Genomic DNA, 72,089 nt, shown 5'->3' on the forward strand with positions numbered 1-72,089 from the left:
GTCTTTGGTACCATCCAAGTTATCTCTCTAGTATTTGATAAAGACTCGCAGATTTCTATTTGCTTGAGTATATATCAAATCGAGAGATTGAGATATAAACTCTTTGATATACTTTTTATCTAGATTGAGTCTGACTGTCTAGTTGATTCTCTAAAAAGTATATTGGAGTTTGTCCATACAGATTGCTAAGCGAAATATTGGGTGTGGTTGTTGTACCCCTGCTTTTTCAGAGTGAGAGAAGAAGAAGCAAAAAAAAGAAGAAGAAGTGGGTATATGTTGCAAACTTCCGATTGTTGCCAACTTCCATAAACATGGATGGGTACGAAGAAGAACGTCAAGTTGTTGAAGTTCAAGGTTCACTACCGTTTAGAGATGACGATTTGGGGTATATGTTGAATGATCCAAACTTTCATGAAGATGAAACCCTAGAAGACACTTTCATGGAAGAAAACGGAGAATCACCCGAAATCGAAGCTAATAATGCATCAAACATACATGTATGTTGTTAACAAACTCTAATACCCCATGTTATGTGCGTTTGTGTGTGTTTTTGAACGTGAAAATTCGATTTCTGCATGCATTGAATGCCATGAACGACATTTGATCAGTAGCTTATTGAGTAACAATCCTACCGATTATAAGAAAATTTCTGCAATATATGTACAATCGGACGTTTGTTGATGTATTAAGCTACCGTATATAAAAAAAAACAAATTGAAAGCTTTAATTTGTCACAATCGGAAGCTTTATACATCAAAAAAAATGTTCGATTTTCAAAAGTCGCCCCAAATACGAATTTCTCCGAAAATGAAATATTTGTAATCTTGATATTTCATAATCAGTTGTTTATGAAATAATTTATCCTCCGATTATTGAAGTTTTTTATACAGAAGCTTGTACATTTTTCTATTTCGTTAATCGGTAGCCTATGGTATTATAAAACTACCGATTGTTATATAATAGGTTGCCTTGTATCGTAACTGATTACCGATTGTTACATAAAGGGTTATATATTCTCTAAACTTGCTTCCGATTGCTAACACATAACTTGTTCTTATCGTGCGTAGGCTATTGTAGCGGTTGATGACAATTATTATTTGAGGCCTGATACTTCCCAACACTATGCAAACGATTTGGTATAGTCATGAATTATATTTTGTTTTTCCAATCATGTATGTTAGATGGTTATGCTTATTATTTTTGTTTTGTTATATGCGCATTTAGATATTCGGAAGTAAGAAGGAGGCCAGGAATGGCTTATGAACAAGGCAAAAGAGAAGATGTGCGTGGTAGTTCAGAACCGTTGCGTAAGAAGATTCGGTTTGAAATGATATGTGAGCGAGGTGGGGAGAAGAAGAGTCACGAGGGAAAGAATAATAAGTATGTAAGGAAGATGGAGAGAAAGAAATACCGAACTCATATTGTAGATGGTGGATTTTCGACAAGGGTTAAAATCGTAAACCCATAAATTATACGAACTTCTGATCCAGCAATCAGACGCGAGTATTGAGAAACATGTCTCTCATCAAATCTCTGACTGAGAATACTTTCTCTCAGAGTATATGCAGATATGTAGCCTCTCAGCTGAGGCAACGACATATCTCATGAATACTGAGCAATTTCAGTAATTACTTCTATATAAAATCACAAGATTAGATGGCTCTTAGAAAGATTGCCTGCTAGTATAGAGAAATAACGTCTTCAGGATGTAACAATAGTTTTCCCTGACTATATAAAAGGAATATGACGCTTCAACAAGCTCATATTGCTCAATTCCTGAATAATTAATGCTCCTAGACAATCGTACTAGTATAGAGCCATTAGTTAATTATTCTTAAAATCATTAGATTCATCACTGAATCTCTGGAAAATATTCAATATTTTCGTAATATTTCGTTACTTCAATTTATGATTTTCCCCAGCAAAATTCCATGGGTTAGTAATAAATATCCAACGTACGGGCGTCTGAGCTACCTTCGAGTAAGGCCCGACTCAAATGGTGCAAGTGTACTCAACAATGATGCACTAATAATCACCTGGATGCACGAATTAGTATTTCAAACTACGACGAGACGATGAACCTATGCAAAATAGGAAAGAAAATATTAAATAATAAAATATTGACCAAGGCGCTGGGGGATTGGGCTCACCGGCCGTCCAGCCGCGCCGTGACCAGTCCCACGCCCATTTTTATATTTTATCATATTTTTGTTATTTCCTTGATCTTATGAAAGTCCTTTCATTTGAGCAAATATCTTTCATTTTAAAGGAACTCCTCAGTTTCATGGTGTTTTCTTCGCACCAAGGAAATAATATAAAATTGGGAAAAATGTTGTTGGACCGTGTTCATTGGCCAATTGGCCATGCCTTGACCCCTGAACGGTCCCACACCCCATGGTTCCTTATTATTTTATTAATATTTCCCTTATCTCATGAAAACTCCTTAATCTCATGGTATTTCCTTAAAACCATGAAAAATAATATAAAATTAGGGAAACTCGTGGGACCTGGCCCAGCTGGTCGGTCATGCCCTAGCCGGTCCCACACGCTCCTTTATTTTATTATTATTATTTTTATGTTTCCTTGATCCCATGAAATTCCTTGATTTCATGGTATTTCTCTTAAATTATGAAAATTCCTTCAAATCATGGAAATAATACATAAAATTTGGGAAAACACACGGGACCGGGCCCTAGCCGGCCGACTATGCTCAAAGTCGGTCCCACACGCCCTTATTTTATTATTATTAATATTATTTGTTTCCTTGATCCCATGGAAACTCCTTCACTTCAAGGAAACTCCTTAATTTCAACAAACTTCTTGATTTCATGATGTTTCCATAAAATCATGAAAAATAATATAAAATTAAAAAAAGAGCCATGGGACCGTGGCTAATGGTCAGACGTCCATGCCTTAACCTTAGCCTCAGCCGGTCCCACGCATCACGATTCCTTCATTTTATAATTATTTTCCTTCATCTCATGAAGTTTCCCCAGTTTCAGCGAAAACCCTGATTTCGTCATATTTTCCCAAATGGTTGTTCAAACGCACGCCAGGAAATGTCAAAATTCTCAGGATTGAAACACGACAATCTTGACGACGGGAGATGGTTACCTTGACCGACCAAGGTTAGCTCTTTGGCTTGCAAGGAGCCGGTCCCACGTATTTTCATGATTTGACCTAATTTGCGCAATTGCACGTATTAGGTCCAAAACCCTTCCAAATAATTTTGGAATTTCATAGAATGATCGCCATTCAATCATGTGACCGCCCAGGGCTGGTTTCATGACCCCTTGGTTGGTCTCTCACCTCTTCACAAGTAATTGGGTATTATCACCTAAGGCTCAGACGAGCATTATGTTGATAAATGATTAAACCAGCATTTGATCATCCTTTCACCAACTCTTCAAGAGATCTTGGTATTTGCTCACTCGAGAATATGGGCGCTACATGGTTGACCCATGATCCCATGTAGCCGTTCCCTCGTTCATTCCATGGTTAATTTTCAATAAACCGTCAATTGGTCATCAATTGATCGAATTAGGGTTTCTGAATCCAAGGATCATAATTCCATATTCGAACGAACGCTAATAATTTTACGACGATCTCATGATAAGCATTTTATTAATTATACTTGGCCCAGTTGCCATTATCTTAATTTAATATTTTATTTGGTCGCGCTAACAGTTATTCATCAGATGAGCAATATTTGCTCAAACCAAGGAATATTGGCTCAACTATCAATATTCAACTATTCATCGAATGAGCAATATTTGATCACCTTAATATCAACGTTTACTTGAAAATTATACCTCTGTCTCAAAAGACATGTTCAATTCATGAGTTTCAGAACATTTTGCAAAATTATGTTCAACTCAGCAATACATGGACTCATCGTCCTATGAAGTCATGAAGTCAGCAACTGACTAATTAATCACGAGACGTCAATTGTGTCACATGGGGGGATATTAACTAGGGTTTTGTCCTGGCGGTCTACGTCACGTGTGTTCATACACACGATGAGAATGTGAGCAAGTCGTGCAATCAGTTGAAGGAGTTAACAAAGTAGTGGATGGAAAATCGACAAAGTCTCCGCAGGATGAGCAACTGGTTTTAAACACGATTTCCATTTCCCCACTCTTTGATTCCATCAACTGTCACACTTCATGGGATCATGGTGTTTACAATTCCAACAATATAAATAAGTCTCTGAATCATGATTGAATACACAAGAATCTCACGTCAAATAGACAACACGAGATTAACAACTCAACATCTGAGCAATTACTCTCAACATAGCAAATTCAATCATTCAGAGATTATCTTATTCAGAATACACAACACACCTACAATATTTGATTACCATTGATTCCACACTTTTCTCATCTTCCCTCCTATATATCGACCCATCCTCTCTTGTGACCGAATTTAATCTGTAACGGCCATCGTCTTGGTTTAGGCCGGAGTACTACAGATTGATCTATCGAATTCAAAGCACTCCCTCCTTGCAGTGCATCTATGTGAGGTTGAACATTTCGCTTGGTTGAAGGAGTCTCTTCCGTAAGGTCGTCTCCTCAATTCCGTAAAATTTAGAAAATCGTTTTGCCCCATCTACAGATTGGCGACCACAGTGGGAGATCATTCTCTTGGTTGCAATCTCAATTCTCATAAAGATGGCCAGTCTTAGGTATGGTTCAGTTACCAACCCGGATTCAACACCGGACTGTAATATTGCAAGCTCTAGTGCTACTGGCAACACCACTCCTCCGGCGCCACCTGCCACTACCACCCCTCCGGTGCAACCTGCTACTAATACTCCTACGAGCGCTCCAGTGATCACCCGTGCAAGTGATGGTGTCGTCAACAATCCACCTACTATTGGTGATCTCATGAAGGTGCAAGAAACTCTTGACAAAAATCAAACTGACATGACTGTTACTCAGAAGGAACAATTCAACTATCTCAAGACTCTTACAGAAAAGATGTCAGAGAAAGCTCAGGAGAAAGGAAAAGCTAAAGAAACATCTTCAAACGCTGATCTTGAGGTCACTCCGATCCACGTAGTAGAAGATTAAGAAGTTCCCAAGGATGCAAATAATCCACCGGTGAAAGAGACATCCAGTTTCATCACTCGTGAAAACCTGGAACGTCTTTTGGAGGATTGTGGAAAAGACAAAACGTCATCCGTACATCGTCACCAACCTCCAACCCTGCTGCTACGCAAAGGATTCCTCTGCCAAAAGGTTACACCTCCCCAACCTTCACACTTTATGATGGAACTGGCAATGCTCGAGAACATGTTTCTCAATTTCTGGAAGCACTAGGTGAACATGAGCACAACCATACCGTCTGTATGAAGGAATTTTCAAAGTCCCTGAAAGGAAGGGCATATACCTGGTACAACAACATCGCACCAGGAAGTATCAAAATTTGGGAGAAATGGTTAATGCTTTCTACAGAAAGTATTTCTTCGTTTCAGAGAAAATCACCCTCTCTGATCTCGGAAGGATGTTTCAAAGGAGCAACGAACATCCTAATGATTATGTGAAAAGGTTCAGAGTTCAAGCGTCGGATTGCCATGATCCAAATATCACGGAGCAACAACTTGTGGACTTATGCATCAATGGAATGATTCTAGTCTACAGAGCTTTATTGGAGAATCTCAGGTTTCAGACTTTCTCAGAACTTCATGAAGCGGCCAAAAGTTCGGCAACTACTGCACCTGCTTTATTAGAAAGGGCTAAGACTACAAAAGCTGAAGAACCACGAGAAACCCGAGGTAGCAGACGTTTGATCAACAAACAATACAAACTTCAACCTTCCACAAATGTTGTTGCATAAGGGAGCAAACGGAAAGCTGAGCCACAACGCAAGCATGCTTCCTCAACTCCTTCAAAGGCGCAAAAGAAGGATAATGTGCAAGTTCCCCCTCAACACACGGAAGATCCAGAAGCACCTGATTTCCCCTGCTCCATTGAAGAAGTTATCGAATTGCTAGATGCCTGGATTCAAGACGGTGCAATCAAGTTGTCGTATTTCAAGAAGGAACCAACTGAAGAGGCCATGGAAATCATCGTTATTGTCACTTTCTTAGGTTCGTCAACCATCCCACAAGTGATTGCAGAACTTTGAAGCGCATATTTAAAGAAAAGGTCGAATCAGGAGAACTCAATTTGGGGACTGAAGGAGTACACAGAGATCCCCTTCCAGTCAGAACCTTCACTCTTTCTGAACCTCCCGTCAAGGAAGCAGTTCAATCCTTATCACTCTTTCTGCGAATTGCTATACTTATAAAAAGCTCAAAGGAAAGACATATTCGCTGCATTAAACCACATCGTGTCGGGCAAGCGTCTTCTGATTCAAGAGACACTCACTGAGCCTTCAGCGACAGACAAGGAAATGTATGACTGGGGACTTCTTACCACAGTCCATATCAAGGGAAATGAGTTCAAACGAACTCTCATCGACGAAGGCACGGATATCAACATTATCCCTCTGAAAACTCTTAGAGTTGCTGGTATCACACGCCAAGAATCTATCCATGTTCCAGCATCAATCATGGATAATGAAGGAATGTCCAGTGACGCTTACGGCTATATTACTCTCAAAGTGAGTGTGAATTCATCATGTACATAAACTAAGTTTTACATAATCCGAGAAGATCCAGGATATGATATGATTCTTTGGCGCACATGGATTCATGATGGAAAGGTAACACCAACACCTTCGATTACACAACTCGCTGTTGAAGAAACCTCTGACTCGGAAGAAGAAAAAGAAGATATCTCACCGTTCGAGTATCTGTAGGAGGTCAAAGCATTGAAAGAACTCACACAAAAGCCTGAGGAACATCCAAACATTTTCGTCAAAAGATTTAGATCTCAGTCAAGTCTTATTCCTTCTCATGTGTCCATATCGTCAGTTTTCAAATATGCTTATTTGGTCCAAGGGCTTCACTCCACAAACAATTTATCAATTGCAAAAAGCTATGAGTGGATAATCTCGCCTCAGCAATATTACATCCAATGGTTGGGTCCATAATCTCTTCAAGTTGATCATCCTATCAAAAGATTCATTGCTGAAGATGTGGCTAAGCACGACAGATGTTACGAGGGATACTCCTTCCTGCACGAGTGTCCATATGTGCCACAACCACGGAATCTCATCACACGAGGAATTCCGAATCAACAGAAGATATTCAAGGAACGGTCGACCAAACCTAACAAATTTTGTGAAGGAGACCTGGTTCTCAAAGCAGTTCAGCGCATTCTTCACTCTGCGAGAAACTCCAATTGGGAAGGACCATTTATGGTTGATAAGTCCATAAATGGAGGATACTATAAGTTAATCAACACAGATGGTCAGACCTTGCCAGTAATCCATGAAAATTGACTTTAAGCATTTGACGCTTGAAGATTTTGAGCATTCAAGATACCAGCGTTTGAACATTCATGACGTCTGGGATTTGGCATTTAGGATTTTATTTCATTGTATTTCAATTCCTCCAAAATGTTTGCAATACTTGCATTCAGTAATTTGAATTCAACAATTTATCAAAATCCAGTCTGCTTAAAAAAAATCTCTATCAAACCCAAAGAAAATCCTCAATCATCTACTTGTCCAAAACCAATCGAAACCAAAAATAAAACCTCACATCTCTCAGAAGTTCATAAGTTCAAGAGATTATGAAAAGGAAATTAAAGAAAATCAGCAAAGAAAGATTTTTGCTCCTCTACATACTTCAAGACCTACAAAGCCGCCTTCTCCTTGTTCAACTATTCAGTAAGCCTGGCGATCTTGTCTTATTTCTCAATCACAGCATCATTGGGAAAGGTTATGTTGTTCTAACATGAGTCCTTGATAGCATTCATTTGCTTACGAAGCCACTTTACATTAAAACCAAGTCTTTCTGAATTCTCCAAGTTAAACTCCCAATCAAAGAGTATATCTAGAGTCACGGTATTTCTGGCCCTAGTGCATATATCACCTACAACACGCAAGATAACACCTACTTGCATTGTTAAGGCATAAGCACGTCCAGGTTTCTTGTCAACAATTATGTGACCAAATTTCTTCCATATTTTCTCGTACAAGCCTGCATATCCAATGGGAACGCTGAACCCACCAACTAGTTCATGATACGGGAGTGATGCATCGAATGGAGGATCAAAAGCAACTCCTAAACTTGGATATTCATGCACTACTATATGATTCTCAGTTATTGGGGCAGCTTCTACAATCAGGGCAACAGTTTCTTCAGTATTCTCTACTGGTGGCTCGGTTTCTTCTATCACTGAAGCGGCGACAAACGGGGTTTACATAACTTCAGTGACAACCTTCTCATGGCCTTGAAGTGCAGGGATGGTTGTATCTTCATCAATAACTCCAGGGAAGTTCGAGTTATCCTCATTGATTTCAGTATCCTCAACTACGGTATTTGACACCTAATACGAAGATTACATGAGGTTAGAGTCATTTAAGCATGAAACCAAGTTAGATTATAAAATATAGTATACAAGCAATACAACATCATCAAAGTTCATCATTATACACTCAAGTCACGAGCAAATAGCATGAAAGTCATGAAAATACGTTTTACGGTAAGCTCGTCTGAAGAAACTGTACTCTGCCATGTACTAAATGACAAACTGGGAGCAATAAATAAGGAATATGAATATGTATTATATACCATTATCTTCGTATTGATGTCCTCTACCACATGTCAAAATTTCATGACAATTCGATGAACGACCAAGGAGATGTGGTCAAAACATTGAGCAACATACAGTCTGAAAAAGTTCTGAAAGTCTCCTGGAAGTTTAATGTTTCGCCTTTTTCAGGCCCTGAACGTGCTCAAAACTTGAAAAGCTTCTTTGCGAAAGCTTGGAAATTCTCCGGGCTTAAATATGCATATGCAGATCATGAAAATCCGACTCCAGATGAAGGTTTTATGATGTTTTTGCTAAAAAACTGGGTTCTGAATTTTCTGACGACGAATTTCGACCAAGTTTTTCGTATATGCACATGGATTCTCATTCATTCATCCATAAATCAGCACTTTCATACTTCTATGAAGAGGATACAAGACATATACATACTTGGGAAGTCTCCTAAACATTCAAGGAATTGGGATTGTCCGTGTTAACGACAAGAAGCTCATTACTTCCATTCGGCTTTGAATCTTTGGAATTGCCTTCGTCTCTATTCCCGGAGGATTACCGAGTATCAGCACTCTCCACATCCATGAATACATCCTCCTGGACACATCCTCAACAATTATCATTTTATCCATAAAGCATCATAATTGAATATGTGAAGAAATACTTACGGCTTCTTCTTCGTCGCTCAAATCAGGAATTGTTTGCTCAGCGGTAGAGAACCGAAGACCATCGATACTTGATGGAGTAAAATTCTACAACGTAATAACAATATTGGTTTTATGATCCTAATAATGCGGGCGGGAAGAAGTCACAACAAGGGAAAAACTGAAAACTCACCAAAGAAACAACTGGGGACTTTACGGTATTAGGTAACAATTTATAACTTTTGTTCTTGCCTTCTCCGCCGTGAACAACCGATTCAGTTTCTGAGAAGTCTACACGGATCCGAGGTCTTACATTATGACCATCCTATGGTAAAATTCAGCAACATAATTAGAATACAATTCTCATAATTGTATGAAGATTATACGAAGGAACATGCCTGAGAACATCCTGGAGACGATTTTCGTTTGTCACCACCAGAGAGATACTTCAATCTTGGTCGACCATAAATCATCTCAGTGGAAGGAGGATCCTTCACTGGAGGCTGACCAACCATCACGAAATCACGCAACCATACAAGTTGTTGATCCCAAAAGTCTACATAACCTGGAGTTACATATGTAAATCTCTCAGAACAAGGAAACCAGTAATTACTTCCTTCTACATGGGTATGGTCTAAATGAGTACTGAGCAGTTAAACTGATGGCTTCCTCCTCCAGAAAGTTGGAACACACTGATCCATACCCATTTGTCGGGCTGCTCTATCAATATTATATTCTTCCACTGAAATCTCTCCGTACATAGCCGATAGCAAGTGACCGGGGGTGAAACTCAACATGAAATATCTTTCACCATCATTCAGATTCGCACCAGATGTCAGAACCATACTCTCTCCAATATTGAAAGTCGTCGGCTGAGAAACATAAGAAGGAACTGATACCCATGGCCTAAAGTCGAACTCAGATTCATCATCTAACACATCAATGAGGCGTGCTTTAGACCTAGGCTGCTTTGCAGATCAGCGCATGATCCTGGCATTATCTTTCTCAGAGAAGATGTGACGAGCATCAATGTTTGGTCCTTGCAAAATATTACGCGGAATAGGTGCGTAATTCTTGAAATGTTCCCACATCAAAGCTTGAAGAAACATCGTGTTGGCATAACATTCAATCTTCATAAAGCCATTCGACACACTAGAGTCTATAATCAAGGAGTCTAAGTTAGAATACAAAGAACCAAGAATAAGCTACTTATTGGAAGTTGGTCACCTTGAGCCATATTGATAGCAAAGGGGATCACGAAGGGCTTCAACAAGTTTCCACTGTCTTCAAATATGTCTCTGGACAGCCATAAACATTAGAAAGCAGCAATGGGTAACATATCGTCAATAGGACTATCAGAAACCTCGTCTTTTGGCCACCAACGTGTTAACCAGTGAGCATAGCAACCTTTACTGCCAGACACATTATTCACTTCCTCTATTGCAGCTGTCAAGATATTAGAAACTGCGGTCTCCTCATCTGAAAGATCCCCAAGGAGATTGCCCGTGATTGGGAGATGCTACAAGGCAGCCATGTCCTCTAAGGTGATGGTAAACTCTCCTCATCTACATATGAAGGTATGAGTGGGAATTCACCAACGAGCAAGTAGATCCACAATACCTCTCGCATCATGAAAAATGAACAAGTCTCCAGAGGCTTGAATAGCTCTCGTCGCTTGTGCCTGATCAAGCATAGCTCTGACATGAGGGAAACCCAACATATGTCTCGCCCATCCAGAGAATTTTTCCAGAGGTCGTCGAGAAAGTTTAAATTTTATGATTGATGCAAAGAAAATCCCTCGTTCAAGACAAAACCGGATCACTGTCTTAGGAGTCACCAATTTCTTCTGAGTAACATTTCTGGGATTTATCAGAAGACGATATGCTGGAGATTTGAGACGTTTTTCAGCTTCCTTCGGAACCTCAAAAAACGCATCATCTATATTCGGAACATTCTTAATTCCAGGGGTTTCATCCTCTTCTTCGCCAAAGGAAGTCTCATCCATACATGTTTCATCTCTGGAGATATCATTATCAATGCACATGTCATCTCTCGAAGCATCGTTGACTTGGGAATCAGACATCCTTGCGAAATAACTGTAAAACTCACATTGCATTCTACTTCAGTACATCATCCAGATGTGAACTTCAACAAGATGATGAAATCATGCAAATGGAAACCCTAGCATCTGCAAAAATGGTAATTCTTAACTCTTACCTCTTTACAATTCCACTAACAGTAGTGATGGTAACGCAAGAGTTAATACCTCAAAATCGTTCGTTCCTTCGAAACCTACAAAAGACGAACGAAACTCAGATTTTCATGAAATCATGAACATTTCTACTGTGTGAACATTCAATATGGAATTATGAAAACTAAAAAATTATTTCATCATAAATAATTTTTTACTTATAAAGATTACACAAAACTCAAGTTTTGATTTTTGAAGAAAATAATATACATTTATATATATATATATATAACGTGATTAACTCACTAAATAAAAAAACATTTTTTTATAAAATTCGTGGATATCCCACGGTTTAGTAAAAAAAAATGATCCATGAACAGGCCATGGTCTTATAAATATAATAATAAACTTTTTCTTTCGTACTATCGTCGTCCTTTAAAACGAAGGTTTATTTCGGTTTTGTGAAAACTCACACCTTTTATGGTAAAACCGTGGTTCTCATGAAAGCTCATAAACAAAGTTTCATCACTGGACCTAGGTCTATATATTAAAAAAAAATCTCTCCTAAACCAGTGATTATTATTAGTTTCTCAAAACTAACGATCAAACGAACATACGTTTTCTAAAAACAAGGGTTTTTCAACAAAATCGCACTCATATACACACATATATATAATTTCAACATGATCAAAAGCATGAACAACTCCTGAGATCAGAAGCAAAAAAAAACATAAAAAAATGGGCTTACCTGGTCGGCGGCCGGAAGTTGGCCGGATGGGCGATCGACGGCGACTGTCGACGGCAAAGCTCCGGCGAAAAATTCTTTGCTTCCTTCCTCTGCTCGGGCGTGAAGAAGATGAAGAGATCAAGGTACTGGTCGGTCGTGGAAAAAAAATAATAAAAAAAAGGGATTAATTCCCTTTTATATCAAATTTTATTTCCAAAAACCTAATTCCACAAGGATTTCCTTATTGGGCCCGGCCCGCGAATCCTAAACGACCAAGGTCCCGTCAGCAAAATCAGCGGTTCAACACCAATTTATGCTCATTAGATAATACTCTATCATGCCACTAGGATCTTCATTAAGTCGTGGTTTGCTCGTACTATCAAAAATCCGGTAACGTCTTAACTTACGACTAAGTTCAATTGCTTATATTGTTTATGACCGGAAAATCACCATTCATGCTGACTGAGGAACATGATTGTTCCTCACTAAGCAGGGAACTTAATGTAGATGGTGGATTTTCGACAAGGGCTAAAATCGTAAACCCATAATTATACGAACATCTGATCCAGCAATCAAACGCGAGTATTGAGACGCATGTCTCTCATCAAATCTCTGACTGAGAATACTGTCTCTCAGAGTATATGCAGATATGTAGCCTCTCAGTTGAGGCAACGGCATATCTCATGAATACTGAGAAATTTCAGTAATTACTTCTATATAGAATCGCAAGATTAGACGGCTCCTAGACAGATTGCCTGCTAGTATAGAGCAATAAAGTCTTCAGGATGTAATAATAGTTTTCCCTGACTATATAAAAGGAGTATGACGCTTCAACAAGCTCATATTACTCAATTCCTGAGTAATTAATGCTCCTAGACAATCGTACTAGTATAGAGCCATTAGTTAATTATTCTTAAAATCATTAGATTCATCACTGAATCTCTGGAAAATATTCAATATTTTCGTAATATTTCGTTACTTCAATTTATGGTTTTTCCCAGCAGAATTCCATGGGTTAGTAATAAATATCCAACGTACGGGAGTCTGAGCTACCTTCGAGTAAGCCCCGACTCAAATGGTGCAAGTGTACTCAACAATGATGCACTAATAATCACCTGAATGCACGAATGAGTATTTCAAAATACGACGAGACGATGAACCTATGCAAAATATGGAAAGAAAATAATAAATAATAAAATATTGACCAAGGCGCTGGGGGACTGGGCCGGCCGGCTGCGCCGTGACCAATCCCACGCCCAGTTTTATATTTTATCATATTTTTGTTATTTTCCTTGATCTTATGAAAATCCTTTCATTTGAGCAAATATCTTTCATTTTAAAGGAACTCCTCAGTTTCATGGTGTTTCCTTCGCACCAAGGAAATAATATAAAATTGGGAAAAATATTGTGGGACCGTGTTCACTGGCCAACCGGCCATGCCTTGATCCTGGCCGATCCCACACCCCATGGTTCCTTATTATTTTATTAATATTTCTCTGATCTCATGAAAACTCCTTAATCTCATGGTATTTCCTTAAAACCATGAAAAATAATATAAAATTAGGAAAACTCGTGGGACCGAGCCCCAGCGGGCCGATCATGCCCTAGTCGGTCCCACACGCCCCTTTATTTTATATTATTATTTTTATGTTTCCTTGATCCCATGAAATTCCTTGATTTCATGGTATTTCTCTCAAATTATGAAAATTCCTTCAAATCATGGAACTAATACATAAAATTAGGGAAAACACACGGGACCGGGCCCTAGCCGGCCGACCATGCTCAAAGCCGGTCCCACATGCCCTTATTTTATTATTATTAATATTATTATTTTCCTTGATCCCATGGAAACTCCTTCACTTCAAGGAAACTCCTTAATTTCAACAAACTCCTTGATTTCATGATGTTTCCATAAAATCATGAAAAATAATATAAAATTAGGAAAAGAGCCATGGGACCGTGGTCATTGGACGGACGGCCATGCCTTAGCCTCAGCCGGTCTCACGCTTCACGATTCCTTCATTTTATAGTTATTTTCCTTCATCTCATGAAGTTTCCTCAGTTTCAGCGAAAACCCTGATTTCGTCATATTTTCCCAAATGGTTGTTCAAACGCACGCCAGGAAATGTCAAAATTCTCAGGATTGAAACACGGACATCTTGACGACGGGAGAATGTTACCTTGACTGACCAAGGTTAGGTCTTTGGCTTGCAAGGAGCCGGTCCCACGTATTTTCATGATTTGACCTAATTTTTGCAATTGCACGTATTAGGTCAAAAACCCTTCCAAATAATTTTGGAATTTCATAGAATGATCGTCATTCGGTACCGTGACCTCCCAGGGTTGGTTTCATGACCCCTTGGTCGGTCTCTCACCTCTTCACAAGTAATTGGGTATTATCACCTAAGGCTCAGACGAGCATTATGTTGATAAATGATTAAACCAGCATTTGATCATCCTTTCACCAACTCTTCAAGAGATCTTGGTATTTGCTCACTCGAGCATATGGGAGCTTCATGGTTGACCCATGATACCATGTAGCCATTCCCTCCTTCATTCCATGGTTAATTTTCAATAAACCGTCAATTGGTCATCAATTGATCGAATTAGGGTTTCTGAGTCCAATGATCATAATTCAAGATTCGAACGAACGCTAATAATTTCACGACGATCTCATGATCAGCATTTTATTAATTATACTTGGTCCAGTTGCCAATATCTTAATTTAATATTTTATTTGGTCACGCTACCAGTTATTCATCAGATGAGAAATATTTGCTCAAACCAAGGAATAGTTAAACTATCAATATTTAATTATTCATCGAATGAGCAATATTTGCTCACCTTAACTATCAGCATTTACTTGAGAATTATACCTCTCTCTCAACAGACATGTTCAATTCATGAGTTTCAGAACATTTTGCAAAATCATGTTCAACTCAGCAATACATGGACTCATCGTCCCATGAAGTCATGAAGTCGGCAACTGACTAGTTAATCACGAGATGTCACATGGGGGGATATTAACTAGGGTTTTGGTATGGCGGTCTACGGCACGTGTGTTCATACACACGATGAGAATGTGAGCAAGTCGTGTAATCAGTTCAAGGAGTTAACAAAGTAGTGGATGGAAAATCGACCAAGCCTCCGCACGATGAGCAACTGGTTTTAAACACGATTTCCATTTCCCCACTCTTTGATTTCATCAACTGTCACACTTCATTGGATCATGGTGTTTACAATTCCAGCAATATAAATAAGTCTCTGAATCATGATTGAATACACAAGAATCTCACGTCAAAAAGACAACACGAGATTAACAACTCAACATCTGAGCAATTACTCTCAACAGAGCAAATTCAACCATTCAGAGCTTATCTTATTCAGAATACCCAACACACATACAATCTTTGATTACCATTGATTTCACACTTTTCTCAGCTTCCCTCCTACAGATCGATCTATCCTCTCTTGTGACCGAATTTACTCTGGAACGACCATTGTCTTGGTTTAGGCCGAAGTACTACAGATTGATCTCTCGAATTCAAAGCACTCCCTCCTTGCAGTGCATCTGTGTGAGGTTGAACATTTCGCTCGGTTCAAGGAGTCTCTTCCGTACGGTTGTCTCCTCAATTCAGTAAAAACCAGCAAATCGTTTTGCCCCATCTACACATACAAAGAATATTGGATGCCCATTTAAGATAGTCTGTTATAAGCCCGATGGTAGGGAAAGTAAAGAGTGGAAAACGTCTAAAGTTGCTAATGGTTGTCACAACCACGATGATCCGGATACTCTTATTGGACATGTAATGGTTGCGAAGTTAAAACCAAATGATCGGAGGTTTATCAATAGAGTAGTATAATCGGAGGTTTATCAATATGTATTATCAACCGATTGTGTGTGGTTTTCGAGGCACGTCTAGTTTCTTTTGAACGAAATAGCCGTTGGAGTATAATCGGTAGTTAGATAAAGAATTAAATCTTCCGATTTTCATAAATATTTTGAAATTCATAACAATATCACCTACACATCATAATAATTTTACAATCATAACTTTTCATTGAACTTCCACAATTATTACAAGGTATTGTGATTAGCATCGTGGACGTGTTGGACGAGTCCTAAACGGATTAAATCTTTCCATCGCTCTAAGGATTCTAAAATGAGCTTCATAACGGAATCTTGATCTTTTCCATCTCCACCATTACCCGAGAGATCGATATATAACCTCATCATTGGTTTCACCCCTCAATCGATATTGATTCACAAGATAAGTTAGATGGACGAATTCTTCGACGTGTCCGTTTGTTGAACCAATTCGGCAGAAAAGATCAGCGGAGTAACGGTTATTTGGGTTACCGGTGTCGGCGCAAAAATTTTCGTGAATTCTTCCCAAATAACTCATACTCATTATGCCTCCTTGCCTACGTTCTTCTCCTCGTCTCAGATAGAATTGAACATAGCGCCTACATAAAGATAAATCTTCTTCTATCGTGAACTCCGTAGGATTAATAAATGGCTGGGCCATTATGTTGAAGATGATGTTGGATAAAGTTTAAATGTATTTGTGTTCCATAGAGGGTAAAAGGATACAATCCTTATATAGAGTTTAGAGTTCCAACGACTCTATTTTGTTGGGGCAACTGTATAATCCGTAGTCAAATAAGGTAATTTAATTTCCGATTATATTATTCCCCAATTTTTTTTTTGCAGAAATTTCAAATTTTTCGAATTCGAGAACTATAATAATCGGTAGGTAAGTAAGTTAATATGACGTCCGATTAAAGTTTCCCCAAATTTCTTTTTTGCCGAAATCACCAATTTTTGGAATTTATGAGCTATTATAATCGGATGTTAAATAACCTCCGATTATTCAGATGCCCCAAATTTTGTTTTTGTCAAAATTTCAATATTTTCGAATTTGGGAACTAGAATAATCGGTAGGTTATGAAGTTATTTATGACCTTCACCTATCTACCGATTGCTAGTGACCACAACATTGAGAATACTAATAATCGGTAGATTATACCACTACCTTAGCTACCGATTGTATAAGGATACAATGGTAATCTCCGCAAATTTGGACATCCCATAACGTTGTCTATGGGTTGGGAATAAAAAAATCGCCCCTAATTCTTTTGGGGTCGCCCCTAAAAATGTCAGGTTTTTAATTCCCGTCTATTTAAACAATATCAAATTTTACATATCTTTTCACCCATGAAATATTATTTTAGGGCTATTTAACCAATTTTGTGCAAAAATTTGGCGCCTTAAATTCGTTTTTAGCAGCATCATATTTCACATCTACTTATCTAGGATATCTTTAGCTGTGCCAAAAGATGGTTTTATTGCCACACTTTTTTTACACAATTACACCCATGACATTTCTTGTGTGTCTCTCATGAAAATTGGTTTTTGAAGAGTTTTTGTTGGGAAATTTTAGAAGCCCCCTTATAATTTTAATCCTTTAGCCCGCTTAGACTTGCAAATCTGCTTCAGTTGTTGTTCGAGACAATTTCAACTATAATGAGTGTTCTTTGCATTTCGGCTTGTGGGAACAAATCAGTTATTTACCAAGAAAAATTATAAGGACATAGCCAAACTTAGTTACTACGCACTTTCAATTTCTAAAAGATAATATAACAGATTTGTTCATGGCTGTGCCATCATGATCGTTTGAACTACATTTTTATTGCACGGATCCCACATACTAAACTCCTGATGGCAGTATTATAGGTGTTCTTCCCAGAAACAAAGGTCAAGTCTTATTTTACTGATGAGCAAATCCAATATCATTTTTTCATGGTAGTATGTTTGGTTCGAGAATTGAATTTTTTGTAATCCAATTCCGGAGGATTGTGGCTGATTCTTTGAACCAAATAACACAATTCAATTCTATGTAATTAACAATATTGATTCTAGGAATCTGATTCCCTCTAAAATAATAAATTTTCATTGCATTGGTCTAATAGTGCAATGAAATTGGATTCAAGGGTAAAAACAAAATAATTGAATTACCTCAACCAAACACTAATTTTTTGAATTTGATTTCATTTCCTTAGAATTCTACTCCAATAATCAGATTACCCCATAATTGAATTCTTAGGATTCCAATTCTTCAAACCAAACGAGGTGTTAATTCTTCAACCTGACAAAATATTACATGACAGAAACGGACCCATGAACGCATGATGGGTAACGCTGGTGATTATTGGTCGAAGGTCGACTTTTTTTTTTAGGGGGTGGGGGAAAAACGATAATGCTCAACTGTTTATAGAGATTTGGAGAGTAAATATAGGTTAAGAGATTTGAGGAGAGAAATAAGCAGAAATTATTCTAATAAATTCCTAAATCACGTAAGTTCATGGAAATATTAATTATATAACTACTTACATCTAGGCGTTAGGATATTAGCAGGCTAAAACATAAATACTATAATGAAATTACGTATAGGTAGTTCACTTTTCTTATATAATTTCAGACTATAGCGTCATTCAACCCCTTGTAAGGTACGTTTATGGTACATTGCATACCAGGCGCTTTCAAGTTTCAATGTGTATTACCGTGCTGTGCTGACACACTTTTCAGTGCACCTTCATCGATTTTGGATATCCAAAATTTTCATTCAGAAAATATAACCTACAAAGAATGGGTTTCAGTATCCACATTTTTCTTTTTTCTAGACAAAATTAAAAATATAAAGATCAATTTTCTGTAGGACGAAAGTAGTATACATAATGCATTATGATGTAAAGCGTTTATACCAAAATTAACATATTATGTTACTAATTAATATTTGACATTTTCTTGTGAAAAATGAAAAGGATAAAATATTTGAAAAGGATCCAACTACATCCAATAATTTAATTTTAACTTTTTCCACCTTCTCCTTATTGCAAAGGATAAAATATTTGATATTTTCTTGTGAAAAATGAAAAATTATAAAATTAAGACCGGGTATCGTCCAATAATTTAACCTATGTACAATTTCATAATGCAAAAAAGCGACATTCATTAAGTATCAAATCTAATTCACTTGTATGGATAATTGATTTTTGTACCATCCTCGATATTTTGTGAATTTTAATTACCTATGTTTCTACTTAAATTTCCTCGTCTCTACGGAAATGTACAGTATACCGGTCCCCATTCAAAGCCATCCTCGGTCCTTCAATAATACGGATTTTGATAATCTATGGAAAATGAAATGAAAGCAGTCTTAGCCTCTTAGGCTCTTAATAAGGTAATTAATTAAGTAATGTAGCACTCTTTGACTAGTAAATCAGGTCAATGACCACTAATTCCAGTAAACCGTATATTAAGTTATGTAAAAGACTAACTTAATAAGGTAATTAATGAACATATTAAATTTAATTAAAAAAGGTAACAAAATCAAATTAATTATACATGCATCATTATGTCAGATTTTCCTATTAGGTAGAGAAACTGATATTCAAAGATAATAACAATAATATCATGTGTGAAACACAGTCAAAACATCTTTTGATGTTTTAGTTCCAACGGAAGATTTTCAATTAATTATCTTCCTAATAAGAAACAAAATTTGGGTTATAATTAATAAATATTACTTAAGTTAGATATCATTAATTATCATGTCCAAAATCTTGAGAAAAAGTATATAAACCTATTTCAAGATTCTTATACTGCATGGTCAGTTTTCTTTATAAATCTTGTGTAAATATTTTTGGAATTTTTTCTCTTAGATAGAAAAAATTTGAGCAAATCAATCATGGGAGGAGATGGAGAAGAAGAAACATGCGACATAGGGTTAAGTCTTCGGCTCGGTTCTGGTGGGTTCACTTCAAGGTCCACCAACGAAATCAAACATAAGACATCCAGAGTTCAATTGAGTCTATTGTTTCCATCGAATCCAAAGGAAGAAATCGGCGATGATTATCATGGGAAAAACGATGGGGATCGATGGAGTTCGAAGACGGAAAATCAAAATCATCAAGAAGAACATGCAAAGATAGTTAAGAAAGATAATCCTAGTGTTGATAGTAATATTGACAAGTATGATCATACTAGTACAAAGAAGAAACTTAGACTCACGAAAGAACAAGCAAATTTGCTTGAAACTAGCTTCAAACAACACAATACCCTTAATATGGTAATGTATCTATCTCTTTTGGTTTCACTGCTTAGTTTCATGTTTATCATTCGTTTAGAGATAAAAAAAAAATAGGAAAGAATATTGTACATGAAAATTCTCTGTAGATTTGTAAGTAATGTGGCTTGATATTCTGTGAAAATAATTATTTGCATGTAATTTATTTTTGAATTATATCACATTGTTTTTGCTGGAAAGTTAATAAATTTTTTACCATTTCTATACTACGTTTGAATTCATATTTCAGTAATCCTTTTGACCGAATCGAACAGATGCAGAAGCAAGAATTAGCAGAAAGGTTGGATTTACGGCCTCGACAAGTCGAAGTTTGGTTCCAAAACCGGAGAGCAAGGTATATTACATTTTTTGATGAAATAAATAATAAAGCCATAACAGTTATATTAGTTGTATTAAGAAAAATTAATAGTGTTAATGTTTGGGGTTTTGAAGGACGAAATTAAAGAAAACAGAAGTTGATTGTGAAGTGTTGAAGAAATGTGTTGAAAGATTGAATGAAGAAAATAGAAAGCTGAAAAAAGAGCGGCAAGAATTAAGATCAACTAAACTTGGACCACCATCGTCATCACCTTTCTATCCTCATCATATGCCAAAAAATGACGTTGCCTTAACTATGTGCCGAAACTGTAACAAGGTTTCCAACAAGAGTAGCAGTGAAAACAAACATAATATTCTTACTCTTTTCAATGATATAGGTAAAGCTAATTGTAAAATCTGATGTATGTGCCAAGTTTTAGTACCATATGGAGTATAATTATAGGGGTAAGGAAATAACAAGAAGATTGAGGCGAAGAATTTTTTTTTGTTTCATTTGAGGTAGGTGTATCAAGATTGATGGCTACTTCCACGCCAGTTACATCTTGCATTAACTGTTAGTGTTGAATTTTTCAAGTGTTTTTGTTGAAGACTTTAATGACTAAATAAATATAATATTTTGACTTCAGGTCAAGGACTTGACCATTAGAAAATTGTGATTCTTGATTTGAATGGATGACCATACTAAGAGCATCTCCAATACAAGGGGTCAAGGTCTTAAAAAAGCATGTCACATATGATTTAAGACTTTTTACACCACAATTTCATCTCCAATGTAAGTGCCAAGGTTATAAAAAGTGATGACATGACTAAGTGGAGGTAAAGGAGAAAGTCTAAATTAGACTTTCTTCATGACCTTGGATCATAAATGCACATCATCATTTTGTCTCTAAAATTAAATAAAAACTGTTGAATAAGACCTTGAGGATTAGAGATGAATTTTAGCTAAAAAGTTTTACCTTCGTCATTTTTTGTCATTTAGCATTAGCAATGATCCACAAGTAAAAAGGTGTAAATAGGACCTCCACCTAGGATGACCTTGACCCCTTGCATTGGAGATGTTCTAACTGTGATCTTGCTTCTATAAGTCATTTTTTATTTTTACTCCTCACTTATTCTTTAAATGTGATTTTCCATGGTTTACTCTTCACATTGACAATGCAATTTCCAAGTATCTTCAATCACTATGAAATAGTAGATAAAAAGGCACAAAATTATAATACCCCAAAAGAAAGAACTGGAGGAAGGTTCACTACAATTTCTAAGAACAAACAAGTGTGTGTTTCTTCATTTCTTTAGACCATCATTTTGTTGAGTATAATTAGCTGAGAGTGGTTAAAGGGGCTTACTTTGAGAGAGCTGGAGTACTATTTCTTCTGAGAACCTGTGGGTTTTAAGGTCTGTATATAGGTTTTCACAGCTGATACTTGATCCAATTCATTCTGTTCTAATAATGGATTGGAAATCGCTGGGTTCGGTATATGCATCATTGATGTTAATAAGAGGTGCAGCTAGAGAAATGATGCCTCCTGAACTGTATGATGCAGCCAGAAATACATTCTTTCATTTCTTTTCTAATCTTCAGGCAGAAACTATTACACTCCAAATCCAAGAATATGAAAAAGAGTCGTATAACCATATCTTTGATTCAGTTCAGTGTTATCTAAGTTCCAAATGCTTTACTTCTTCGTCCAAGTGTTTAAACCTATCGAAAATCAGAAACTCGAAGCATCACACTTATACCATGGTGCCCGAACAAACTATCGAAGATATCTTTGATGGTATCAAATTCACATGGTCTTTTCATAGTGGTCTAGCCGAAATTGTGTCTAGTTCCAGTAGTAAAAATGGCAAGAATTCTTGTTTCAAGCTTAGTATTGAAAACACATGCAAGGAGTTTGTGAACTCATCTTATATACCTCACACTATAAAAGAAGCCGAGATATATGAATTCAAGAACAGGGGGAAGAAACTTTTTACGAACAGTCGTTCCGGAGACTACTGGTCACAAGTATGTTTATTCTCTCATCCATCAACATTTGATACGATCGCCATTGACCCAGTTCTGAAACAAGAGATTCAAGAAGATCTAAAGAAATTTGTGAATAGAAGCGACTTTTATAACAGAGTTGGCAAGGCCTGGAAGAGAGGTTACCTTCTCTATGGTCCACCAGGAACAGGCAAAACAAGTTTGATTGCTGCCATTGCTAACTATTTGGAATACGATGTCTACGACATGGAATTAACATCTGTGAAGAGCAATGCACAACTAAAAAAGCTTTTAATTTCAACTCCAAGCAAGTCAGTAATAGTTATCGAAGACGTTGACTGTTCCGTAGACCTTTCGAATCGAGTAAAGAAGAACAACCAGGAAGCTAATGAGGATAGAGATGAAAGTACTAACAATGGAGGAAGTAGCGGTGTCAGTTTGTCAGGTGTTTTGAATTTTGTTGATGGACTCTGGTCACCTTGTGCTGGAGAGAGGCTGATTATATTTACCACAAATCACAAAGAGAAACTCGATCCGGCTTTACTAAGATCCGGCCGAATGGATAAACATATATGTCTCTCTTACTGCAACATGGAATCGTTCAAGATTTTGGCGAGAAGTTATTTGAAGATTGAAGAACATGAGCTGATGGATGAAGTTAAGGAACTGTTATGCTCCCTGGAAATCACACCAGCTGATGTTGCAGAGTGTTTCATGAAATATGACGAAGATCCAGACATGGGTATGAGAATTGTGGTTGCAGAAATGAAGAAGAGATTAAAAATGAACAACCAAGGAAATAAGACAGATCAAGCAAAGACAGATAAGAGATTCTCATCCTGTAATAAATTTTTATCAAAAATGTAAATTTTGCACAGGGCCCTTGTAGATTCAGGATCGGCTCTGCACTTTACTTATGTGACTAAGCAGGCACTTACTCTCAAGCTTTTTGATTAAAATAAGTGGATAAAGTTTCAGTCCACTAATAATACAAAAATAGGATTGTGATCCAACTACTGTTCCACACTGGAACTTCCTTGCATTTTCTTAGCAGAATTGTATGTCTGGCAGCTTTGAAGGTTCCTAATCACAGTGCAGTTGGAGTTTGAGAGTGAGAGATCAGAGAGATATGGAGGCTCTAATGGATTGGAAATCGATGGGTTCCCTATATGCATCTTTGATGTTTGTAAGAGGTGCAGTCAGAGAAGTAATACCTCCAGAAGTTTATAAAGCTGCAAAAACTACATTCTTTTACTTCTTTACAAATCTGCAAACAAAACTTGTTACAATTCATATCCACGAAGTCGAAAATGACAGCGATAACGATATCTTTAATTCAGTTCGACGTTATCTAAGTTCGAAATGTTTTGCTTCTTCTAAATCTCTACGGTTGTCGAAAATTAAGAACTCGAAGAACCATACTTACACCATGGTTCCTGAACAAAGTATGGTAGATATGGTGGATGGTGTCAAGCTCACTTGGTCTCTTCATAGTGACCAGGTTGAAAAGGTATCAAAGAGTGAGAGCTCAAGAAGTTTTTTCAAGCTGTGTTTCGAAGAAAAACACAAGGAGTTTGTGGATTCTGCTTATATTCCTCATATAATGAAAGAAGCTGAAATTTCTAAATTCAAGAACAGAAGGAAAAAGCTTTTTACGAATCGGTCCGGAGATTGTTGGTCACAGGTATGCCAATTTTCTCATCCGTCAACGTTTGATACAATCGCGATGGACCCAGTTCTTAAACAAGAGATTCAAGCAGATTTGAAGAAATTTGTGAACAAAAGTAAGTTCTATACCAGTGTTGGAAAAGCATGGAAGAGAGGTTACCTTCTTTATGGCCCTCCTGGAACAGGTAATGTACTTCAAGAATCTATTATTGGTAACTCTCTGCAAATTGTGTACTTCAAAATTACTAATTGATTTATGATTAAATATGGCAGGGAAAACAAGTTTGATTGCTGCCATTGCTAATTACTTGGATTTTGATATCTATGACATGGAGTTAACGTCTGTTAAGAACAATTCACAATTAAAAAGGCTTCTGATTTCCACTTCAAGCAAATCAGTAATAGTCCTGGAAGACATTGACTGTTCGTTAGATCTTTCAAACCGAAAAGAGAATAACAATCAAGAATGTGATGAGGGGAAAATGAAAACTAACAATGGAACAAGTAATGTGAGTTTATCTGGTATTTTGAATTTTGTTGATGGACTTTGGTCACCTTGTGCCGGAGAGAGATTGATCATATTTACAACGAATCACAAAGAGAAACTTGATCCAGCTTTACTAAGGTCCGGTCGAATGGATAAACATATTAGTCTGTCTTTCTGTAGTATGGAATCATTCAGAATTTTGGCGAAAAATTATTTGAAAGTCGAAGAACATGAGTTGATGAAAGAAGTTGAAGAACTGATAAGTTCTATACAGGTGACACCAGCTGATGTTGCAGAGTGTTTCATGGGCTATGATGAAGATCCTGACGCGGGCATGAGAAATGTGGTTGAAGAAATGAAGAGAAGAAAGGAAATAAACAAGGAAGAAGAAAAAATAGATCAAACAAAGAAGAGATTGCGGTCAAATGACAAAGAAAACAAAGAAGTGAAGCGATTGAGATCAACTGGAGATGATCCAAATCAAGATCTGGAGAAAATAATGCCAGCAACTGAACAAGAAGAAAAAAGAAAGGAAGTGTATGAAAACTAAGACAAGGAAGAAAACGACTATGCATATTAATTTAATTTTGCAATGGTAGGTGATTATAGCAGAGAGGAACCATTGGCCACTGGACACAGTGAGCGAGTAGTTCGACTATGATCTGACCTGTGAGGAAATCGTCCAGATAACATAACAAACCTGTGTGTTTTGCAATCTATAGCTAGTATTTGATTTTGGAATGTAAGCTAGGTGCAGGCTTCAATGTGTCAAATGTGCTATAGATGCCTTCTCACAAAATCAATAATCTGTAGATAGGCCAGATCAGTTACTAACCTTACAACAATAAGATTCTTATATAACCAGATTCACTTTCTAAGCGATAATATATATATTGTTTACAACTTACATGAATAAGATAGTTGTCTTTCGTTACAGTTGGATGGCAACACATTACTCATGTTTTCGACCTCGATGATTTTCTAAGGCATTTTGAATGTCCCCTATAATAACTCGTGGGAAATCTATCTATATACGAAGGGGATGAAAATAATAAAAAATCTTACCGCAAAACTGATAGAGTACTTTGTTGTAACACAAGACTCGCGTATATGAGCTCATTCCATGCATCGGGGACACCAGGAAGGCACCAATGACTGCAATCTTGTCGCCTTGTGGAAATCTTAGTTTCTAATGTTCGGTTCTTCCCATAAACTGAAGGGTGTCCATCTTTGCGGAAATTAGTTAACTTTGTGACATTTAGAAGTGTTACAGGTACCTTCATTTCACGGAGAACCTCCTCCACGATTGTCATCTTTAAAGGATAAGAATCTAGGAAAGCCCCGCTAAGAATGGGTTCCTTCTCCCCATTACATGTTCCACCAGAGTCCCAGTCTCCACCTCTGGGAAAAAACAAAAAGAAAATATGGATGATTTTCTGATACAGTAATTGCCGTGCCATAATCACATGGTCATTACTTTAAATCAAAATTTACCACAAAAAAAAAAGAAGAGGAAAACCGTGCTTCTAAAAAATTTATTATGACCAGAGCGTGGAGGCGTATTCAATGGTTCAAAATACAAGGGGTGACAAATGCTAACCTGAAATGGGCGGAAGAGTATCCACGGTAGAACACTAACTTCTTGGTTGGATCTATATTTTGATCAATCCATTTTCCCCATGTTCTCATGGATCTTCTATAAGCTTCGACCGCATCAAACTGAGGATAGACAACGTCACCTTCTTTATAGTAATTCTTCCTGTTAGATAGATGACATTTCACACATTCATTTTCTTGATTTCAGATTAGATATTTCTGCTTTATGCAAAGAGCTCATTTTCTCATGTTACGGTTATCTACCACAAGGAAAAGAAAACTAGTAATACCAAGACATGAAATCAAACAAGTAATGGGGAGATCATACACACCCTCTAGCAGTCTTTCCATGAGTCCACCAATGGCCAGTATTAAACACAAGGATGTCAGCCCTTTTCCACCGGTTAGCAGATTTGTCAATGCGGTCTATTGATAGAGTTGGATTTGATTTTCCCTGAGCATTAAGACGGATCCCTTCCCTGACAAGGAAATGAGAGCGTACAAAATCGACAGTGCAGTTGAAGTCCTGCAGGTGCAATTACATTTGCAATTTATTTAGGTGCCTTCATTTTATTTAAAGTAGACACAGATAATCTTGGTGAAAACAGTTATGACATCTTCAGCACTGAGATTCAAATAGAACCCATAAACAGCGCCAAACTGAAAACGAGAAAAAGCTGATCTCAGTGTTTTCATCGACACTTATATTTTTCCAAAGTTCTTAAATTCGTAAATAGTTTCCGACTATAAATTCTAAGAACTAAACAGAGTCTGGTGGTTACCTCAAATTTGAAGATGTAATATCCTCGTCCTTTAGTAATTTTGTACCCATGGACCTCATACACTCTGCTCTTGTCCAACAGGCCTTCCCGAAGTAGGCATAAGATTGATTCAAACTGGTTCCGATTCATTGAATCTCCAACCAGCATCAACTTTTTACCTCTTAGTCTCTCCAAGAAGTCTGTCGCATTAAACCTAAGAATCAAGAATGAGGGAAGAAAATATGCACTCTAGGCAAGTAGAAAAAAAGAAACTTTGAGACTATCGAAAAATTTACCATCCCTTTGAAGTACAGACTAGAGGTGCAAATATGAATTGTAAATGTATTGCAACAACTGATTAGACATACATGGTGAGAACTTGCAATCTATGCAGAAACAGAACAATCCAGACTGCAGCACATATAAAAGAAAATTTACATCAAAGATTTATGGCGCCATCAATTCCAACACTGGTCATCGTAACCGTGACAAGTACATATACACTAAAATGATCGGCTGATCTCAGTTTCTAATCAGAACTTTTTTCTGGTAAGCAAACAAGCATATTTAAAATGCACTTTATTGCAAAAGAGAAACCCAATATGGACCCAAGTCTTGATGTTCACCATCTCAATCAGCATCAGCAAATCGTCAACACTTCATTCAAGTATTTGGGATTCAAAACATGGGTTCATAAATTATGCTAACTAAAGCCACCTAAATTCTCTCTTCCAAGTTCTTCACACTAAAGCTATGCCCAATAGTTTGAGATGGTTTGCATCTAAACTCTACTTCATTACAATTTTCCAGGTACAGAACAGCAAAAAGATCGTATAAACATGTTTGTGGAACAGCTATCAAAAACACCAACAAAAGCAACCCTCTTAATAAAGTCATCCAAAGAGATTCCTTTCTAGTTTCTACCTACTAAAGTTGTATACCAAGTAATTTCACACTCTAGGTTTCTTATCCACCTCATTTTGAATAACTAATTCTCTTTCCTTGGGTCTATCATCACAATAGGAAGATCACAAATATGTTCTTTTTAGATTTAAACCACTGAAGCAAACCCAATTTGCAGTCCATCACAAATCAAAGAAAATGATATCCCCCACAGACTAAGTAAGGTAGTGCATAACAGAGTTCAGTTTTAGACTAAGTTCACTAAACACAAGCTGAATATGCAATTACATAAACAAAGAACCCGGAAACGAAGAATATAATCTAGCAGTACCATCGTAGTTTTACCTTGGAAGGTCACAGCCATCAGGTTTCCATCTCCATTTAGTATAATCTGAATCACGTCTACCATTTGCTTGACAATCATAAGCTTCATCAACGTAAGGACAAGAACCAGGTTGATAAATTGGATACTCATCTTCTTCATCTCTTACCCATTTCCCTCTGTACAAATCACATGTATCCACCGTTTTCTCAGAATAACCCAAACCAGAGCTCTTTGTTACATTACTCTCAGTAATTAAATCAAATGGATGTGTCTCAACATCAGAAACACCGTCTCCAGACAATGAATCAACGCTTGTTGTTTCATTTCCAGAGATTGGATCGATGGGTTTTGCTTTATAATCAGTAGAATCACTTCCAGCAGAGATTGAATCAACGGGTTTGATTGAAACATCAGAATCAATGGGTTTTGCTTTATAATCAGCAGAAACAGTTTCAGAGATTGAATCCACAATGGGCTTTGCTACAACATCAGTAGAACCAGCTCCAGCAGCAGAGGTAGAATCAATGATCACATCATTAATAGAATCAGTATCAGAATTTGGATCAAGATTAATGGGTTGTTTTGTTTCTTCAATGTGATCAGAAGAAGAAGAAGAAGAAGAAACAAGATTATCTCTGTAAAGAGCAAGAGTAGGTTCAAGGGTTTTTTTGCTAAAGAAAAAGATGCTGAAAAGTAATAAGAGAAGAAACAATGATATATACAGAGTAATTGAGAATGAAAATGAATGGTTTTTCTTTGGTGTTGTAGTTGCCATTCTTGTGTTTGTTTTAGTTTTTAAGGATTCTCATGTTGTTTTCAGTTTAGGGGAAAAAAGACAATCATTTTGGGATAACAAAATTGGAGATGAGATTTAGATTTCTGTGATTCCGTTTTCTAACAGTTGATTACCAGTAATGGAGTTCGTTTTAGATCCTTAAAAGTGTGTCTGTGATTGGTCCACCACCATGCTCTTTTTATGTACCATCACTTGAATATTTGGGGCAACTATGGGAAACACTTAAATTGCCAGTATCAACCGACAAAACAGTAACTATTTTATGTTCTGCCCGATTGTTTACTGCGGTATGGAAGTTCACAAATCTTATACGTGTCACATACTTCAAAGTTTTTGAGAAAATTAACGGTGGGTTTGTTCTTTGTTGGTAGAATTCGCAATTCCTATGAATTAACCCCATCTGATGGATTATAAATTTTGGGATTCATATAAATCATTCATGTGTTTGGTACCGTACTTAAAATTTCTAGGATTCGTATAATTTTTAGGACTAATTTTAGGATTTGCAATTCCAGTGAATTAATCCCATCCCATGGATTATAAATTTCAGGATTCATTTAAATCATTTGTGTGTTTGATAACGCACTTAAAATTTCTAGGATTCATACGATTCTTATGTTTTAAAGTGTTCAGCGTACCCTTAGAATCTTAAAATTGTTTATACTCCCTCCATTCCACTTTAGATGATGTTTTTGGAGTTTTCACGCACATTAAGAAATGAATAGAGGTATGGATATTTTCTATTTATACCCTTAAGAAAAGTCTTCAAACATTAATTTCTATTAGGGCACTTAAAAATAAACTTATAATTCCAAGACAAAATGTTAGGGTGTTATTGGAAGTTTTGTGGAAAAATATGAAAACCTTCAAGTATTGTGAAACAAAAAAAATAACCCTAATACATCATCTAAAATGGAACGGAGGGAGTATATGGGATTTACAGTAAAAAAAAAGTGGGTTTATAAATTCCTTAGAGTAAGGGCTATGGAATGAGTGTGAAAAACACTCATTCACTGCCATAATGAATGAGGGACTGGGTGAATGAGGAGTTTTCTAACCATGGGAAACTAAAAAAAACAAACTAAGCGTCTGATTTTCAGCCGCTTGGAGAGAAAAATTCTCTCCAAGCGGCTCAAGATGTGCCTCCCGGGTATATATTCAATTTTTTTATTAATAAAATCTCTGCGGGACCCAGTAAAAGAGTTTAAACTAAATTAAAAAACTACAAAATATGTTTGAGAGGCTAAACATCTGCCGCTTGGAGAAAATTTTTCCCAAGAGGCTAAACATCAGCCGCTTAGTCTCCCCTTTCGCCCACTCACTCGTTCCAATGAGTGTATGAGTGATTATTGACGAATGAGTGAGTATTCTCACTCCATAGTAGCACCTAATTTGAGCAAATCCAGTGATACTCATTCATATTGAATGAGAACACTCACTCCATATCCCATGCTCTTATTAAATTTCCTAACAAATCTTGAGGGAGGGTCGAATTCCATATGGAGCATTTACCGGAAAGTGATTCCTGTAGAAAACGTGATTTCAGGATTTGGACAACCAAACGTACTTAGGGAAATATATATCCACCAAATTCCCTAAACCCATAAATCTCACTTTTAAAATTTTACATCCAAACCCATCTTAAGAGAAATGATAATATAAGTTTATTAATGTTTTTTTTCCTACCAAAAGTTACGAAACTTATATTAATTGTTTCAATTCGAGATCGGGATCGTTACAAGGCGATTCAGTTACTTGGTTAACAAAATTTAAAAAAGTTACGTTAACTTCACCATTTCCCCAGGAAAACATATTTCAAATATTTAATCATTTTTATTAGACTTAGCTTTCCAATAAACCAGGAACATGGTAACGAAGAACAAGGTGACATATCAGGAATAAATTTAAATGGCCTTCGGTTTTTTTGGCAAAACAAAACAAAATAACATCTTCACGGAATGAAGATGTGCTAGGATCAGAGGAGGAAGAAGCTGGAAGCAAGGGAGTGTAGTTGCACACCCAGCAGAGCTGACTCACAAGCCTAACATATTAGAGAAATTGGAATTGTAAGCCCATTTAAGTATACTTGCTACCCCTAACAATACTTTGCTCCCCCATAGCAATACTTCTAACCATGTCCCTGCCTAGGATCATCAAATGATTCAACCATTTCTCAAGGTTTTCAATAACATAAAACCTACTGACTAAACTAATGTAGCATCTGATTTCTGGATCAGTGGCAACCGGTCTTCGGTGGTCTGAATTTGTTTAAATCTTAATTTGCAATCTTTGTGTATGACATTGTTGTAGTGTCTTTAGATTGTTGTTGCTAAGGAAAGCCATAAACAGTAACCCAAACTGAAATAGATGGAGAAAATCTAGAAAAAGAAGGAAAAAAACGATTCACAAAGGAAAATACTTTATGATCAAAGGAAGAGGGATTTGAACAGAAGAGTTTAGAATGAAGAAATTTAGAAAGGTTTGTTCTGAGTAGATGAGTTTTCCACGGCGCTAGGGTTTCAATTGCCAGACTTGAGGGAAGAGAACCGTCCATTTAATGATAATATCATTGAAATGTCAGAAATGATCAAGTCGTTATAATAGAGCAGTATGAAGGTAAAGACTGATAGGTGTCCTAATGTTACAAGGTCACAAGTCAACAAAAGAAGACTTGACTTTATACTTAAAACACCCCGTCAAGCTCATATAGGCTAGCAAAGAACAATTTATCATCTTGAAACAAAGAATACAGGAAAAACAAACAAAGACAATCTCATTCTCTCAAACATAAAAGAACAACAAATAAGAGAAAATGCTCTCATCAACCAGCAGAAGTAAATGCACCAGACCCCTCAGCAGCAAAATAAGATCCAATCAGTTGATGAAGAACAAAAGAAGAGTAGAGAAAGCAGGACAACAAAGACTTTTGGTGAAAAGATCAGTCAACTAAGAATCAGAAAAAACATGTAACACCTTCAAAAACCACTAATCACAATCTCCCTGATAACATGAAAATCTACCTCTACATGCTTGGTCCTAGCATGGAAACACATGGTTAGATGCCAAAAAAAATGGCACTAGTATCGTTACAAAAAAAATCAATTAAAAATTTGACAGCAACATGTAGATTAGCAAAGAGATAACACAACCACTGCAATTTAGAAGCAACAATGTTAGATCATTGCTCGGTTGAACCCACCAAGCATTAGTATGTCAAGTTTGGTTGTCATATTTTAGTGAATCAAAACTCATTTAAATAGTCTGTTGATTATTTACTAGAGTCAACTTCGTATAGGTTAGCTAGAAAGTTACTAGGATATGAGACTTACAAGTATTACGTGAAGACTTAAAGAATGTGAAGAAGTAAAGAGCTACAACGACGACATCATCCTTCCACTTGAGGTTAGTAATATTTGACTTGAACTGTTTCGTTCCTAACGTATCTTTAAAGTCGCGCATATTGAAAACATAATTGTGAAGCTGTGAATGATTATACTCTAGTTAAACATAGTATTAAGGAATTACAATACGAAGTATAACGTCTATCTTTTGAACTTCGTATATAAGACATCGACATAATCGTATGAATGCTATTGTGATTATGTATGGGTATGGGTGAAGATTTCGTCATAGGAAACAATGTTTTACATTCGTTTAAAGGAAGTATAATTCATAAACTTGTTTTGTGAATCGAATGGGAAATCGCTAGGCTTATTGGTATTGTTATTCATTGCGAATCTTTGGATTACCAATGTGTGTGTTTAGTATAACCACTCATAACTTGTTTATGTATCTTGGTAAAACTATTCATAATGCCTGACTTTTGTATTGGTAACACTTTTATTAGTGAAACCAATCTTAAGTAATCACCTGAGATGGTATGATTGATATGACCAACTCTAGACATTGGGAAACCGATCCTAGTAAGAGGTGAAACCGATCAAAAGTATGTGGAATCGATCCTTGTAAGAGGTGCAACAAGTCTTAGTAATTGGTAACCGATCCTATGACTTGTGCAACCGATCACAAGTAAAATACCATAAATAAGTGGTAACCGATCCTAGAACCTAATCAACCAATTTTTGGAAAGCTAGTGTGACCGATCCTAGTACCCACATGGAGGTAGAACCGAAGCCTTGTGTTTTGGTAGAACCGTGAAACCCATTAATGGTGATTTGATAGGATAATCAATCACATAGTTCTTGGAAGTCAGATGTACCAATTCTAAACTTGTTTGGAAGTGTCGTAAATCGGTTTCAAGATTGTAAATATGAGAAGGGTTTACAAAGTAAAGATGTCGACATAATTTGAACATGTGCAGTAACTCGTATCTTTTATTGTTCAAAGGTATTCCTTAATAACTAAAGGAGAATCTCGGATCGAAATAAATTGAGAATCTTTTAATTAAGGTTTTTAGTTTTTATATGCTTTAGAAAATAAAAATTGGTAATGTGCATTTATTAATTGGAGATTTTCTACTTATATTTCGGTCAATACTTGGACAGATCATTTCCAGAAATTATGAAAACCGTATTTGCCTTTATTGCATATCTTTGAGAATATTCGATTTTGGAAATTCCTTGGTATCCAAACTTCCTTGGTCTATAAATATTTAAGTTTGCATTTCGAGCAAACTAATCCTCAGAGCCAGCAAAACTACCTAGTTGTGTTGTTACTGGTGGAGCCGTCTATTCGGAGAGGAAAGTACCCTAATTAAGCGAAATATCTTACGACCGCTCGTTTTAAAGACTTCTTTGGAATTGGGAATCTCTACGAGTACCGTTGGTGGGAAACTAGATAATTGCAGTTCATCCAGTTTGTTTATGCTTGAGAATCTTCTCTTCTGATATAAGATTCACTCAAACTAGATCGAAGTATCGACGAGGATCTTTACAACTGTTTGTAGATATAAAGACGTCTTTTAATAATCCATTGTTAATAGACTCCGTGTGTGATTAATCACAAGAGATTCAAATCGTTTGTGTGCATGCGTTTATTGAAGATCTAAGAAGATTTGACGACAAAAAAGATTTCTTATTTGAGTTCATAATCTTTGGTGTGCACAAAACTTGATAGGATAGGGATCCAACTATAATCGGTTTATCTTTGTGATAACCTTGACCGATTACTTGAGTAAATCGGCATTAATACATTTCTTTGTGATTAAGAGTATTGATTGCATAGTCTAGACAATTACTTTGGTAGTTTTTCAGAGATAGATCTAAGAACCTGACAAAGGAGTTTATTGGGATAAACGGATGAGCCTTTTGTAAAACTCATATCACTTGTTTGAAAAGAGTTGTTAGCGAACAGATTTGTTGTTCCTTTACTGTTTGGAATACGAACCAAAGCAATTGCTCAAGGTGCATGACTTATTACATGTTGGAGGCGCAGGGATACTGAGGGAACTTGGTGAACTATAGTTTTAGTGGCTTGTTCTCAACTATACGAAGTTGGTTTAGATTTTTTATAGCGGCTTAATTCTGAGAGTATTCAATTCTGGACAAGGTCCCGGGGTTTTTCTGCATTTGCGGTTTCCTCGTTAACAAAATCTTGCTGTGTCTTTTACTTTTCTATTTCCGCAATTATAATTGGTTTATTATAAGTCTGAATCTATTATCAAGTAATCATACTTCGTTGTTGTATTGTCTCCATCTCGTATCCATAAACGATCACATGAAGTGTGAACCAATTAGTTGTATTGTCTCGACTCAGTCCATAGACAATCACTTTCAGAGAAAGGACTTATAGGTGGAAATTTTTTAAATTGAGGTATATTGGGTACCCTCGTCTTTTCAATTGGTATCACAGCAGGCAAACACGAAAAGATCTAACAATCTTTGTTTGGTGCGATTCAACCTATAAGATATTGAAAAAGCGGGGGTCTAACAACCACACCCAATATTTCACTTAGCAATCTGTATGGACTAACTCCAATATACTTATAAGAGAATCAACTAGACAGTCAGACTCAATCTTAACAAAAATTATATCAAGGAGTTATATCTCAATTTTTCGATTCAATACTTACTCAAGCAAATAGAAATCTGCGAGTCTAATTGAATACAAGAGAAATTAACTTGAACGGCACCAAAGACCAATGTTCAAGTATCAATCAATTTCAATCAACAACCAAAGTTTGGATTTACCAATTGATCGATTCAACACACAACCTGTGATATTTCAATTATATAACAAAATATAATGCGGAAAATAAATAACACAGACACCAGAAGTTTTGTTAACCAGGAAACTGCAAATGCAGAAAAGCCCTGGGACCTAGTCCAGATTGAACACACACTGCATTAAGCCGCTACAGACACTAGCCTACTACAAACTAACTTCGGTGTGGACTGTAGTTGAACCCCAATCAATCTCACACTGATCCAAGGTACAGTTGCGCTCCTTACGTCTCTGATCCCAGCAGGATACTACGCACTTGATTTTCTTAGCTGATCTCACCCACAACTAAGAGTTGCTACGACCCAAAGTCGAAGACTTTAATAAAAAAATCTGTATCACACAGAAAAGTCTACAGGAATAGATAAATTTGTCTCCCACAGAAGTACCTACGAGTTTTGTTTCGTCTTTTGATAAATCAAGGTGAACAGGAACCAATCAATAACCCGGACTTATATTCCCGAAGAACAACCTAAAATTATCGATCACCTCACAATAATCAAATCGTATGATGGTGAAACTAGATATTGTGGAATCACAAACGATGAGACGAAGATGTTTGTGACTACTTTTCTATCTTGCCTATTGGAGAAATTAATCTCAAGCCAATCTTTCGATTGTACTCAAATACGATTGAAACAGAAAGATCAGATCACACAACTACAAAGAAAATAGTTGGGTCTGTCTTCACAATCCCAATGAAGTCTTCAGGTCGTTAACCTACAGGGTCTCGGTAGAAACCTAAGGTTAAAGGAGAATCAACTCTAGCTTATACAACTAATCACACATGAGGTGTGGGTATTAGGTTTCCCAGTTGCTAGAGTTCTCCTTTATATAGTCTTCAAATCAGGGTTTGCAATCAATGCTACCTTGGTAACAAAGCATTCAATATTCATTGTTAGATGAAAACCTGATTAGATTCAAGCTAATATCTTTCAACCGTTAGATCGAATCTTAGCTTTTTATACACACATGAAATGTAACTTCATTTAGGTTTGAGTAACCGTACCTAAACGTGTACAAGTCGTTGGTTCAACGGTAGTTAACCATAGGTTAGCCATATGAGCACTTTCATATCAACCTTATTCTTCTTTACCACAACTAGTTCAAATGACTCAAATGAACTAGTTAGAGAGTTGTTCAATTGCTTATATCTCATAAAAGTATACAAGACACAATCGAAACAAAAACAGTTTTGATTCACTCGAATCGATTCATGAACATTATAGTCGCGGTTTGCAAAGATTGCATTCCTTAAAATATGAATGTCTTAGTTCACGAATTAAACTATTTTTACAAACTAACCTACTTAAGTACGCATACTGGTACGCGGACTTAAGTACCCGGATTAAGTTTGTTTTCAGTTCACAAACTCCAGCAGAAATTCACGGGATGTGAACTTTCGACAGTGGTTATCCTGAGCAGCAAAGTACGCATACTTTGGTTCAAGGATATTGGACTTACACACATATGAGTTGTCTCACAAGGTTTATATCCAACCATGGTTATGTATTCCAAACTCTCATTTCAATCATTGAAACATTCTTAGAGAACGCTATATAGTTGTTGTTCACACACTATTTTTCGTCAAAGCAAGTTTCAAGTGATTGAACCTAATATGACTTTGTTCACTAGTAAAGATGAACTTGGCCAAAGAGAAAGCTTACCAACACATATTTTGATAAATAGATAAGCGAGATAAACTCAGCTCGAAATAGTACATGTGTACAATCATAGTCTATATAGCAATACAACTTTTGTCTCAAGATAGGAGATAAAATAGAGTTTTGAATGATATATAAGTTCAAGTCTCCACATACCTTTTTGTCGATGAAATTACACCAGTTCCTTGAGTAGTTCTTCGTCTTTGCATGATGAACACCGTGGAGTCTAGAGCTCAATTACACTTTCTATCCTAGTCCGAGACTTAGCTATTAGTAGACTAGAAATCAAGACTTATAGTTTTGGCAACTAAACTTGACAAACAAGCTTGAGATAGCAACGCTTGCGAGTTCGACCGATCAGTGCTCTAACAATCTCCCCCTTTGTCAATTTTAGTGACAAAACTATCAATACCTATGGAATACAAAATAAATAAACGTTGCATCTACTCTTCCACATGCATGATCTCCTTGGTTCTTCAACATTACTCGAAATCTTCGTCACTTCTAAGTACTCTAATGATTCCAAAGGTTGTAAGTTCAGCATCATCGTTGTTGAAAATCCATAGCTATAACAATGAGAAAACAAAAGCTCTCAATCATTGTTATACAGTGTCATATTATTATTACACAACGTCAAAGTTCAATTGTATCACAACTTCGACAACAATACTATGGTGATATGTATCACTCCCCCTTAGTGAATACTCCATCTCACATGGAAACCACTCCCCCTTACATAATGATCCAAAAACCATATGTATTTGTAGTGTGAACTACACATTAATCTCCCCTTTTTTGTCAATAAAATTGGCAAAGGTACGAAAACTAGTGGGATCCTCATGAAATTTCCATAGAGACACTTCATGACCAAAATAAAGTACATATCAACTTTTTAGATACAATGATATAGCCAAAGATAAATGCATTCACCAAGGAGTTTATAAAGATACAAGATAGCCCCTATAATATTATACATCCTCACTCCCCACAAAGATTTGGCAATTAAGCACAAGTTCAATTAAGAACTCTCCCCCATAAAATGTCATTCTAGAGAGAACAACAAGAGCGACCTTACTTTCATAAGAAAAGAAAGATTTCTTTGGACAACACAAATCACATAAGAATATGAATTTGTATCCAAAATACTCAATTAAATTAACCACAAGAGAACCCATGATTAATTTAATCGGGAATGCTCAACATAAGAAAACTTACGGATCCGCACATTACATACATAAGAAATATGGATCCAGGAAGATCAATACTGTGAAATAGACAAGGATTCATTCTATTTTCCATCACTATTTGCACAATGACATACAATAGACATAATCCTTGTAAACAAAAGTTTTATCCTTTCTTCCATCAAATAATGACATAAAGGCTTTAACTTTTGTAAGTCAAAAGTTCATTCAATCTTTTATCAATACTTGCATATCGACATATGAAGGACTTAACTTTCCACCACGTGTGGGACAATCATAGTTCACGGACGCAAACACACATATCCCATAACAAATTGCAATACATAAAACCATAAAGATTAATACTGCAAAAATCATCTTCCAAACAAACTTTAGAATTTAAGCAAATAAACCTAAAAACATTGAAGATGAAAATCGTTGGACATAGCTATGTGTAATCATAATAATGACTATTCAAAACTCTAGTTATTCTTCCTAAAACACAAGAATAAAATTGTCATAAGAAGATTTCCTAGACAAAACAAGCTAAAAGAAACAGAGACAACAAGATTTACTTATCATCTTCATCATCGGAAACAACCCAAGAGGTTTGAATTATCTTCATATCTTCCTTGATCTCGGGAAACTTAGTTGCAACCAACATCAATTATTCTTGCACGCATTTTACCCTTGAATTGACCTTACACACACCCTTGTGAATTTTTGAAGAAGACTCAAGGTGGTAGGGTCATAGTAACCGTCAAGAGAATCACATCTTTGTCTTTTGCATACATTCTCCCTTATACGTTTGAAAGTACAGGGATGAACAGGTTTGGGAGATCCAAGGGAATTGCCAATTGGATCAAAACCATGTTCACGGAAAATTTGACTAATCAAGCAAGGAAATCCTAACTTTTTATTGGGTGAAGTCATCGAAGCCATTTGAAAAATAATGAAACCACAAATATCGAGACTCGGAATACCCAATTCATGGAAATAAACCAACTCTGCAAACTCGCGACTCCACCGAGAATTCTCAATTGTGGAGGGACAAAGATTAGAGATACCAAGTTTTCCGAAGGCCATCAAGGCAATACTAAGAACATTAGTAGGAAATTTCCCTTCATTCCAAACAACCTTCTTGCCACAAAGACCATGAGAGATGTCTTCATACGATAGTCGTACATCACTTGGCCTAGGGAGACGAAAATTACCCAAAGGAATTTTGGTAATCTTCGAACTCAACTCTCTATTAACAAGAAACCTTTCTCTATTTATTATGGTTTTCAATTCCACTTTTTCGAGATCAACATCGTGAATGTTGGCATAGAAAATTCTTGTGAGAGTGTCAAATCCTTGGCCAAGACCATCAAAGATGTTTCCAAGATTGAATTTTTCAAACAAATTAAATCCTCTTTATGTCCACTAGAGGAATCCAATTTCTTTTCTAAAATAAATCCATTAGATAAAATCCATTCAAAAACACCAGCACAAGAATCATTGACAAACATAATCCTAAGAGAATTTTGGTCTAAAGGAAGATTCATGCTAGAAGATGAAGAATCCAAACTGTTTGAAATTCTTTTTGAAACCTTAAGATTCATCATGAGGTCTAGAAATTGGAAAGGAAGGAGTAAGAAAACACTTACTTGGAATGAACTTTGAACACCCTTTTGCTTAATTTTTCTCCAAAAAATTTTTAATGGAGGAAAAGCATGAACCCTAGAGTGTTCACGTACACGGACAGAATTGGGAAGGAGGAAGAAGGTACGCGTACCGCTCCTTTTAAATACCCAAGAATGGGCTTGGACCCGTTCATGATCTGCGACCCACAAAAGGAAAATAGAATCTCTTAAACCATTTACCATCCAAGGTTCGCACACTGAAGAAATCAGTAGTGCAGTAAAAGAATAGAGGAGGGACTCCATTACTTTTAGTTAACCTTTTGGAGAAAACAAAAAATTAATCCAGACAAAAATTCAACCATCACTTGCCCCACATCAAGTTATATACAAATGAGGTAAAGCCAGTCGTGTTACCGAGAGACCAAATGTGCAGAGAAATTCTCATGCAACTTCTCAGGTTGAGATGTATTAGTATAATCATAGTAATGATCATATTCTGGATTAATAGAATTTTTTGAATCCCCTTTTTTATACCCAAGAAAAGACTTTTTCTGAAGGTTAGAACCTACGCCGAACCCATAGGAATTCTTTTATCGATTTCACATGAGTTGGAGGTAGGTCTAGTTCGTACATCATGAATACATGATTTGACAGGTACAAAATTTTTCTCAAAACATTTCTTATTCTCAAGGGAATTAAGCTTCACTAAGAATTTAAAAACGCTTTCAAAACTCTAAATAGATCTGTGTCAATTGATCCATTACGATAGTATTCCTCATAAAGATTAAGAGCTAATCTAGTGAGATTCCATATCTTTGAGCGTTGACTGCGTTTTTTCAACAAAGTCTTCTTAGAAGAACTTTTAATTTTTCCGTTAGATTGTTCCTCATCCATCTAAGCTTTCCAACGACTTAGATGAAACAAGATTATCACAAGAGACCAGAGGTCTAATCAATAATCTTTAAGCAATCTTTACGGAATTCTGGCGTGCGTTACAAATGCCAAGAGAAAGCTTCCTAAAATAATTTCCCATAGGGACAGTCTTTAGGAAACAATCAAACACAAACTTATTAGGTTTATAGTGCTTGACGGCTCTGATACCAATTGAAAAAGCGGGGGTCTAACAACCACACCCAATATTTCTCTTAGCAATCTGTATGGACTAACTCCAATATACTTTTAAGAGAATCAACTAGACAGTCAGACTCAATCTTAACAAAAATTATATCAAGGAGTTATATCTCAATTTCTCGATTCAATACTTACTCAAACAAATAGAAATCTGCGAGTCTAATTGAATACAAGAGAAATTAACTTGAACAGTACCAAAGACCAATGTTCAAGTATCAATCAATTTCAATCAACAACCAAAGGTTGGATTTACCAATTGATCGATTCAACGCACAACCTGTGATATTTCAATTATATAAAAAATATAATGCGGAAAAGAAATAACACAAACACCAGAAGTTTTGTTAACGAGAAAACCGCAAATGCAGAAAAACACCGAGACCTAGTCCAAATTGAACACACGCTGTATTAAGCCGCTACAGACACTAGCCTACTAAAAACTAACTTCGGTGTGGATTGTAGTTGAACCCCAATCAATCTCACTGATCCAAGGTACAGTTGCGCTCCTTACGTCTCTGATCCCAGCAGGATACTACGCACTTGATTCCCTTAGCTGATCTCACCCACAACTAAGACTTGCTACGACCAAAAGTCGAAGACTTTAATAAACAAATGTATATCACACAGAAAAGTCTACATGAATAGATAAATCTGTCTCCCACATAAATACCTACGAGTTTTGTTCCGCATTTTGATAAATCAAGGTGAACAGGAACCAATCGATAACCAGGACTTATATTCCCGAAGAATAGCCTAGAATTATCAATCACCTCACAATAATCTAAATCGTATGATGGCGAAACTAGATATTGTGGAATCACAAACGATGCGACGAAGATGTTTGTGACTATTTTTCTATCTTGCCTATAGGAGAAATTAATCTCAAGACAATCTTTCGATAGTACTCAAATACGATAGAAACAACAAGATCAGATCACGCAACTACAGAGAAAATAGTTGGGTCTGGCTTCACAATCCCAATGAAGTCTTCAAAGTCGATAACCTACAAGGTCTTGGTACAAACCTAAGGTTAAAAGAGAATCGACTCTAGATTATACAACTAGTATCACACAGGAGGTGTGGGGATTAGGTTTTCCAGTTGCTAGAGTTCTCCTTTATATAGTCTTCAAATCAGGGTTTGCAATCAATGCTACCTTGGTAACAAAGCATTCAATATTCACCGATAGATGAAAACCTGATCAGATTCAAGCTAATATGTTTCAACCATTTGGTCGAAACTTAGCTTGTTATACGCACATGAAATGTAACTTCATTTAGGTTTGAGTAACAGTACCTAAACGTGTACAAGTCGTTGGTTCAACGGTAGTTAACCATAGTGTTATAGCATAGATCGGTTGAACCCACCAAGCGTTGGTATGTTAAGTTTGGTTGTCATATTTTAGTGAATCAAAACTCATTTAAAGAGTCGTTTGATTATATATTAGAGTCAACTTCGTATAGGTTAGCTTGAAAGTGTTAGGATATGAGACTTACAAGTATTACATGAAGACTTGAAGAATGTGAAGAAGTATAGAGCTTCAACGACAACATCATCCTTCCTCTTGAGTTTAGTAATATTTGACTTGAATTGTTTCTTTCCGTAACGTATCTTTCAATCGTGCATATTGAAAACATAACTGTGAAGCTGTGTGTGAAACTCTAGTTAGACATAGTATTAAGGAATACAATACGAGGTTTATTGCTTAACCATTAAACTTTGTATATAAGACCTCGACATGATCATGTGAATGCTATTGTGATTATGTATTCGTATGAGTGAATATTGCATTCTAGGAAACAATGTTTTACATTCGTTTAAAGGAAGTAAGTTCATAAACTTGTTTTGTGAATCGAAAGGGAAATCGCTAGGCTTATTGGTATTGTTATTCATTGCAAATCTATTTAGAATTACCAATATGTGTGTTTAGTATAATCGCTCATAAACTTGTTTATGTATCTTGGTAAAACTATTCACAAGGCTTAACTTATGTATTGGTATGACTTTTATTAGTGAAACCGATCTTAAGTAATCACTCAAGATGGTATGATCGATTCCTTGTAAATAGCAACGTTTATCTAGTCATTGGGGAACCGATCCTAATAAGAGGCGCAACAAATTTGCAAGTGGGAATCGATCCTTGTAAGAGGTGCAACACGGTTTTAGTAGATGGGGGAACCGATCCTATGAACATTTGCAACAAGTTTGTAGTTTTGGGGGAACCCGATCCTATGGACATGTGCAACCGAATACAGGTAGTTACCATAATTTGTGGGGAAACGATCCTAGTACCTAGTCAACCGAATTTTGGTAACTAGCGTGACTATGCATAGTACTCACATGGAGGTAGAACCGAACTTTTTCTGTAGAACCGAGCAACCCATAATTGGTGATTTGATAAGATAATCAATCACATAGTTCATGGAATTCAGACGAACCAATTCTAAACTTGTTTGGAAGTGTGGCAAATCATTTCCTAGATTGTAAGTATGAAAAAGGATTTGCAAAGTAAAGAGATAGGTCGACATACTTTGAACATGTGCAGTAACTCTTATCGTTAATTGTTCAAAGATATTCCTTAATAGCTAAAGGAGAATCCCAGGATCGAAATAAATTGAGAACCTTTTAATTAAGGTTTCTTAGTTTTTATATGCTATTTAATCTCCAGCAATTAATTGCATATCTTTAGAAAATAATAATTAGTAATGTGCATTTACTGATTATATATTTTTCTATTGGGATTTCGGTCAATATTTGGACAGTGCATTTCCAGGAATTATGAAAACCGATTTTGTGTTTATTGCATATCTTTGAGAATATTCGGTTTTGGAAATTCCTTGGTGTCCAAACTTCCTTGTCCATAAATACTGAAGTTTGCAAATCTAGCAAACTAATCCTCAGAGCCAGCAAAACTACCTAGTTGTGTTGTTACTGATGGAGCCGCCTATTCGGAGAGGAAAGTAACCTAATTAGGCGAAATCTCTTACGGCTGCTCAGTTTAAAGACTTCTTTGGGATTGAGAAGCTCTATTAGTACCGTTGGTGGGAAACTAGATAATTGCAGTTTATTATTAGTTCTAGATTGATTTGATTGACTAACGGTTGTTGAACTTTGATTGCACCTAGTTTTTTTATGCTTGGGAATCTTCTCTTCTGATATAATATTCACTCAAACTGGATCAAAGTTTCGACGGAGATCTTTAGACTGTTTGTAGATGTAAAGACGTCTTGTGATAATCCAATGTTAATAGAATCCGTCCTGTGTGTGATTGATCACAAGAGATTCAAGTTGATTGTGTGCAGGTGATTGAAGATTAAAGAAGATTTGAAGACAAGAAGGTTTTTTGGGTTCATAATCTTTGGTGTGCACGATACTTGTTTCGGCTGAAAAGGGGTCCAACTATAATCGGTTTATCTTTGTGATAGATTAGATTGATTAGTTGAGTAGATCGACATCAATACACTTCTTTGTGATTAATAGTATTGATTGCATAGTCTAAAAATTACTTCGGTAGTTGTTGAGAGATTGATCTAAGGACCCGAAAAAGGAGTTTATTGGTTAACGGAAGAGCCTTTGTCAAACTCATATCACGTTGTTTGAAAAGAGTTGTTACCGAACAGATTTGTTGTTCCTTTACTGTTTGGAATACGAACCAAAGGAATTGTTACAAGTGCATGACTTATTAACAAGTTGGAGCCGCAGGGATACTAAGGAAACTAGGTGAACTATAGGTTTAGTTGCTTGGTCTCAACTATACGAAGTTGGTTTGATTTTGTATAACGGCTTAATTCTGACAGTATTCAATTCTGGACTAGGTCCCGGGGTTTTTCAGCATTTGCGGTTTCCTCGTTAACAAAATCTTTCTGTGTCATTTACTTTTATTTTCCGAAATTATAATTGTTGTTATTGTAATTTAAAGGAAATTACACAAACGTTAATTCCTATTTTACTTGATAGACAATCCCTGGATTTTGATTAAGTCTGAACCTATTATAAAGTAAACATATTTCGTTGCTGTATTTTCTCGATCTTGTATCCATAGTCAATCACACAAGTTATCTTGTTGTCGTATTGTCTCAATCTCGTATCCATAGACGATTACACGAAGTGTGAACCGATTAGTTGTATTATCTCGACTCAGTCTATAGACAATCACTTTCGGGGAAAAGGACTTATAGGTGGAAAAGTTTTAGATTGAGGTATATTTAGGTACCCCGGTCTTTTCACATAGGTTATCCATATGAGCACTTTCATATCAACCTTATTCTTCTTTACCACAACTAGTTCAAATGACTCAAATGAACTAGTTATAGAGTTGTTCAATTGCTTATATATCATATAAGTATACAAGACACAATTGAAACAAAAACAGTTTTGATTCACTCGAATCGATTCATGAAAATTATAGCCACGGTTTGCAAAGATTGCATTCCTTAAAATATAAATGTCCTAGTTCACGAATTAAACTGTTTTTAGAAAATAACCTACTTAAGTACGCATACTAGTACGCGAACTTAAGTACTCGGATTAAGTTTGTTTTCAGTTCACAAACTCCAGCAGAAATTCACGGGATGTAAACTTCCGACAGTACGCGGACTTTAGTTCCGGTTATCCTGAGCAGCAAAGTACGCATACTTTGGTTCAAGGATATTGGACTTACACACATATGAGTTGTCTCACAATGTTTATATCCAACCATGGTTATATACTCTAAACTCTCATTTCAATCATTGAAACATTCTTAGAGAACGTTATATAGTTGTTGTTCACAAACTATTTTTCGTCAAAGCGATTTTCAAGTGATTGAAACTAATATAACTTTCGTCACTATTAAAGATGAACTTGGACAAAGTGAAAGCTTACCAAAACATATTTCGAGAAATAGATAAGCGAGATAAACTCAGTTCGAAATAGTACATGTGTATAATCATAGTCTATATAACAAAACGACTTTTGTCTCAAGATAGGAGATAAAATAGACTTTTGATTGATATATAAGTTCAAGTCTCCACATACCTTTTTGTCGATGAAGTTCCACCATTTCCTTGAGTAGTTCTTCGTCTTTGCATGATGAACGCCGTGGAGTCTAGAGCTCAACTACACTTTCTATCCTAGTCCAACACTTAGCTATTAGTATGCTAGAAATCAAGACTTATAGTTTTGACAACTAAACTTGACAAACAAGCTTGAGATAACAACGCTTGCGAGTTCGACCCAGCAGTGATCTAAAAAATATGAGTCAAAATAAGAAAAGAAAAGCTAAACTTATAAAGCAAGATTTGGGAAAAACTCTCTATGGGTTTAATTTCAGCAAATGTTTAGAAGGAGCATCTTCTACAAGTTCTACCTATTCTTTCAAAAAGATTTCCTTATATTCTCAAGAAGAAGTTAAGCTAAGTCTTGTATTCACAATCAATCATTCGGATTCTGAATCACTTCATGAGGATAAAGAAGAAAATGATTATGTGAATATAAAGGCTTCTCAGCTAGATGAACTAAGTAAAGAATTTCTCTCATGTGCAACATAACTCACTCTTGCACTGAAAAGGGAAGGAAAGCTCCTTGAAGACTTATTTCATATGAAAGCTGAAAATGATCAACTCAATCTTGATCTAGAAACCCTTAAAGCTGAGTTAGACTCTCTCAAGATCACATCTTCCTCAAAAATCAATTCCTTAGAAACAAAGCTAAGGAAAAGTATTGATCAAGAAAAGAAAAACTACATCACCAGATGAATACAATGCCTTGAAAATCTCATATGACTCCGATAAAGACAGTCTCCAAACATGTCAAAAGGCTGAAGAATGAGATGTGTTCATTAATATCTGAAAATCAGCTGATTACATCCTTCCCAGATAAATCCAAGAAATCTGGATTGACCTGTCCTTCAAGCGGAAAGAAGAATGTCAACCTTAAGAACGTTTAAAACAGGGTTTCATCTTATAAGGAGGGTTCTGTATTCGCAGGGGATAAAAAGATGAAATTCTCACATCATAGAGTTTCACATCATCATAAGCATCATTATAAACGATGTTTTCATTGTGGATTTAGAGGTCATGTTGGTAAGGACTGTCACCGTTTACCTTATTCAAACTCTAAAAAATTCACCTCCAGCCCTAGGTGTAACATGAAATCTTCCTCTAATGAAATCATACATAAACATGATTTTCTCAGACCAAAGGGTTCTCAAAAGAATTCTTCAGCAGTTCATCACAAAAGTAAGAAGAATCAGAAGGATACGAACCCATGTAAGTGGATACCAAATAAGATCATGGAACTAAAGAGAAAAGAAGTTGGGAACGTCTCCGGTTCATCAACACTAAAGGTAATTCCTAATGTCATTTCTATGATAAATTTGATTTGTCTTCCAAAAAGAGTAAGGTTCTTAACAAAACAGATAACAAGAAATTCTATGTTAGTCCTGGAAAATTTAATCCATCTCATTCAGATATCTAGTATCTGAGAAAAATACACTGACTCATGAAGTGCCCAAACGTTCGTTTGATGAGTTCAGTATATATTGTGCAATATTTCAAAACTTGCAAGAATTATGAATATATTCACAAGAACGCACTTTCCTAAAATCCTTAATATAAAAGAATTTCGGTTATTCCATATTAAGGAAGAATATTTGTTTTCCATAATCGATGAACAAGTTTTTTTAGAAACTATTGATGTATAAAGTTTCTGTGATGTTTGAGTTTTTCGATCATTAGTCTGGAACCAGAAATCATGGACAATACAGATTATTATGCAAAGCTTTCTTCAAAGGTTTCAGAAAGGTATGCTGAAAAGATGGCTTGTGACTCTTTTAAGACTTCTTATTTCAATGGAAACAGAATCACTTCCTATATGAATATGAATCATACGTCTTGTATGATCGATTATGAAAAAGAGTTTCACAAGATGGCTCGAACTTGTGCTGAAACTAAGTTGGAAGTATTAATGCTAAAACGAAGTCTTGAAAATTCATTCCTAGTTCAAGCTCAGATCCTCAAACAACTAGATTTACTCTCCAAAAGAGTAAACTAAGAGGAACCTAACTTACACAAGGTTGAGGAATTATTCTTCAATCATGGATCGCTTCATGGAATTCGAAGAATCGTTCCTATCAAGCAGAAGAGATCCCAATATCATGAAGGGATCTGAATCCAGGAAAATAGACATCAGTTTTTTATTTCTTTCAATAATTGTATAAGGTCTATTCTGAGTAAAACTATCTACTTAATGAATAAAATTATTATTTTATAATTTTTCTTGTGATAGTTTTTGATTACATAGCATATGCTTGACTGCTTTATTTTATTGCTATGTATGTTATGGGATGTTTGATTTCAGATTTCATAACCTTAATATTCGATCTCATATTGTGTGAACCCTTATGATTTGGGTGACTTTTTGATTTAGCGGGATTAAGTTCTAGCCCATGTTGGTAGACTTTATCAAAGGATCATAAGGGGTTCTGATTGAAACTAATATGTGAAAAAGTCACAATATGTTGAATCATTTTTGGTTTAGCATAAAAGTATATGTTTTTCGGGGTTCCAACTTTTGCACTGTGTTAGTTAAAACCGATTTTCAACCTTTCTCTGGTAAAGGTTGGTCCTTGTTGTTGTTATTTTTTCTTGCGAGAGGATGACAACACAACGGGGGATAGTTCTTTGTGAACTTGCACTTAATGATATATCTTCTGGGGGTGAAGAGGATGCGGAACTTGAGGTAACGAATTTGTTAGTTAATCGTTTTCCTTTTTAAGGAAAGCCTGATTTTATATATATATATTGCTTTTGGTTAACAAAATTTCGGTACAATTGATGTTTATTTCATTATTTGTGTATGGATGTATGTGTGCGATTCAATTGTTTCCGGTTAAGAAAAACTATTGTTATCTTACTTTATTGTTTGGTATCAATTGTTTAGGCTTAAAAAATTACGGTGCAATTGCGGTACTTTAATGTCTATGTTTGTTTCAATTGCTTCTGGTTGAGGTAAATAATTATGCAAGTTGATTTATTTGGTTTGTATGAATTGTTTATGGATTAACAAAAAGGTTTTCGGGGTCAATTGTTTAGTCTAATTCGATTCCGGACAAGAGAAACTAAGTTAATTATTATCTTAGTTAGACTTATCAAAGTGGAAGTTTCGGTTATTCAAGTCTAATCGAATGCCTTAACAAGAAATGCTAGTTAACTAACCTAGTACTTGTCTTGTTTAAAAGTGAAAGGTCTAAGTTATTGTTCGAATAATTAGAACCTGATGAGAAAAATAAAGTTAATTTTGATCTTTATTTTGGTCTTATCGAACAAGCGATTGTATTTGCACTATCGGTTTAGCAAAAGAACTAAGGTGCTTAGTCAATTTTTTGATTTGCTAAACTATTAGGGAAAATTGCTTCGGGCAATTGTTTCCTTGGTAACATATCAAAACAAAATTACTTTATAGTTTCGGTTTTGATATTGGTTATTTAAAATGGTGTGTGGAACCCTCGTGCTTAACTCTTATAGGTTTTGCAAGTTTTTTAAGATTTATAAGATCCTTTCGGTTTGTCTTTTATTTTCTCGTACCTTTGTCATTTTGTGACAAAAAGGGGAAGAAATATATGGAGTAAACAAGTGATTTGGTATCACTAAGGAAAGGACAATGTGCTTAAACGTTATATCTAACGAAAGAGTAAAGCATAAACTAAGGGGGAGTAACATATCATATTGATACTTGTGGTTATTTTACCTACAAAGGGAATAACAAAGACGTGCGGATTGAAAATCTACCTATCTTACCTTTAGGGGGAGTATTAGCTTTGTTATTATAATGTCAACAACGACATTTATGGATTGAATGTATACAGGTTATTGTGTTGTTGAAACTTGGAATCAAGCATATGTATAATGAATTCTTGTAATTTGTTTATCCATATGACATAATAGCTTTTTTCACTAAAATTGACAAAGGGGGAGATTGTTAGAGCATTGCTCGGTTGAACCCACCATACGTTGGTATGTCAAGATTGGTTGTCATATTTTAGTGAATCAAACTCATCTAAAGAGTCGCTTGATTATTTACTAGAGTCAACTTCGTGTAGGTTAGCTAGAAAGTTACTAGGATATGAGACTTACAAGTATTACGTGAAGACTTGAAGAATGTGAAGAAGTAAAGAGATACAACGAAGACATCATCCTTCCACTTGAGGTTGGTAATATTTGACTTAAACTGTTTCATTCCTAACTGTTTATGGGTGAAAATCGTTTCTGCTGATTTTGGTAATTTCGGTGGGTGAGTGAGAAATAGATCTAAACCCTAAACAAATGTATTACACGGGAGTACTTTAGATTCGAGATATCAATCTATACAAATCTGTCCTAAACCAATAAATGGTCGTTCCGGATTTGCTTCGGTCACAAAGGGGAGGAGAAGGGCTGGTTTAGGGAGGGAAGCGAAGAGAGTGTTGAGACCAGAGCAGTTCTGGAAGAGTAGTACTTGACTTGTATCAGAAGGTGAAAGATTTTAGAAAGCTAGCAAGAGTTGCCTTTCTGAGTGTTGTATTTTTCCCCGACCAAAAACTTGTGTTTTGATGGAAATAGGTAAGACCTATTTATACAAGTCTAAGTGAAACGTACTCTGGCCTCGTAAGAAAAGAAACGGATGAGGTAAATGGGAAGAGGTGGTAACGCTTTGTATTGATGGAATTTGATGGAATTGATGTTCCATAATGAAAGAGCGTTTCAACATTATTTCCTGCATTTACTAACCGTTTTATTCTTAATACACTGTCTTGAAACGGGCATTTGTGTATGCCGCACGCTGTAAACCGCCAAACCAAAACCCTAAAGAGCATCCCCCAGTTTGTGAAATGTATTGATGTCTCGAGTGTTTTCGTGAAAAACGTGTAGCATGTCGCTGGTGTTTGATAAGTTGAGCTTGAGAGACGTGCCGGCTCAGTGGCGACCTTCGACGGTCGAGATTTTGCATCTTAAGAGGAATCGTGGCCTTTGATGTAGGCGCGGTATGCCAAAGTGCAAGGGTTGCACGGCATGTGCCAATGTCTTGTGTGGAATGCCTTGGTTGTAGGTTGCACATCGGGTGCAAGTGGCAATGCCAAAATGCAAGTGTTGCATGCATGTGCCAATGGCGCGCGTAGCGGCTTTGGCCTTGGGTTTGCACGGCTTGGCATGCCAGGTTGCAAGGGTTGTGTGCCATGTGCCAATGACGCGTGTGGCGGCTTTGGCCTTGGGTTTGCACGGCTTGGCATGCCAGGTTGCAAGGGTCGCTTGGCATGTGCCAATGGCGCGTGTGGCGGCTTGGCCCTAGGTTTGCACGGCTTGGCATGCTAGGTTGCAAGGGTCACTTGGCATGTGCCAATGGCTCGTGTGGAGGCTTGGCCCTAGGTTTGCACGGCTTGGCATGCTAGGTTGCAAGCGTCACTTGGTGTGTGCCAATGGCATGTGTGGCGGCTTGGCCCTAGGTTTGCACGGCTTGGCATGCTAGGATGCAAGCGTTGCTTGCATGTGCCAATGGCGCGTGTGGCGGCTTGGCCCTAGGTTTGCAAGGCTTGGCATGCTAGGTTGCAAGCGTTGCTTGGCATGTTCCAATGGCACGTGTGCAATGATTGCGTGCAATGATTGTGCCAGTGGAGCGTGTGGGATTTTGGCATGGTTGCCATATACAGCGCAATGATTGCGCGTGTTGGGGTTTGGCATAGTTGTCATATTTTGCACAAGGATTGCATGGTACATGTAATTGCTATGTTTTGTGATGAGTGCACGGTGCGTGCGTTTGGAATGTTTGCCATGCTTTTGCGCAATGATTGCACGGTACGTGCATTGTGGCGTGTTTGGCATGCTGCTGGCACGGTAGTGCGGCTGGCATGATTGGCATGCTGCTGGCACGGTGGTGCGGCTGGCATGATTGGCATGCTGATGGCACGGTGGTGTGGCTGACATGTCTGGAATGCTGCTGGCACGGTAGTGCGGCTGGCATGATTGGCATGCTGCTGGCACGGATGTGCTTCTGGCATGATTGGCATGCTGCTGGCACGGTCGTGCCCATTGCATGATTGGCATGCTGCTGGCACGGTGGTGCGACTGGCATGTCTGGCATGCTGCTGGCGCGATGGTGCAGCTGGCATGTCTGGCATGCTGCTGGCACAGTGGTGCGGGAATTAGGGTTTGGTGTATCGAAACCCTAATTTAGCGTTAAAAAAGGTACCCTGGTAATTTTTGTGTAAGCGTGTTAAAATGCTCTAATAAATGTGTTAGTGTCACCGGTGACGTCATGCTATAGTGAAGTTTTACGGTTTTACCTCTGGTCCTAAAACCACCATCAACATTAAATCCCCTGCTTAGCTTGGAACAGGAGCCTTGTTGAGAGGTAATCATAAGATGGTGACAGACGAAGATAGAACTGAGACAGTAAGTCATGAAAGAGGGCCGAGGATATTTGTTTGACCTTTTTCGAGATGTAAGTCGAATCCGCAATCCTTGCATCTGGTAGCTTTGCACGAATCCCAGTATGACTAGGTGTCTTTTGGGCCAGGATTTGGGACGCGAGGCGGAGCTGCTAGCATAGACTTGGCATGAAATGGATTTGTCAGCACCAATGGGTTTGGAATGGGCGTGGGCCGCTCGGAAAAGCATGGCGTCGACAAGGGAAACGCGGCAAGGTGAAATGCAGGTTGCCAGCAAGGCTCTGACATGGTCCACTGGTAAGGCTTTGGCATGGAAAACACAGATTGTCCTGGCTGGCGCGGAGTGTTGGCATTGGATGGGATTAGCATGAAAGGTGTGGAGTGTTGCAAAAGCTGACGTGGAGCGTTGGCAAGAATGACACTGGAAAGGAAAGTGCGGATGTCTTGAGAGTGGCAAGGCTTGCTCTTGTGGGCCCAATTGCCTTTCTTCATGCGCGACTTTAACATGGAATTCTTTCCCTATTCAAAAATCTTTTTCGAGAGGTAGGTAGCATCCGCAATCCTTTCATCTGGTAGCTTTGAGCAAATCTCGGTAAGATTGGGTGTCTTCAGGGCTAGGCTTTGGAACGCGAGGCGGAGCTGCTAGCATGGACTTGGCATGAAGGGGACCCATTAGCACTGACGGGCATGGAACGGGTGTGGGACGCTCTGTAAAGCACTTGTCAAGGCATGGAGCTGGTAATGGAAGCGCTTTGGAAGGGAAGCGCTTGCAAGGGAAGCGCTTGCGGTTTAGGGTTTGACTCGCCGAAACCTTAATTAGCGCCCTTTACTAGAATCGCTGTAGAATCCGCGTACGAACTCGTATTTTTACGGTCCGCCCCTTTATCAGACACAAAACAGAATTCTCTATCTACTCACTCGGGAATAGTTAGGTTTCGAGCTCTCCTAGGAGGTGAAAACTGCCCGACAGTGAAAATCAGGAAGAAGTCAGGAGGGATGTTGCGGGCCCGGGGTGACATAGTCGCACGCCAGTCACCTATTCCCGTTCATGGAGCAAGAAGGAATCTTCATTCTCTTCAAGCTCTAAAAACTCTGTCCGCATGAAAAGAGGTATCGACCCTCTTCTGTTTTTCTGTTGTTTGTCTGGATCCGTGTTTTCGTCTGCAGTGTATCTCCAGTGGATTCCAAAGATTTACCAAAACTCCGTTGTATTCTTGGGACGGATGGATGAAATAAATGCTCGGAAACGATCACGTCAGGGATAATCTTGGAGATTGTGGTTGCGTCGTTGGTTCATCCTCGACCTTAGGTTGTTCAGTGGACCTTCTGATCGTGATGATGATGTGTCGTGAATGCTTGCATGGTCGAAAAATTATGGCGCCCCTGGATGAAATAGGGAGACTTTCTATTGCCGATGTGATGCTATCAAGTCTCCCGGGACTTTGTTCCAAGCTACATCCTTCGAACCATCTTCTGAATCTTGGACTATCGTACGGAATGAGACGCGGTGAGAAGTCCCCAGTTATACTTCGGTTTTATATGATGGCATGGATGAATATGTGAATGTAACCTTCTGGCGTGCTTTTGGAGTCTTTGGTGCACACGTACGGCTTCATGTTGAGAAATTCCCGCGTCTCGTAAAACCTCGACAGTGATGATGTTGAAATCAGTAATAACCTGGTTGAGGGGAGTGAAAATGTCTCATGCTAGTAGTCCCCATGCGTAACCTACTTTCATTACATTGCCTTGAATCCCCGTCCACGGGATTTGATATGAGCCTATCGTACTCTTCTGGATGTGACACTGGGATGCTCAGAAATTAAAGGCGTCTTCTAGACAGGGAGGTGATGATATTATTGCGCTGCACCCTTGAAGAGTAGATGACCTTGTTGTGAGTACGACTTTTTGGTTGACTATGTCTTCTGAGATTTGACAATGAAGGGATTCCGTGTATATCCTCAGTCCTCAAGTATGGTTTACATGTTTCCATCTTTGTAGTAATTGCTGCTGTGGTGAATCTCTGGCTAGTATCAACGAATGAGCGACAACAGTTCTCGGTAGGAGATGTAATCAGAAGAGACTACATTCTCGTGGTAACAAAATAGGTTGGATGGAATTGTATGGGCTTCCGTGGAAGTAAAAGGATTGGCTGGCTGTGATCATGATCCTTGACATGGGGAGCGTGGTGGTACGATCCTTTACAGGAAGAAGCGGCGTTGAAGCAGCTTCGGATCTTGGAGAGGATGTTGAAACTTAGGAAGTCAAACACTAAATTTTCTGTAGGATCAGAATCTCGCAACAACTATGTCTCAGCAAAATTATCAATGGTATTGCACAATAGCGTCGCAGAACAATTTCAGAAACGACGTCAGCAAGGATCATGAGAAAGATATGATAGTCTTGCGAAAATTAGAGAGCTTGCGAAGTGAACATTTGTAAGGTTGCGAGAATGTCGCAAACCATATACGAAAATAAATGACATATTAGCTGTCATCCACTATGTATTTCCTTATAAATAGTATCGAGTTGCAAAGGAGGGGGGATCTTTTTTGAAGTAAGAAACAAGTAAATAGAGAGAGAAAGTTCAGAGCAGAGTTCATTCTTGATTTCTTTATCTTTCTTGTAAGAACATTCAAAAATTAATCAATAAAATTAAGAATGTGAACCTAAAAATGAGTTGATCAACAATGAAATCATATGAGGGGTATAGTGTAGGATTTCCTGCAACTACATAATGGCGCTAGAAACAGGGACTCAGTGAATTGAAGATGGAAAGTTGAAGATTGTTGGTTGAGAATATTCAAACCAAGAAAGTGATTAAATAAATCAGTGAATCAGTTAAAAGAAAGATGAGCAGAATTAATGAAAATGGCAAAAGATTGGAGTGTAATATGATAACAAAAAGCTTGATCAATGAATTTCATGAAAACGTCAAAGGAAGAATACATAAACGAAATTTTGAAGGGAAGAAAATTATAGCGGTGGAAAAAATATCACCCTTGAAAGAGTGGGAAAAGCAAAAAATTGCATTCATGGCGGAAGAAATACCAAAAGAAAATTTAAATCATACATCTCCGTTGGTTATCACAGTGCATGTTACACGAAAAGAGAAGGATACAACAATAAAATCCGCAGGAGGATGGATGTTGAACAGAACTTTAATCGATACAGGAAGTTCAGTTGACATAATATTTTATCATGCATTCCGGGGAATGGGATTTAAAGATGAAGAAATGTCCAGTTCAGCATATTTTGTTCACGGCTTTAGAAAATCCACAACAAAACCTAAAGGAGAAATAGTGGTGCGAATTCCACTTGGAGAAATCGAAACATATGTAACATTGTGTGTGGTGGATATGGAATCGCCAAATAATATGTTATTAGGAAGATCATGGATACATGAGATAAAAGCTGTGGTATCAACGTTGCATCAATGTATTAAATTCCCCACTCCAAGTGGAATAGGTGAAATTAGAGGAGATGTTGACAATGCGAAATTATGCCGTCAAATTGAAGTAAAGCATTATGAAGAACAAGCAAAAAGGAAACAATTTCGCAGAAAATTGGAAAAGGAAGCAAAGAAGGAAGAAGAATTTAGAGTTTATATGATAAGGGCAAAAGAAGGAAAAGGAATACCCAGCGAAATTTCGGAAGAAGGGGAAGAACCCATAAAAGCAATAAAAGAACCAACACCAATGGGAGAACCTAAATCCAGTTACACTGCCGTAGAACCAACAAAAGAAATAAATGTTGGGACTGTAGAGGAGCCTCTAATGTTAAGAATTGGAACCAAAATGGATGTAGAAGAAGAAGAAAGAACTGTCAACTTATTGCGAGAATATAAGGATATTTTCGCAGGAAACATGGATGAGATACCAGGAATAGATCCCTCAATTTCTTGCCACAAATTGGATATTAACAAAAATGTGAGACCATTTAAACAGAGAATAAGAAAAATTGCAACAACTTACCATTCCCAAATAGAAGAAGAATTACAGAAAATGCTTGAGGCAGGAATTATAAGAGAAGCTAAGTACCCAGAATGGATAGCGAATATGGTCATTGTTCCAAAGAAAAACAAGGGAATCAGGATTTGCATAGATTTCACTGATTTGAACAAAGCTTGCCCTAAAGATAGTTTTCTGTTACCCGATATTCCTCAAATGGTGGAATCTGCAGCGGGAAATGATAGGGTATCATATTTAGATGGGTACAAAGGGTATAACCAAATTCCTCTCGCTGAAGAAGATCAAGAACATACTGCTTTCTTTGCCCCTAGAGGTTTATATTGTTACACGAAAATGCCATTTGGTTTGCGAAATGCGGGAGCGTCATATCAAATAATGGTAGAGAAGGTGTTCGCAAAATGGATACATAAAACATTAGAAGTATACGTGGACGACATGTTAGTAAAGAGTAAAGAAGCTAAAGACCATGTACAAGACTTGAGGGAGATTTTTGAACAAATGCGGCAGTATAACATTAAATTGAATCCTGAGAAGTGTACTATTGGAGTGGCATCGAGAAAATTTTTAGGCTACATTGTATCAAAGGAAGGAATACAGGTTGATCCAGAAAAAGTGCAAGCAGTTCGTGACATGCCAACACCAGCAACAATAAAAGATGTACAGAAGTTGAATGGGCTTCTAGCTTCGCTGGGGAGATTCATTTCGCGATCATCATACAAATGCAAATATTTTTTCGATATACTCAAGAAGGGTGCAAAATTTAAATGGAGTGATGAATGTGAAAAGGCTTTTCAAGGAATCAAAGAACATCTTATGAATACAACTATTTTGCAAAAGGCAGTACCGGGAGAAGAATTATTGATTTACCTTGCGACAACATCGCATGCGTTAAGTGCTGTGTTATTGCGAGTAGACGCAGGAGTAGAGAAACCCATTTATTACATTAGCAAAATTTTTAATACTGCTGAGAAGAATTACTCAAATATTGAAAAGTTAATCTTAGCATTGGTCTATGCATCATTTAGGCTCCGCATATACTTTCAAGCACACAAGATAAAGGTATTAACAAAAGTACCAATTGAATCAGTGATGAAGAATTCTAAAAGATCAGGAAGGATAGAGAGATGGAATGCACAAGTAGGCCACTTTGATATTAAATATGAAATTTTGTCTTCACCAAAATCACAAGTTGTTGCGGATTTCTTGGCAGAATTTCCTTTAGAAGAAGATGAAGCAGTAGAAGAAATGATGGATGTAGAAGAAGAACATGGAGATCTAAAAGATTTATTAACAGAACCAAATAGTTGGGAAATATTGGTAGATGGATCATCAAATGGAGAAGGAAATGGAGTTGGAATTGTTTTAATTTCGCCAGAAGGAATAAAGATGGCTTTTTCATTCAGATTGGAATTTGCATCCACTAATAATGAAACAGAGTATGAAGTTGTGATACATGCTTTAAAATTCGCAATAGAAATGAAACTAGAAAATGCCAGGATCACTAGTGATTCGCAGCTAGTTATTCGCCAAATAAAAGGAGAGTATACTACAAATGAACCATCCTTGAAGAAATACAAGAAGCTGGTTGAAGAATTATCAGCAAAAATCCCAAAGATAAAATGGAGGCACATTTCAAGAAAGGATAATAGACTCGCGGACGCTTTTTCTTTTATCTCAAGCATGATGACAGATCCAACTGCGAGATGCATAAAAATACAAACACTTCTGTCACCATCAATAAATAAAGAAGAGGAAGATATGGATGTGATGGTGATAGATAATGAAAAAGAAGAACAAATGAACAATGTCGCAGACTGGAGAATGGAACTTCACGCATATTTGGCGAAAGGAGAAACACCAAGAAATAGATTGGAAACACACAAGTTAAAAAGCCGAGCAACGAATTATGAATTAAGAGATGGGTTGCTATACCGAAAATCCTTTAGTGTACCATCACTCAGATGTTGACACGAGAGGAAGGAGAAAAGGTGCTGAAAATGTTACATAGTGGAGATGCCGGCAATCATAGTGGAGGAAGATCTTTGGCACATAGAACAAAAATGCAAGGTTATTATTGTCCATACATGGATGAAGATGCAAAACAAATATCAAGACGCTGCGAAGATTTCTAGCGATATGGAAAGAAAATACATGCACCAGGAGCACCATTGTCATCTTCAACCAGTGTATGGCCTTTTGGAAAATGGGGCTTATACATTGTGGGGCCATTTTTACCAGGAACTGGACAAACAAGATACTTAATAGTCGCAACAGATTATTTCACAAAATGGACAGAAGTAAAGACAGTACAACATATTCGAAAATATCATTTGCAGATTTGGAATTCCTGCACAGTTGGTATCTGATAATGGGAAACAGATTGAGGGGCAGAATATAGAAATGTTACTTAATGCATTCAAGATAAAATGTGGAAAGTCCACTCCTTTATATCCACAAGCTAATGGTCAAGTAGAAGCAACAAATAAAACAATTGCAGATATATTAAAGAAGAAATTGGAAGGACATCACAGATCATGGTGCGAACAAGTACATAATGCAGTATGGGCTTATAATACAACTAGAAGAGAAGCTACTGGAATGTCACCTTTTTGTTTAAAATACGGAGTTGAAGCGGTGTTACCAACAGAAGTTGTTATTCCAACAACAAAAAGAGAAGCTTGGGAGAAAAATCTTAGTGCGGGTTTAATTTTAAACAAACTTGATGAATTAGAAGAAAAAAGAGAAAAAACTTTACAACATATGGAGAATTATCAGCGAAGATTAGCTCGAGAATATAATAAACGTGTCAAAATACGTGAATTTCAACCAGGAGATTTAGTTCTGCGAGAAACACCAGTATATCAGCGAGAAAATGGTGGAAAATTAGCGAAAAAATGGGATGGACCTTACATCATTAAGGAGGTAGTTGGAATATGAGCTTATAGATTAATGGATCCAGAAGGAAGAGATGTTGGTCATAAATTAGACAGACCATGGAACAGGTTGTATTTGAAAAGATATTATCAGTAAGAAGCTTTGGGAAGTTATGAATTCTGAAAAAATAATTGCATAATTACTCATATTAAAAGAAGATCATGATGTGTGAAATTGTCGCAGAGATAACCACAGAACAATGACATAAAAGAAAGGGGCGAACCTTTATGGCGTACACCCTAGTTCGCGAATAGAATTTCGCAAGAGGCAAATGTAAGACCTAAAGTACGTCATATTAGGGGGTACCTGATACATGGCTTAGGGAAAGGCTACACCACCACCGGAACCTGAGTCATGGAGATTTGGGGTCAATAAATCCCATCCGGGAGAGGCACCTTGGATTCTCAACTTAAGCATATGACTTAGGTTGGGCGACTAAGGTAATAAGGATTCTCTCAAGGAGTGCAGAATTTGATCAAGGAGCCGAGGTACACGGTTGAGTCAAGGGTGTCAGGGGCGTTTGAAGCGTCCTTGCCATTCTTGACAAATCTTGGCTTATACTGCACTCGGCCTGAAGAAAACCCCACTTAGAGTGCAGTCTCGTAACCATAAGCCATATAGGCAAAAGGGATAAGAGGCTGCGAAAACAGCTGGTTGTTGTTAAGACTGGATGGGAGGAGCTAACCTTGTATGGTAGAAGTACGCCTCCTTGAAGGGGCAACCAGGGGGGAGATAAGGGCGGCACCCTCCATTAGGGAGATGATAAGTGTCTTAAGACGCAAATGTCATGAGGCTTTTTACTCGCAAGGATATTAAGGCTTGTCATATTTGTGCAACAATCCTGAAGAGGCAATAATACAAAATAAAAAGATAAGACGAGATCAATGGGTTTTCGCATGAAAGTGCGAAGACGTCCTGCGATTTCGTCGCAAGACGACAATGTCATGGGTCTTTATTTTCGCAAGAATATTTAGGCATGTCATATTGTCGCAACATTCCCGAAGAGGCCATAATACAAAAGAAAAGGTTAAGACAAGATCAATGGGTTTTTGTATGAAAATGCAAGGACGTCCTGCGATTTTGTCGCAATGACAAGAGATGGCATAATAAGACCTTTAATTTGGAAGGCAAAATAAGACCATATGATAAAACAAATTGATGATAAGAATTCACAACAGATTATTTTGTGCAAAGAAAGATAATGAGAGGAAAGTATGGGAATCGATATACAAGAAGCATTATCTTTCTTATCAACAAAATATTAAAAGGAAAAGTTGACTTCAAAGTTATTGAAAATTGTAGCTCTCAAAAGTGATAAAAATAAGACAGCTCAAGAAAACAAAGCTAAAAAAGAAGCTCAAGCTTCAATATTAATATCAGTAGCAGGAGATGACAGAAATTCTTCGCCAACATTCTCGCAAGCTTCTCCTTCATTTCGGCTTTGATCTTCGCCATGACAAGCATTTTGATTATCGCCAGTAATTACTTCTTTAGGAGAAATTTCTTTCTCATTCTGATTAACACCAGCAGATACTTCTTTAGAAGGAACCTCTTCTTCATCTTCAAGGATATTATCCTCTGCACCGCTTTCGTAATCGTAATCACTATCAGCAGGACGAGGAACTTCATCATCATCTACTTCTAGAGGATCAATTGATGTAGGAGGAAGAGAGTTGGACATTAAGATGTCATTTACAAGGACTTCATCCCGGAGATGAATTTGGCGAAGAAGTGCTCTTTGATGATTCCTATATTGAATATCTTTAAAATAAGCAAGGTAATCAAGTCTTCTTTCTGCTCGATCGCGAGAACCAGTGAGAGTAGAGACGAGCAAGGCATTCTCTTTGCGAATTTTGGCATATTTAGCCTCCAAGTCAGAAATAGAGGAATGAAGATTCTTCTCAGACTCTGCGAAAAATATAATACAAAATTTTGTTAAAATAAGGAATTCAGAGAGATATGACAAAGAAAACATAATTAAGGCAGTCAAACTATTATGACTACCTTCCTTTTGCGAAATAAGGTGTTGAATCAAGGATAGACAACTATTCTCCCAATGGTCCATGACGTCATCAAAATTTATCTCCAACTAAGCCTTTAAGTCGAGATTGAAGATTTTTCTCTTTAGAAACAAGGAAGGCATTTTTCTTCGCAAGAGAAGAATAAGATTCTTCTAATTTGGAATATTGTTATTTAAGATGATTTGCCTTCACACTTAAAGATATTCTACCTTGAATGAGTGTATCTCTTTCAGCGATAGATGATTCTGTTACTTCTTTAAGTTCATTTCTTAAAGAGCGAAGAGATTTCTCTTGGTCAGCACATACTTTTTGGAGAATATTAAGTTGTTACGAAGATGTCGTCATCTTGTTTAAATAAACTCGCTTCTCTTGAGATAAGGTTTTATTCTCATCTGATAAAGTTTCCATCCTTAAATTAGCTTTGGTTAAGGAATAAGAAAGACGAGATACTTCATTACTTAATAGATCTTGTCTTTGAACTAATTAGGTATTTTCATTGGTAAGATTATTTATTTGGTCAAGGGAATATGAATAGAGGTTATCTAATTTGTTATATTGATCCATTAAAACTTCTTTATCAACACAGGCTTCTTCAACAGCAGATTCAAATTGATATCTCTCCATTACTCGTTTCTGATTTAATGCTTAACATGCGAAAGATGGATTTAAAGGATAATTAAACATGGGAAGGATAAAACCATCAAAAAGGCAAATTAAAGACATAGATGAGGAAATCATACCTCTTAATTCATCATTCTTCTTGCGAATATTGTCACGATCCAGCAAAACATTCTGAAGTTTCTGATTTTCAAGACGAAGAGCATTGCATTCTTTTTCTAAAGCTTTCTGCGAAGCAGCTTTGTCAGAACCCAAATGCTTGCTCAGAATTTCGCAAACATTAGACTTGATGGGATCAGTAGAAGACTTCTTGCCATCATCCAGAATCTCAGATAAAACCTTGAAAACCATATCTATCCCTTCCACGGTTTCTTTCGACAGAGGAAGAGACTTGGGTAGAGAACTAGTAGAGATAGAAGGTTGAGAAACATTCTCAATGGGAAGAGAAGAGGTTTCATTCGCAGAAGGACCCATAAGGGGAATTTCAATCATAGAAAGATCAACTGGAGAAATGAAATCAGAGGTAACATTTTCGCGAGTTGGAGATAAAAGTTTATCTTGCGAAGAGGTCGCAGGAGATTTGGAAGAAATGAAATCAGAAGCAGCATCTTCCTGAACTGGAGATAAAGGTTTATCTTGCGAAGATGTCGCAGGAGATTTGGAAGAAATGAGTAGGTGGAAGGGAAGAGAAGTTGGAAAAGTCTTGAAGTGGCGAGATTTCTTGTGAGGTTTATGAAGATCTTTATCACCCTGCGAATAACAATCTAGATAAGAAATAGAGGCAACAATATTGTTATTAGAAAAAGATAGTGTTTCTTACTACCTTCTCATTCACAGACTTTCTTTTGTGTGCGACAACTTTATGCTGTGATTTGGGATTGTTAGGGTTCTGAACTGTAAATTTAGTGTTGGAGCCGCTTTTGCTAAAATAACAAGAGTATGGGAATCACATAAATAACATAAGGCGATAAACAAGATTAATTTCAAATATATCAATTTCGGCAAAACTTATAAGGAAGAAAAGATAAGACTAACCTTGATGAATCCATGAAAAATGATAGTAGGGAGATTGTCTCGAAGAAGATCACGAACTATGAAGATCTAGTTTGAAGATGAAGAATAACTTAAAAAGATTGAAGAGGAAAGAAGAAAAATTGCAATAATGGGATTTGCAGAAGAACGATGAAGTTGCAGAGAGAATAAAAGGAAAGAAAAAGAGAATGAAAAGAAATATATATAGAGGGAATTTTTCCTCGAGAAAATAAATACAGTTAATACGGAAAGATTTAAGCGGTTAAAAAGTAACGGTAGACGTGTCGAGAAATAAATGGAAGAAAGAATACGTGTGATAAATGTGGAATATGAAAAGATAAGAAATTGCGGCATTTCTCACATCATTCTCTACTTTGTAGAGAATATATGAGAATAGGCAAGATGTAGGATCAGAATCTCGCAACAACTATGTCTCAGCGAAATTATCAATGGTATTGCAAAATAGCGTCGCAGAACAATTTCAGAAACGACATCAGCAAGGATCATGAGAAAGATATGATAGTCTTGCAAAAATTAGAGAGCTTGCGAAGTGAACATTTGTAAGGTTGCGAGAATGTCGCAAACCATATCCGAAAATAAAGGACAGATTAGCTGTCATCCACTATGTATTTCCTTATAAATAGTCATTCGAGTTGCAAAGGAGGGGGGATATTTTTTGAAGTAAGAAACAAGTAAATATGAGAGAGAAAGTTCAGAGCAGAGTTCATTCTTGATTTCTTTATCTTTCTTGTAAGAACATTCAAAAATTAATCAATAAAATTAAGAGTGTTAACCTAAAAATGAGTTGATCAACAATAAAATCATATGAGGGGTGTAGTGTAGGATTTCCTGCAACTATAGTTTAGGATTCGGATCCTGGAGCATCTTATGGAGAGAACGCTGAAGCGTAGCGGTTGCTGGAGAGAGCGTTGAAGCGAAGCAGCTATCGGGGTGAATGTTGAAGCGGAGCGGCTGCGTTAATCAGTGTGTTGTCAAACTGGACACCCTTCAAGCGAACAATAGTTAGGAATCCCCGGTTCCTTCTATCAATCATGCTTTGGTTTGGGAGCGGCTTCTCTGGTTGGAAACATCTGCTTCCTTGACGCAGTGCGGTTGAGGGATGCAAATATGTCTTGACGTTGTGCCTTGGGGAAACGTATAATCTCACATAAATGTTTCATCATGGACCGCACAGTTTTGTGGGCGAAGCCCCCAGAAATCATGCGTCTCTTGACAGGAAGAGAGTCTTCGTGAACCAAGGGGGTTCGCTGATTTTCCTTGCTTCGATTTCGGAGAAGTCTTTCCTGATCTTTACGTGTGATGAAATCGGATTGCTGATTCTCTACTGGGCGTTCAAGTGCAACGCTAGAAGGATGCAAGATGCTAGAGTTGGGAAGATGCGAGCTGTTGTAAAGATGCAAGCTGTTGTAAAATGCGAGCTGTTGTAAAGATGCAAGCAGCTGTAAGGATGCAAGCTGTTGTAAAGATGCAAGCTGGAAGTGCAAGTGTGACGCTGGAAAGACGCAAGTTGTCAGTGCTGGAAGAACGCAAGCTGTCATTGCGCTGGAAAAGATTCAAGTTGCTGGCCCCGGAAATATGCAAGTCGTTAGCACTGGATCTTGTTGGAACGAGCGTTGGCTTGACATGGACGCTGGCTTGGCGTGGGTGCTGGTTCCGGCGTGGCGCTGTAGCAATAAAGTGGGCCAGCATATTCCAGGTATGTACTTCAGAGTTTCTTGTGTTGGTGCAAACCCTAGCCATAGGTATGCCTCCCATAAATCTGTAGAAATATTGTTCTTCTCTTCGAATATTACCGTGGTAGCGTCATCTACCCCACGAATAGTGACTGGTAATCGTCATGATGCAAAGTCGGTACACATGGGCATGCAACTGATTCTACGAAGACTGGGCGTTAGGGTTTTTCTGAGATACAAGGTTGCAGGCCAAGGTAACCGAAGGTCCTTCTGCGGACGTGGTCAAACAACAAGAGGCGGAGGTTGGAAGTCTGTACAAAGAGTTGGAGCTGAAACAGGCGGTCCTCCAAATGACGAAGGACGTCTTCTTCGAGAAGAGCAAACCACCGTTGAATGGCTTCCTTTGGATGCACTTCTCTTCTGAAATTCTACTGTTTTTTTTTCGAAAGGCAAATGAAACACCTGGCTTATGGTTTTGATTTTCTGGATTTCTGGGTTGGTAGACAAGTGTTATCTATGAGGGTTTTGGGTTATTATTTGGGATGAAACATTTTTTGGTTATGATTGTAAGTGATACGAACATCCCAGGGAAGATATGGAACCGCAAACATTGCGTGTTGGTAGATGACATGGGATAAAACATAACATGGCTATTGGTTTTATCATTCCCGTAAAAACTTAAAATTGTAAACCATATATTCTGTCTAGGCAAGACTTACTCGGTTTCCCGGATATCTTGATGAAAAGGGATCCTCCGTGTGTAAATCCAGTTTTTTGGGAAACAACGCCGCGATTGTGGAAAGTCCCCAGTTGTTTTGAGTCACTTGATGACTGGATCGTTTGCTTTCGGTTTATGTGAAGTCCCCAGCCAACTCTTGCGGTTTGCGACTGGCAACCAGGTTGTCTGGTAGTTGAGTTGTGGATCCCTGAAAAGATCGCTCGCTTCTGCCGTCCTGATGTCTGAATCAAAGTACGAGATCGAGGATTGGAAACTGACATTGTAACCGAAAGATCAATCTCCCACTGTGGTCGCCAATTTTTTATGGGTGAAAATCGTTTCTGCTGATTTTGGTAATTGCGGTGGGTGAGTGAGAAATAGATCTAAACCCTAAACAAATGTATTGCACGGGAGTACTTTATATTCGAGAGATCAATCTGTACAAATCTGGCCTAAACCAAGAAATGGTCATTCCGGATTTGCTTCGGTCACAAAGAGGGGGAGAAGGGATGGTTTAGGGAGGGAAGCGAAGAGAGTGTTGAGACCAGAGCAGTTCTGGAAGAGTAGTACTTGACTTGTATCAGAAGGTGAAAGCTTTTAGAAAGCTAGCAATAGTTGCCTTTCTGAGTGTTGTATTTTCCCTGACTAAAAACTTGTGTTTTGGTGGAAATAGGTAAGACCTATTTATACAAGTCTAAGTGAAACGTACTCTGGCCTCGTAAGAAAATAAACGGATGAGTTAAATGGGAAGAGGTGGTAACGCTTGGTATTGATGGAATTTGATGGAATTAATGTTCCATAATGAAAGAGCGTTTCAACATTATTTCCTGCATTTACTAACCGTTTTATTCTTAATACACTGTCTTGAAACGGGCATTTGTGTATGTCGCACGCTGTAAACCGTCAAACCAAAACCCTAAAGAGCATCCCCCAGTTTGTGACATGTATTGATGTCTCGAGTGTTTTCGTGGAAAACGTGTAACATGTCTCTGGTGTTTGATAAGTTGAGCTTGAGAGACGTGTCGGCTCAGTGGCGACCTTCAACGGTCGAGATTTTGCATCTTAAGAAGAATCGTGGCCTTTGATGTAGGCGCGGTATGCCAAAGTGCAAGGGTTGCACGGCATGTGCCAATGGCTTGTTTGGAATGCCTTGGCTGTAGGTTGCACATCGGGTGCAAGTGGCAATGCAAAAATGCAAGTGTTGCATGCATGTGCCAATGGCGCGCGTAACGGCTTTGGCCTTGGGTTTGCACGGCTTGGCATGCCAGGTTGCAAGGGTTGCGTGGCATGTGCCAATGGCGCGTGTGGAGGCTTTGGCCTTGGGTTTGCACGGCTTGGCATACCAGGTTGCAAGGGTAGCTTGGCATGTGCCAATGGCGCGTGTGGTGGCTTGGCCCTAGGTTTGCACGACTTGGCATGCTAGGTTGCAAGGGTCGCTTGGCATGTGCCAATGGCGCGTGTGGCGGCTTGGCCCTAGGTTTGCACGGCTTGGCATGCTAGGTTGCAAGAGTCACTTGGCATGTGCCAATGGCGTGTGTGGCGGCTTGGCTCTAGGTTTGCACGACTTGGCATGCTAGGTTGCAAGCGTTGCTTGGCATGTGCCAATGACGCGTGTGCAATGATTGCGTGCAATGATTGTGCCAGTGGAGCGTGTTGGATTTTGGCATGGTTGCCATATACAGCGCAATGATTGCGCGTGTTGGGGTTTGGCATAGTTGTCATATTTTGCACAAGGATTGCATGGTACATGTAATTGCTATGTTTTGTGATGAGTGCACGGTGCGTGCGTTTGGAATGTTTGCCATGCTTTTGCGCAATGATTGCACGGTACGTGCATTGTGGCGTGTTTGGCATGCTGCTGGCACGGTAGTGCGGCTGGCATGATTGGCATGCTGCTGGCACGGTGGTGCGGCTGGCATGATTGGCATGATGCTGGCACGGTGGTGCGGCTGGCATGATTGGCATGCTGCTGGCACGGTGGTGGTGCGGCTGGCATGTCTGGCATGCTGCTGGCACGGTGGTGCGGCTGGCATGTCTGGCATGCTGCTGGCACGGTGGTGCGGCTGGCATGTATGGCATGCTGCTGGCACGGTGGTGCGGCTGGCATGTCTGGCATGCTTTTGGCACGGTGGTGCGGGAATTAGGGTTTGGTGTATCGAAACCCTAATTTAGCGTTAAAAAAGGTACCCCGGTAATTTTTGTGTAAGCGCGTTAAATGCTCTAATAAATGTGTTAGTATTACCGGTTACGTCATGCTATAGTGAGGTTTTACGGTTTTACCCCTGGTCCTAGAACCACCATCAACATTAACATATCTTTCAAGTCGTGCATATTGAAAACATAACTGCGAAGATGTGAATGATTATACTCAAGTTAGACATAGTATTAAGGAATTACAGTACAAAGTATAACGTCTATCTTTTGAACTTCGTATATAAGACATCGACATAATCATATGAATGCTATTGTGATTAGGTATGGGTATGGGTGAAGATTTTGTCCTAGGAAACAATGTTTTATATTCGTTTAAAGGAAGTACAATTCATAAACGTGTTTTGTGAATCGAAAGGAAATCGCTAGGCTAACTGGTATTGTTATTCATTGCAAATCTTTGTATTACCAATATGTGTGTTTAGTATAACTGCTCATAACTTGTTTATGTATCCTGGTAAAATTATTCATAATGCCTGACTTTTGTATTGGTATGACTTTTATTAGTGAAACCAATATTAAGTAATCACCTAAGATGGTATGATCGATATGTTGTAATTGGTATGACCAACTCTAGACATTGGGGAACCGATCCTAGTAAGAGGTGCAACCGATCACAAGTATGTGGAATCGATCCTTGTAAGAGGTGCAACAAGTCTTAGTAATTGGTAACCGATCCTATGACTTGTGCAACCGATCACAAGTAAAATACCATAAATAAGTGGTAACCGATCCTAGTACCTAGTCAACCAATTTTTGGAAAGCTAGTGTGACCAATCCTAGTACCCACATGGAGGTAGAACCGAAGCCTTGTGTTTTGGTATAACCGTGAAACCCAATAATGGTGATTTGATAGGGTAATCAATCACATAGTTCTTGGAAGTCAGATGAACCAATTCTAAACTAGTTTGGAAGTATGGCAAATCGGTTCCAAGATTGTAAATATGAAAAAGGATTTACAAAGTAAATATGTCGACATACTTTGAACATGTGCAGTAACTCTTATTTGTTATTGTTCAAAGGTATTCCTTAATAACTAAAGGAGAATCCCGGATCGAAATAAATTTAGAATCTTTTAATTAAGACTTTTAGTTTTTATATGCTTTTAATTTCCAGCAATTAAATGCATATCTTTAGAAAATAAAAATTGGTAATGTGCATTTATTAATTGGAGATTTTCTACTGAGATTTCGGTCAATATTTGGACAGAGCATTTCCAGGAAATATGAAAACTGTATTTGCCTTTATTGCAGATCTTTGAGAATATTCGGTTTTGGAAATTCCTTGGTGTCCAAAATTTCTTGGTCTATAAATATTGAAGTTTGCATTTCGAGCAAACTAATCCTCAGAGCCAGCAAAACTACCTAGTTGTGTTGTTACTGGTGGAGTCGTCTATTCGGAGAGGAAAGTACCCTAATTAGGCGAAATCTCTTACGACCGCTCGTTTTAAAGACTTCTCTGGGATTGGGAAGCTCTACGAGTACCGTTGGTGGGAAACTAGATAATTGCAGTTTATTATTAGTTTTCTATTGATTTGATTGACTAACGGTTGTTGAACTTTGATTGCACCTAGTTTGTTTATGCTTGAGAATCTTCTCTTCTGATATAAGATTCACTCAAACTAGATCGAAGTATTGACGGGGATCTTTAGAACTGTTTGTAGATCTAAAGAATTCTTGTGATAATCCATTGTTAACAGACTTCGTTCTGTGTGTGATTGATCATAAGAGATTCAAGTTGTTTGTGTGCAGGCGTTTATTGAAGATCTAAGAAGATTTGAAGACAAAGAAGATTTCTTATTTGAGTTCATAATCTTTGGTGTGCACAAAACTTGATTGTCTAGGGATCCAACTGTAATCGTTTTATCTTTGTGATAACCTTGATTGATTAGTTGAATAGATCGACATCAATACATTTCTTTGTGATTAAGAGTATTGATTGCATAGTCTAGACAATTACTTTGGTAGTTGTGAAGAGATAGATCTAAGAACCTGACAAAGGAGTTTGTTGGGATAAACGGAAGATCCTTTTGTCAAACTCATATCACTTGTTTGAAAAGAGTTGTTACCGAATAGATTTGTTGTTCCTTTACTGTTTGTAATATGAACCAAAGGAATTGTTCCAAGTGCGTGACTTATTACAAGTTGGAGGCGCAGGGATACTGAGGGAACTAGGTGAACTATAGGTTTAGTTGTTTGGTCTCAACTATACGAAGTTGGTTTAGATTTTGTATAGCGGATTAATTCTGAGAGTATTCAATTCTGGACAAGGTCCCGGGGTTTTTCTGCATTTGCGGTTTCCTCGTTAATAAAATCTTGTTGTGTCTTTTACTTTTCTATTTCCGCAATTATAATTGTTTTAATATAATTAGAAGTAAATTACACAAACGTTAATTCCTATTTACTTTACAGCAATCCTATTGTGTTTGATTAAGTCTGAATCTATTATCAAGTAATCATACTTCGGTGTTGTATTGTCTCGATCTTGTATCCATAGTCAATCACACAAGTTATCTTGTTGTCATATTGTCTCGATCTCGTATCCATATACGATCACATGAAGTATGAACCGATTACTTGTATTTTCTCGACTCAGTCCATAGATAATCACTTTCGGAGAAAGGACTTATAGGTGGAAAAGTTTTAGATTGAGGTATATTGGGTACCCTCGTCTTTTCAAGCAACATACAATCATTTGTACTCAGCTTCAGATGAAGATCTAGAAATTGTTGGGTGTTTCATGAAAAACCAAGAAATTAAAGAACAACTCTTTATAAACAACATAACCAAAATTATACCTCATAGTGGCATTTAGACCAATCTAAATCTGTATATGTCTTACTAAAATGAATACCACCTCTTCTAAAAATAATACGAGCTCCGATAAAACCTGAAAAAGCAGGGGTCTAATAACACCACCCAATATTTATCTTAGCAATCTGTATGGACGAACTACAAAATACTTTGCTAGAGAATCAACTAGACAGTCAGACTCAATCTAGATAAAAGTATCTCAAGGAGTTAATATCTCTCTCTTGATTTGATTTTTACTCAAGCTAAAAATAATAGCGAGTCTTTATCAAATACAAGGAATAACTTGGACGGTACCAAAGACCAATGTCCAAGTGTTAATCAATGAAATCAACAACCACAAGGTCGGATCTCTAATCGATTAAACTTTAACGCACAACCTGTATTATTTCAATTATAAAGATAAACAATATGATGCGGAAAATGAAATAACACAGACACCAGAAATTTTGTTAACGAGGAAACCGCAAATGCAGAAAAACCCCGGGACCTAGTCCAGATTGAATACACTCTGTATTAAGCCGCTAAAGACACTAGCCTACTGCAAGCTAACTTCGGACTGGACTATAGTTGAACCCCAATCAGTCTCCCACTAATTCAAGGTACAGTTGTACTCCTACGCCTCTGATCCCAGCAGGATACTGCGCACTTTATTCCCATAGTTGATCTCACCCACAACCAAGAGTTGCTGCAACCCAAAATCGCAGACTTGATAATAAACAAATCTATCTCACACAAAAAAGTCTATCAAAGGATAAATCTGTCTCCCACAGAAAAACCCTAGGTTTTTGTTCCGTCTTAAGATATGAAATCAAGGTGAACAGGAACCAATTGATAATCCGGTCTTATATTCCCGAAGAACATCCTAGATTAATCAATCAACTCTCAACGATCTTTCTTGACTACACAAGCAGATGTTGAGGAATCACAAACAGTGAGACGAAGATGTTTGTGACTTCTTTTATCTTTCCTATCGAAGAATTCTCACGATCTCAAGCCAATCAATATATTTTACTCGTACGATAGAAGATGCAAGATCAGATCACACAACTACGATAAAATTAGTATCGGTCTGGCTTCACAATCCCAATGAAGTATTTAATTCGTTAACCTGGTTTTAGAGAAGAAAACCAAAGCTTAGAGGAGAATCGACTCTAGCGAGCGCACTAGTATCACACAGACGTGTGGGGATTGGTTTTGCCCAATGCTAGATGTCTCCTATATATAGTCTTCAAATTAGGGGTTTGCCTTAGTTACAAAGCAATCAATATTCACCGTTAGATGAAAATCTGATTTAGATTCAATCTAATATTTCTCAACCGTTAGATCGAAAACTTAGCTTGTCACACACACTTGAGATATACGTTTACTGGGTTTGTGAAAACCGTGCCCAAACATGTACGTGTATGTTGGTTCAACATAGTAACCCAAAAGGTCAACCATATGAGCATTTCATATTAACCTTGTTCTTCTTCACAATAACTAGTTCAATTTACTCAAATGAACTAGTTATAGAGTTGTTCAATTGCTGTGAGATCTTATGTAACTACATAAGACACAATTGAAACAAAGATGATTCGATTCGATTGAATCGGCTCATGAACTTTATAGCCACGGTTTGCATACTGCATTCCTTAGTAATTTAAGTTTCATGTTCAGAGCACATCTTTAGATCATAACCCACTCA

General features: G+C 37.4%; 4 protein-coding genes across 4 annotated transcripts; 3 read left to right on the plus strand and 1 right to left on the minus strand.

The window, feature by feature from the left end:
- The first annotated feature begins 19,973 nt into the window (after window positions 1–19,973).
- Window positions 19,974–21,090, plus strand: LOC113295765 (homeobox-leucine zipper protein HAT22-like). Its single transcript, XM_026544091.1, has 3 exons — window positions 19,974–20,354; window positions 20,627–20,706; window positions 20,805–21,090. Exons 1-3 carry the CDS (start codon window positions 19,974–19,976, stop codon window positions 21,088–21,090), a joined length of 747 nt encoding a protein of 248 aa, XP_026399876.1.
- A 943-nt stretch (window positions 21,091–22,033) lies between these two features.
- On the plus strand, window positions 22,034–23,628 carry LOC113299329 (AAA-ATPase At3g50940-like). The gene has a single exon (XM_026548347.1). It carries the CDS (start codon window positions 22,141–22,143, stop codon window positions 23,542–23,544), a length of 1,404 nt encoding a protein of 467 aa, XP_026404132.1. The 5' UTR covers window positions 22,034–22,140; the 3' UTR covers window positions 23,545–23,628.
- An 82-nt stretch (window positions 23,629–23,710) lies between these two features.
- On the plus strand, window positions 23,711–25,696 carry LOC113299328 (AAA-ATPase At3g50940-like). The gene is made up of 2 exons (XM_026548346.1): window positions 23,711–24,530; window positions 24,619–25,696. Exons 1-2 carry the CDS (start codon window positions 23,807–23,809, stop codon window positions 25,380–25,382), a joined length of 1,488 nt encoding a protein of 495 aa, XP_026404131.1. The 5' UTR covers window positions 23,711–23,806; the 3' UTR covers window positions 25,383–25,696.
- LOC113299327 (protein trichome birefringence-like 5) lies at window positions 25,664–29,365 on the minus strand. The gene is made up of 5 exons (XM_026548345.1): window positions 28,438–29,365; window positions 27,211–27,403; window positions 26,761–26,954; window positions 26,433–26,591; window positions 25,664–26,233 (listed from the first exon to the last, which is right to left on the minus strand). The coding sequence occupies exons 1-5, from the start codon at window positions 29,190–29,192 to the stop codon at window positions 25,894–25,896; spliced, it is 1,641 nt and encodes a 546-aa protein (XP_026404130.1). The 5' UTR covers window positions 29,193–29,365; the 3' UTR covers window positions 25,664–25,893.
- Window positions 29,366–72,089: the final 42,724 nt, after the last annotated feature.

The sequence above is a fragment of the Papaver somniferum genome, chromosome 7, assembly GCF_003573695.1.
Source record: "Papaver somniferum cultivar HN1 chromosome 7, ASM357369v1, whole genome shotgun sequence".
NCBI classification, from domain to species: Eukaryota; Viridiplantae; Streptophyta; class Magnoliopsida; order Ranunculales; family Papaveraceae; genus Papaver; species Papaver somniferum.

Excerpts from the sequence above, each read along its gene's own strand:
- LOC113295765 (XM_026544091.1), top strand. The coding sequence starts at position 19,974 with ATGGGAGGAGATGGAGAAGAAGAAACATGCGACATAGGGTTAAGTCTT. Across the intron at positions 20,355-20,626 it reads AACACAATACCCTTAATATG|ATGCAGAAGCAAGAATTAGC; the intron begins GTAATGTATCTA and ends CGAATCGAACAG. Across the intron at positions 20,707-20,804 it reads TTCCAAAACCGGAGAGCAAG|GACGAAATTAAAGAAAACAG; the intron begins GTATATTACATT and ends GGGGTTTTGAAG.
- LOC113299329 (XM_026548347.1), top strand. The coding sequence starts at position 22,141 with ATGGATTGGAAATCGCTGGGTTCGGTATATGCATCATTGATGTTAATA.
- LOC113299328 (XM_026548346.1), top strand. The coding sequence starts at position 23,807 with ATGGAGGCTCTAATGGATTGGAAATCGATGGGTTCCCTATATGCATCT. Across the intron at positions 24,531-24,618 it reads TTATGGCCCTCCTGGAACAG|GGAAAACAAGTTTGATTGCT; the intron begins GTAATGTACTTC and ends TAAATATGGCAG.
- LOC113299327 (XM_026548345.1), bottom strand. The coding sequence starts at position 29,192 with ATGGCAACTACAACACCAAAGAAAAACCATTCATTTTCATTCTCAATT. Across the intron at positions 26,955-27,210 it reads ATTACATCTTCAAATTTGAG|GACTTCAACTGCACTGTCGA; the intron begins GTAACCACCAGA and ends TTGCACCTGCAG. Across the intron at positions 26,592-26,760 it reads CATGGAAAGACTGCTAGAGG|GAAGAATTACTATAAAGAAG; the intron begins GTGTGTATGATC and ends TCTATCTAACAG.